At 36.4% G+C, this 72089-nt stretch overlaps 3 protein-coding genes across 3 annotated transcripts in view; 1 reads left to right on the forward strand and 2 right to left on the reverse strand.

Annotated features, from left to right (window-relative positions):
- The window catches only part of PIG-S (phosphatidylinositol glycan anchor biosynthesis class S), an 18801-nt gene extending 5797 nt beyond the window's left edge, over positions 1-13004 (forward strand). Inside the window, exons 4-11 of the mRNA XM_067098483.1 lie at positions 466-590; positions 1916-2012; positions 3740-3916; positions 5010-5121; positions 10303-10456; positions 10671-10796; positions 11247-11470; positions 12271-13004. Of these exons, the coding sequence (XP_066954584.1) occupies positions 466-590; positions 1916-2012; positions 3740-3916; positions 5010-5121; positions 10303-10456; positions 10671-10796; positions 11247-11470; positions 12271-12385 (1130 nt within the window). The 3' untranslated portion in view covers positions 12386-13004. The remainder of the gene's footprint in view (positions 1-465; positions 591-1915; positions 2013-3739; positions 3917-5009; positions 5122-10302; positions 10457-10670; positions 10797-11246; positions 11471-12270) is intronic.
- Positions 13005-33226: 20222 nt separating this feature from the next.
- LOC136835809 (uncharacterized) lies at positions 33227-34117 on the reverse strand. Its single transcript, XM_067099662.1, has one exon. It carries the CDS (start codon positions 34115-34117, stop codon positions 33227-33229), a length of 891 nt encoding a protein of 296 aa, XP_066955763.1.
- Positions 34118-46104: 11987 nt separating this feature from the next.
- Positions 46105-47789, reverse strand: LOC136835810 (protein LIAT1-like). Its single transcript, XM_067099663.1, has 3 exons — positions 47764-47789; positions 46937-47223; positions 46105-46736 (listed from the first exon to the last, which is right to left on the reverse strand). Exons 1-3 carry the CDS (start codon positions 47787-47789, stop codon positions 46105-46107), a joined length of 945 nt encoding a protein of 314 aa, XP_066955764.1.
- Between the last annotated feature and the right edge of the window lie 24300 nt (positions 47790-72089).

Genomic DNA, 72089 nt, shown 5'->3' on the forward strand with positions numbered 1-72089 from the left:
TCAAGAAAGAGACAAAAATTTGTAACACTGTAGGCAGACCACCTTGGGGCCATTACTTTGAACTAAGCCACAGGATCTCATTCAGTAGACAAAGAAATGCTAGACAGTTGATAAGATTTATTATGACGATTTTGTTTTACTATAAGTCGTGCTCGTGTATCTTTGGATTATCAGAATAAGATTGGTTGTATTTTTTTTATAGCTGTAATCAGTATAATCCAGATTACCAAAGATAAATGCAAGTTTTAAACTGGATTATTCTTTTGCATGTTGTAGATTTTCTCTGGATGATGATTGTACTCATATTCAAACTATATTTGGTATGTAACAAAACTAAACCTAGACTTATAGTAAATGGTGTAACCATACTTAACTGTCGCTTGCTTTTCCTTTTCTACCACTCAGATAAGTCTCAAATTTTTCACAATAAGTGCTGTTCAGTAATGCTGTGTAATAATGTTCCAGATATGACATTACTTAGTTCAGTCATCAAAGACATGGTAATTAACACCCTAGCCAGCAAAAAAGCCGATGGAAACAAGGTTCTTCATGAACTGAAAGGGCAACAGAGGAAGGAAGCCATGAGACAGGTGAGATATCTTTTTCTGATTTGTTTATACAAACCTCATTTTACTTCAGCATTAATCATTTACTCACAATATAGCCCAGTTTTGTAGTCAATATCCCCTGTAGGGGGGTTAGTGGTGTACTATAGGCATTGCTTAAGGTTCTTTGCAGCATCCCTTCAGCCCCTAGCTGCAACTCCATTCCTTTTACTGTACCTCCATTCATTTTCTTTTTCTTCCAACTTACTTTCCACCTTCTAACAATTGATTCATAGTGCAACTGCAAGGTTTTTCTCCTGTTACATCTTTCAAACTTTTTTACTCAATTACCATTCAGCGCTGAATGACCTTGTAGGTCTCAGTGCTTGGCCTTTGCCCTAAATTCTATATTCTATTTTATTCTATTCAACAAAAAAAGTGGTAGCAAAAAAGGAGGCTCTGTGCTTGCACTGATAGTTCCCTAAATCCAAAGTGGTAAAGTTTTTTTTTTTTTTTAAATTAGGGGCCTGTTAACAATTTGCTGAAATCTCCAGAATTATCCAAAGTATTCCACAATGATCAATACTTATATCACTTACCTCTAGATCATTTTCATTTTTTGGTAACACTGATTAAATGATTTTCTGTTTTGGTGGCTTTCGTCTCCACCAGCTAGAGGGCTTTTGCTGTCCCGTTTGGCTGGGACAGGGTTAGCTTTTGAAGTAATCTTTTGTCTTTTGAATACTTTTGTTGCCCTGCTCTGAGAGTTTTCAGTGTGTTTCTTTTTAGTATGTTAAGGTGTAGGTATTATGTTTGTTCAGTTTGTACAGTATTCCATCTAACTGTCAATAAAGTTTGTATGTATTTAAGAGAAGGTTCACTGTTTCCTGCAGGTTACCTCTCAGGAATGGGGTTTGAATAGCTACAGTTTTATAATGCATTTTAAGCTCCGTGTTCCTCATTTTAGCTGAAGATCATTCCTTATGTAGATTCGTTTTAGTAAATACTTTTAACATTATTCATACTGGTTAAATGTTTATTAGACAGATCTTTACATTTTAAAATTATTAGGTAAATGCTTGTAAGTACTGAATTCAAGGATGCATTTCTTACACTTTCTATGATTTAACTAGGATTTCTGTCATAATTCTTATATACAGTATTTACGTAAGTACACTCCTGATAAGGAAATATTTAGCTCTGAACTTCAGTAGCACCTTCAAGGATTCAAGGAAGTAGCCAGGTTCTTGTGTATGACTGTACTAATCATTTTAGCTACATGTAAATTTCGAATACTTTGAGATTATGAGATTTTATCTTGTGTGGTCTTTACCGGTTATCACCTGTTTTAATATGTATCTTATTTCCAGGTTCCAACAGAGCCCGGTTATGATGTAACTCTTACACTAATGGTGCCTGAGCCCCAGTTGATATCTGTCAACTGGGATGCTAAGAAGGCAGTCTCAGGTAAGTTGCTATTAGAATCGAATATTAGTAGCTTATTTCCATTTTATAAAAAGCATCGTTGTTTTATAAGTGTGAGCAGAACTGCTTTATTATTTTTATACAGAAGTTGCAGTCATAGACTTGCTGCTGTTTTATGTGAACTGAATGAAATCCAAGTTATATGTGAGGCAAAAAGTTCCCCCAAAGCTCAGTAAATAATGTAACATGCACATTCTGCCTTTTCATTCAGTGGCATAATTAATGATCTTATCAGATTTTCCCTTCACTTTGTTAGATGTGAATGGAGCTCTCGCCATTGTCTTGGTCTTTAGCTTTACTTTCCATGATTTTCTGTTGTTCATCCTTCTGCTTCAAAATTTAGTATTTTTTTTATTAACCTCTCCTTATCCTTTATCAACATTAGTTCAAACCATCTCAGTTTGAGATCTCAGTCTGTTTTGAAGTCTCAGGACACCTCATCTCTCAGTGACTTTTGCCTTTGTAATGTGATCTTCCCACCACACTTAACTATGAATCATATGTGTTTGTTGTCACTGATCTTCAAAATCTTCTCCATTTCCTTTGTAAGTGGCTATGTATTTAGTGTGTATAGTAACATAGACCATTTATACTCAAATATTTTGTTCTGCTTTTTGTCCAACCTTATGATAATTTACTATTTAACTTTGTGGTTTGGTTGAATTATCTAAATAATAATAACATTAACAGTAATGTTTTGTTTACTAATGGAGTTCTCTAATTTGTCTATTGTCTGGCAAAGTCTTTCCACTTCTTCCATGCTGTCCCTTCAGTACCTGCTTTTGCCCTTGTATGTCTCTAAGGTAATGGTAATGTATTACCTCTCTTGATGTTTACTCTTCTACCATAACGTGGTGTTCCATCTCTGTCTCTTCCCATTTGCTCTTGTACATTTTGGGCATCAAAAATCACTTGCATGAATTATATTTTTTAATCTTAAGTACCTCTTTTGACACCAGCTGTTACATTCGATAATAGTATTTAGTTTAGCCCAACACCTTCCCCTTCAGCATTCCCATGAACTCTTTCCTTATTGTATTTTTTCCTTTGCTTCCTTTACATAAAGTCAGCATTGTCATTGTTCTGATTATGTTGGCTTTCAGTCCTCTCTTTTCTGTTCCATTCTTCCATCATTAAGACACATCTGTGACCATTCTTATGGTTGCTGTGTAAACAGTATATTCAGTTTTTCATTCTCCTATCCTTTACATGAATTCAGTATGCATTGAGTGAAAAGATATCTCTAGAATTAATATGTTCAAATTTCTTTCTGATCTTGTTCCCGTACTCTTGAAGTTTTAAAGTGATAATTGTATTAGAAAAGAAGTGCTTGCATTTTGATACAAAAAATGTAATATTAGCCAAATGAAATTTGAAGTTGCACAGTAGTTTATTGTAAATCTTGCCTATTATTTTAGCATGAGCACAAACTCTGTAATGTTTCCATTAATTAAAAAATACTCATAGTAGCACGAGGCTTTCAACTGAGAAACAGATCCGCAGTTATGTATGGGTACATATATTTAAAAATAAATTTCTGCAGAGAGCTTTCGGGAATCTATTCGATTCCCCTGTTCAGTTGAACAGATTCCTGAAAGCTCTGTAGAAATTTATTTTTAAATATATGTACCCATACATAACTGTGGATTAGTTTCTCCAATTTTCCATTGTCAGCCGTGGCTTTCTTTTATAATTTTTTTTTCTTACAGATTACCTGAAGCCATTTGCAAAACAGGTGCAAAGCATTTCTGAAATCAGCATAAGGTCCCAGGTACTTTATATGACTGGCCTTAATGTATCCCCACAGTGGTCCTCGTCTTATTCACATTTTGCCTTGCCAGAAGAACAGCTGCCTTTGACCATAAATGCTATTGAGGCCAAATTAGGTAGGTTTTAATATATTTACCAGTGAATGTAATAGAACAGTTCTCATGGAGGGTGTCCCTGTAAGAGGATAATGCTGTCAGTAAACTTCATGTGGTGTACTGTTGGCATTACTTAAGGTTCTTTGCAGCCTCCCTTCGGCCCCTAGTTGCAACCCCTTTCATTTCTTTTATTGTACCTCCATTCATGTTCTTTTGTATACCTTTCTTTCCACCCTTCCCTATCAATTGTTTCATAGTGCAACTGGTAGGTTTTTCCCGTTACATCTTTCAAACCTTTCTCCTCTCAATTTCCCTTTCAGCATTGTATGACCTCATAGGTCCTAGTGCTAGGCCTTTGGCCTAAATTCTATCTTCCATTCCAAGGTTTGTGTTACATTCATAAATGATTTTATTTTATTACTGTTTTGTGTCTTGAAACTGAATTGAATTTGTCACAAGTATAGAAATGACTTATTTTGAGAAAGGTTGGTCACATTATAGCTTGCCAGCTTAGTTTTTTATCTTGTCGATTTTGGATAACAGTTTTATGCACTATCATGGATATTTTGCTTGTATCATGTGCAAAACATGATTGTGAATTAACTAAAATGGTTAATGTATGACAGATACGTTTGGAAAAAGTTTTTAGATTGTCTTATGACAGTTTTTAACTTTTGTGATATTACTCACACATTTTGAACGTGACACGATTTTGGATGTTTAAGAATGATACACAGACTGTTGTTTACAAACTGAGGTTTACAGATTGTCTCTTTTGTTCACAATTATGAGTCTATTAAAATAAAATCTTGCACATAATTTACAATGGACATGATCTTGGATTTGTTATAAGATGGTTCTGGTTTGCAAAATAGTTTTGGGAAATTCTCAGAAAATATCTTTCTTAGCAGGTCATATTCCGACAAATGCTTTTCCGTTTATGTGTACTGTATACTGATTCTTATTACTTGAACACTTTTTTCCACTACAAAACTTTAAAGTTTTACCGAACTCTTTTGGGACAAGTACAAGGTATCCTCAATGGTAAATAAAGTCAGATATCTTACTGTACATTGTCAGTACTTGACATCTTATCATCTGTCTTTTATTCCAGGTTCATACGTTCGAACTAGGCCATCTCTTCATTTTGTGGTCTATATTCCAAGGGTAAAACAGGCTCCTCTGTTCATACATAAAGCAGATGGCACTCCTTTAGAAATAAACAGGTAGGTGTCTTAGTAAATAATTATAAGGATTTTAAATAAAAAAACCCATAGATTTAAAGCAAATAACTCATATCCTGTAAGCACTTATATTCGTCAGTAATCTCCTTGGGTTCTTGCTGATGGCGTGAGCTGACAACATCCCTGGTGTGTTGTAAAACTCCTGTTGGATTCAAGTTTCAACATGAACTATAACAACTACATCAAGCATGGCTGTTCTTACATTTTCTTCTTTCTTAGTGTGTCATTCAGGCATACAGGAAATTAGAGGATATGTATCTACATATACAGTATATCTAATGGAGTCAGAACAATTTTGTTTTGATGTTCCCAAAAATATGAACCTCATTCTGTGTGGAGTGTCATCCTGAATACTTTTTTTAAGGTGTTTTTTATGGCAGAGGAATTATACTCAAGGTAATTTGTGAGTGAAGCTTTCCCTTACAAAAGATCAGCTAAATCATATTACCTATAATCACATTACTGACTTCACCTAATTTGGGATGCAAGACCTCCCACAGACTGCATTCCAGTGCACAACAGGAGCCAATGCTTTGCAGACTTCTCCTAACAACAGCCGAGAGAGGTTTTATAACATTATGCTAGACCATCCCCACAAAGACACATATGAGCCCTCTAGGGAGGTATTGCTGTCAATGCTCCTCACACAGTGCACTGTAGGTATTAGTTTAGGTTCTTTGTAGTGTCCTTTCAGCCCCTAGCTGCAACCCCTTTCATTCCTTTTACTGTACCTTCGATCATATTCTCTTTCTTCCATCTACTTTCCACCCACTCCTAACAGTGTTGTTTCACAGTACAACTACAACTGCAAGGTTTTCTTCCTGTTACACCTTAAAAACCATTTTACTCTCAATATGCCTTTCAGTGCTGAATGACCTCAGAGCACTTGACCTTTGTCCTAAATTTTATATTCTATTCCTATTCCACAATGACAGCTATTGCTGGTCCTTCATGCTATGAGAATATAGTAATGTGTCTCAGAGGTCTGGTTAAGGTCATAGGTTCAGAAAAAATTCGAGTTTTGGGTTGATATGATGAAACATATTTTTGTCCAGTTTCTGTTACGAAGACTTGTCAACTTTGCCAGACAGATGATGTTTTGTGTCTTACGCAATGCTTTGGCCCTTTAAATCAGGTATTTAAAGGGACTGTGATACTGCCACACCCTCCTTATGATGCTACTCATTACCCTTTGTGTATAATTTCATTTATTAACGCAAATAATTAGAAATTTTAACTATTAGTTGCCATGTACGATACGTCATTCATTACTGGGTTGTTTATAAACAACCCTGTGTGTTGGATTACCTTTAACCTTGGTTCTTTTGAAAAGGTTGTTTACCTGCACTTACACGTGTTTGTGCGTGTTTTTATGAAGAATTACTCGTTATTAACAAAAATTTTTTCAATAATGCCAACGTCGTAAGAGATACTGTACAGATACTTGCAAGAATATGGATGAAGACTCAGTAAAAACAGGTGCAAATTTTCTCATAAATATTGAAATAATGACCAGCCGGTCTCTTCAGTTTGTGTGGGATAAGAGAGAGAGGAGCCACGTGTGGTTAGTGAAGAGCTGCATGGTGATAGCGGAATGAGTTGTAAACCATTGTCTACCGTGTTACTATGTAAAAAGCTTATTAAAAGGAGTGACTGAACATTCTGAAGTACAATACAGTCTACTTGTAAAATCTCATGTACATAATTTACATTTCCCAATTCAAGTTCCTCAAGGAGTTCTACATCTTATTTACAAAGTGTATGGAGATCTTAAAAATACAAATCAGCTATTAAAACTGTAAAGAGAACAAATGCAAAATAGGGATGAAGTTTTCCATTCAAAATTGTGGAAAAAATGCATCAAAAAACATTTCATGGGTATACTACAGCCACTTGTGCACTACAAATGAGTGCTGTAGAGCACAACCTTGGGTATGTGTGTGTGTGTCCATTATAAATGACATTATAGGTGGCATTCCTATTAAATCAAGTACTCAGGAAAAAGAGAAACCAGTAACAAGGTCATCTCTGATACCCAAAACATGGAAGAGGAGAGCAAAGCAACTAGATGATAGAACATAAAAAGCTGGAGCTTTTTAGGTTGGCTCTCATCAGTGGCACTCCCTGCTGCCTAATGTCGAGATTTAAAGGATGCTGAGTCCTTGTGTTAATGGAGACTGTCTGTTTGGCAAAATCCATTGCAAATTTTAAAAACAAAGTCCCCAAAGATAACCCAGAGATGGTTTGGAAAGCCTTTTGCTGGAGAAGAAAGGTAAGCTAGAAAAGGAAAATTTTGTTTGTAGGCATAGAGTAGATTTTTCACCTGGTGAAGATGCTTTTAATATGCAGAATATGTGTCCAAGATAGGTATGTTTTTCTTTTAAAAAAGGTATACATAAAAAATCTCTCTTATAAGTGAAGTGTGTGTGCCTAAAAGTTAGGTAAACTTTAACTGGTTTTTTTCTCAAAACCAGTATCTTATGAAGTTAGTTACATTCAGATGTTTATAAAATTAAGGATTTTCAAAATAACTGAAAAAGGGAAAAGGTTATTAATTCTCTAGGAAATTTCGAAACTTTTTGTATACTTAAAAGTTCATTTTGCTCTGTCATCTCACATGCAATGTTGAATTTTCAAAAATTAAAAGGCTGAAAATTTTGAATTTTCAAGATTATCTACCAGTTTTTTAAATTTAAAGAACATAGATTGTAAGATTATGTAATTTCCCTCAAAACTAAGCAAAAATTATATCTGAAAGTTGAAATTCAATAAAGCTATTGAACTTTAAAATTTTTTAAAAATTTTTTAAAAATTCATATTACATGGAATTTTCAGTGGAATCATGTTTTACCATGCCCGATAACCTCTCAAAATTTCAGCCATCTCGTTGCAATATTTCAAGTATTCATTCATTTTAAAACCTATGACCTTAAACTGTTTTGTAATAATGATAAATAATTGCATTTTGTTAGACTCAGTTTAAAGGTTTTGGTTTCTTTAAGATAATTATAATTAATATAGAGAACAGTAGTTTGAGAGGGCAAGTTCACATTTATAGATTAATAAGACTCATTCATAGGCTGGGTTCATAATTGAAAGGCAAAAATTAGAGCTTGGTAACGTCCAAAAAGTCAGATAGCTCACAAGAAAGAGACAAAAAGTAAAAGTAGACAGGAATATAATAGGGGGCCAGAGGGACATTGTAAAGTACATATACTGTAGTGCTTTTAGTAGAGTGAAGTCTACAATTTCCTGCACGTACACTTCAGAGGCCAACATATATACACATTGGTGTGAGTTTACTTAACCCTTCTAGTTCCTCATTGGACTGGTTGGTACTGTTCTCGGCTAGCACTCTGCAGGGCCCGAGTTCGAATCTCCGGCAGGCCAACAAAGAATAGAGGAATTTATTTCTGGTGACAGAAATTCATTTCTCGGTATAATGTGGTTCGGATTCCACAATAAGCTGTAGGTCCCGTTATAAGGCCCAACCCTAGGAGAGCTGTTAATCAGCTCAGTGGTCTGGTGAAACTAAGGTATACTTAACCCTTCTTGCTAGGTGCTTCATTTGAGGCATCTTGATTCCTAAGCATTAAATGGATGGATGTATAGTAGATTCATTGCAAAAAAATTCATCCGTATGGAATGTGCTACTTACCTCTAGGTCTGCCTAATTGAAGGGATATTGTACCTTAGATCCTTTTGTATGTTAGGTCTCAAATATTATGTGTTAAATCAAGTGCATTAAAATAGGCAACTGCTTCACAAGTATTCATGCAGAAATGCACAGACTAAGACTTTCTGTTTCTCAAATAATAAGTTAAATATTTTGTTTTAGACTAATCTGTTAATAGTAGCGTAGCAACGCATTATTGTTTAATGTTGTAATTGTTTATGTTTATATATTTTTTTTTTTCATTTTGTATCAGTTTTTTTTTTCATTTTGTATCAGTTCCTATACAAGCTCAGATTAGTTGTACTACTTACAACCACAGATTGGTGTTTATTTTAATTGTCATTCGTCCTTTTTTTTTTTTTTACAGGAAATTGCTTAAGTATCTACAACTTTACATTTCTATTTACACTTAGCCTCTTCCATGTACACTTGCCCTTCCTGAAATTCTTGCATAAAAGGTACATAAAAGACCTACAATTAGATCCCTGAAGTGATTATAAGGATCATTTTAATATGTAAATGGCATTTTTCTTTTTGTAACTTAATGCTTAGATCGGGTAAGTGTTTTTCATGGGCCCTTTCCAGGTGCATCCGTCAAACACTCATAAATGTCATTGCACATAGAATTACTAACAAAACTTGAGAGTTTATTGCATGATGAAAGTGTACTGAAACACAGGAAAGTATTTTGGCTGAACCAATAGGTATACTTTGACTATAAGGCATCAGATAGTGCCAAGCAGAGTTGGCTGATTTCATCCAAGTAAATCAGTTATAAACTGTGTAAGTAGTTCATTCATAGTGCTGGATAGGTTATGAGTGAAAAATTTGTTTTGGTAGTGCAGTTTTAAGTTTAAAGAAAAATCATGGTAAAGATAGGAACTTTTGTCATCAGCAGTAAGTAAATGACCGTGTGTTTTTAATTATTGTATAGAAGAACAGCCATATGATCTTGAAATTATAAGCAATTCCAGTAAAACAATAAGGAAAGGAATAACGTGCATCAGTGACTTCCAGTGTACTTATTGAATTTATCATTTAGATGGAAAATCATCCAGGGAGCTGTAGTAACATCTGTGGCACAGAAACTGGCCTTTATCTCACCTCCACTGCGTAGAACAACAGTACATTCTGTGACTTGGGTTACAAATACATCAGTGTGCACTTTCATACATAATCATGTATAACAGAAGCAACTAGAAAGAGTACAAGAAGATGCTCTTGGAAACTCCACTAATTCTTACAATGAGGAGAATACACTGCCCTGGAAGTTTAGACTACAATTGTCCATCCCTTCTTTATAGATTTAGATTTTGCTGATAAAATGTGATCTAATTTTTTAGATATATTTTTCCCCTGTAGCAGGCCTTACTAAGCAAATGCTTAGCCATGAACATTTAGGTAGGTGCAAGTGAATTTTATGGTGATGCTGTACTTCTATAAAAACAGATAATGTTATGATAAAAAAATATATTTTTATTTTTCAGCTTTATGGTACCAAGGTGGGGAGGAGTGATGATTCATAATGTTCCTGCGCTGGATGTCAATGCTTCGTATCCCCAGTCTGTCGAGCTTGATACCCACTGGATTATGACAACTGTATTAACTCATCTCCACAAACTTTTGCCTGTGCCAACAGTGGTGAGTTTCTTTTAATAACACTGCAAATCTCTCAGAATTTTATCTTAAATTGTATGAATTTCATTAATTTCATCTTAGATTTTATGAGTAACTGAACCTAGACAGATTGTAAAACCATACCACTATATCATATAAAGCAGCAGGAAATATTGTTACATGTTTAGTAATTATCTTTATCTCTCTTTCTCCTGTCTCCTTTTCAAATGTTACTTAGAAAAATGAGGAAAGTCTTTTATTAATGGCACCCAAAGAGTCTTGCAAATTGGCTGACTGGCAGTTGGATGGCCTAGCACGTGCAAGGGTGTCATCATATCTGGCTAACATTCGCATAACATTACAGGTGAGCGCACTGGTTGTTAGTGACAAGATTAATCCTTTTAACCATTAGCTCTTGGTCCCCTTTTATTCCTTTTACTTTACCTCTGTTCATATTCTCTTTCTTCCATCTTTCTATCCAGCCTCTCCAGCAGTTGTTTCATAGTGCAGCTGCAAGGTTTTCTTCTTGTTAAACCTTTCAAACCTTTCTTCTGTCAGTTTCCCTTTCAGCGCTAAATAACTTTATAGGTCTCATCGCTTGGCCTCTGGCCTAAATTCTATATTCCATTCCATTTAGCTCGAATTTGTTTATTGCAATTTATATACTGTATGTACATTGTAGGAGACCCTTTCAGAATTGTTGCAGATTGATTGTAAAGAAGATGAATTGATAAGAATAGATAGAAAAAGACATGTCCAGCAGGTGGCACGGTGTCTATTATAGTATGGTAACATAATGATTGCTTATTTTCAGTCGCTCTGTGAATTGGTAGGGGAGATCAGCAATATGGTGATTAGTGATGAAGTGGGAGGATGGGTGTGGGGCGCCGTGGAGGAGTGGGGTGAGTGTGGTAGGGCAACGAGGGAGGGAAGGCTGCAGGAAGCAACCCTGTATTGCAGTCGCTCTTTCATGCAGGCTGATGCAGCTTTCTTCCACCCATCCATGTTGGCACTTTTATACTTCCCAGATAATCAGAAGTAAGTACAGCATGTGTACGGTATTTTGTTAAAGCTTGTTGTGGATATTTATTCATGCTGATGCTTACAGCAATCTACATAATCAATTCTGGGATGACAGGTCAGGAAGGTAGATGGTTATGCAGTTGCAAGATTTGGAGAAGAGCATGCACTTTCATATGCTGCTTTCACCTAACCTGTAATGATATATTGAAAATTTATTCATTCAGTTTATCACATTGTAGCTGTTGTCTTTTTCAGCCATGACAGATATGATCACTTAGTTTTATGAAATCAGAGGTTTTATTGAAAACAAATTTATTTGCCTTTGTATTACAAAGGAACGAGTAAATACATCCTAGGAATTGTCACAAAACCTCAAGTTTAGGTATTCACCAGAGTTATATTTTTATAGCCAAAAACAGTAGCAGTTGTTAATGATGAGTTGAATCAGACATGAGAGGTTTGGTAGTTGCTAATTTTACTTTGAAGTTAACTAGAAAACAAGAGGTCCCTCAGAGCATTGCTTCATTTTTTAAGTAACTCCTCAGGCCATTGCATCATTTTTTAAAGTACCCTAACTCCTGGGGCCCTTTTAACTTATTTCATCAAGTGATAATGTTTTTATCCAAAATCTCATTATTTTTACATAAAATGTTTATGCTGGGAGAAGATTATGTAAAGGTAATTAGTCCGTTATGAAAAAAATATGGTGGATAAAATAATTTATAACTAACATTATGCATGCATGTTTCACTTATGTTCAAACATTACCATTTTTACCTGTTTAATGTAACTTGACTGAACTTGTCTTTTTGCAGGTACGCAATATATGTGCCGCTGTTCCTGCCGGTGAGTATTCCTGTAATTTTGTCACTCAAGGTTGTTTTGGGCCTCTACAAGAAACAAACTCCGCAAAAGGTGAAAAGTGACTAGATATGTACACTTATTCCTTGCAGTGGAGAACAGTGTTAATCAAGGGTGTTGTAGTGTTGTCTGAAAGAAGAAGTGGCATTGGTTTTTTGACTGGCATTGGTCGTTAGGTACAAAGAGTGATGTTAGTGTTAGGGCATTTGATGTAAAAGCCAGATTTTTGTTCAGATAAAGTTAATTTGATTTGTCAAGGCAATTATGTTAAATGACTGGTGTATTTATTGTGTCTAGAAGTTCAGGTCTACAGTATTTCCATTTAAAAATGTACCAGCAAATATCTCAAAGATGGGGACCAATTTCAGCAAAATATTGTCCCAGATCTGTATACACAGTTGAAAAGCACATGAAGTGCTTTTGATCTCGGTTGATGCATGTTTACTGTATTTCACTGTAATTATGGGTGATGTATGATTTTATACTCGATGTAAATATGATGATATAATCAGATGTAAAAATCTTGTGTGAATGATTACTTCACTACTATGCTACTCCAAAGAAAACCATTTTGTAGTTACTGGTAGACACTTGCTAATTTCCCTAGCAGTGGTCTGTATATTTGGTCACACGATGTTGTTAATTTAATTAAGCAATTTTGAAAGTACATTAAACACTTTACATTGTGTCAGATTCTTTCTTTTACACCTCGGAATTCTTTGTGCATCTGTGTTAGCCAGAATTTTGTTTTGGAAAGATGTGGAAAAGGGTGTGTATCCATATTGTAGCAGTTGAATGAGGGAGAGGAATAGAAATGAAGAAAGTTTAAGTAGGCATATCAATACTGAGAAAGGTGCAAAAAGGAATGATATTTCCCTTCATGCTCAAACAAATATGGAAGCAAGTGAAAGTTGAAGGGATCCACAGACCACTTGCAGCCTGGCGAAACGAGTGATATATACTGAAACAGACCACATGTAGTTTTAGATTTGACTGAAACTTTAGTTTGTGGCATGCCAAGACCCTATTGATAACCAGAAAAATGAACAAGGGGTTGACAAACATTAAATACATAATTGATATAGAAGTGAAAAAAAGCATAAAGGTGGAGGCAGAAAAGAATCGGTTACAAGATGCTTGTTTCTGAATTATGTTTTAAAACAGAATCACAGAAAAAAGTGGGAACACAAGGGAAATTTTTTCAGGTAAAATAATACTACTTACAGAGAAAATATATGGGGCGTGTTTTGTAGTAACTAAGTACTATATTAATTCAAACCCTTTGGTAGTCCAACTTCAAAAACAAATTACAGTTTTTTTTTATTGTAGCATCAGTGCAACGCATCTCTCATACTAGTGAACCGTCATTTGTTTTTTAGCCCTTAGGCTACAGCCAACATTGTTTTTAGTCATATTTTGAGGAAGCAGGGATAATGTAGTCACAGAAGATATGTGGGGATCAAGCAGAAACAGAGAACCCCCTTTCCTCATATAAGCACTCTGGAAAAAATTCTCCTATCAACTCAGTGCCAGAATCCACTTATGTTGTTAAAGGAGAGTACACTGTATTTGATTTTCTGAAAAGTCTATTGGGTTTAGAAGGCAGAGTACTGGCATGAAGGCAAATATAAGCCTTGATTATAGGACACTAAAGAACTGGCCTACAAAAACAGTTGGACAGGCTACATCCTGGTGTGGAGCGACATTCTTCTTGGTGATAAGTTTCTCATTGGATTACCTCAAGGAATGGTGACTCCTTTTGACAGAAGGAGTGAAAATGGATCATGTGGGCCGGCTACCACACTGATTGTGTTGGGAGAGAGATTGATAGCATTATCCAGCTTACTGGAGTTATGGAATAAATGTCTGAGTATGCCTCTTACTGGTGTAATATCATTCTTCAAGAGATGTGTGGATGCTCTGTTTTCAATGTGAAGAAAATTCATGAAAATTAAATGATTGAGCCTCAACAAATAATCAGAAAGATCCTGCATGACTGAAATATATGCAGGAGTAATGATTACATGTATTGCCTTGGATCAATGAAGTTGAGAAAAAGTAACCCTAGAATTTCCTCAGATATGAAACCAGTTACACCCAAGGAAAATATGCAGCATCACTAGATCATATTTTCTCTGACAGATTTTACATGAATTATATCCATGGGAGTCTGCTCAGCTTGACAGGCTGGAATGTTTTCAGAATTGAAAGTGAATTTCATATATTGTTTTGATGAAAGTGTTCTAACTAAAAGAGTGCAAAGAGATATGGTTGGAATCATTTCGAGATGCTTTTGAGATCAGAACTGCTGGAGGAACACAAGACAACTTTAGGATGAGTCTGACCAACAGAATATGACTTGATAGTAAAGGAAAAAGATCCTTGAGGACTTTTAATCAGTGATACATCACAGGGACGTATGCAGGGACATAAGGTTATGTTAGGGGTTTCCTGATGATGACCTCATTAAGTAATGAAACATTCGTCATAGTTTTAACCTCAGGTGGCAAATTGAGCACGTAATAACTTTTCATGTCTAGGTCATCAAATTCAATAAACATAATATCATGAGCCTTCGATAGTAACCTGCTCCCCATAGGGGGATAGTACTGTCAGTTCATCTCATGTGGTGCACTGCAGACATTACTAACCGGTGGTTGCAGCATCTCTTTGGCCCCCAGATGCATTCAGTGTCTAGCCTTCTACTTAACCTCCATTCCAGCTTTCTGTCTTAAGTGTTAGTGCAACTGTAGGGTTTTCTCCCAGTTCCATCTTCAGATCCATGACTCCATCTCTCTTATTTTATGAATCTCTATGTACAGCAGCTGTTCAATCACCTTAACTCCCTCTTATCAGTGTCTTAAGCACTGAAAGGCTGAAAGTGCCTCAGTACTAGGCTTGACAGCCTAAATTTCATAAAGTACAGTACAGTACTGTAATCAGTTGGTAATCAGCCATCTTCCTGCCTACATTGTTCTCACTTTTCATATGCATTCTCTAGCACCCAGTATATAAGGCCCTTTTCGGGAGATGTGAGTACTGCAGTTAAATTTGCAATTCTTCAGTCATCTTCCAGTTTCTTAAAACAAAAATACCCAGACCTAAAAACTGATACTTATAGTTGAAGGAATTGCTTATCAAAATGTAAATACTGTATACACAAAACTACAAAAATTGGCATATTTAATATTTCTTGGACCTTTTCATCCCAGAACCCACAAACGTCACTGTCAATCGCTTGATGTTTTTGCATCATCCAAACTGGTATCTATACTTTAGGAAATTTGCTTTCACTTATTTCATCAGTCTTTTATCCCCCATAGGGGAGTAATGCCATCAGTGCAGTTCACTTGGTGCACTGTAGGCATTATTTAAGGTTCCTTGCAGTGTTCCTTCAGCCCTTAGGTGCAACCCCTTTCATTCCTTGTGGTGTACATCTATTCATATTCTCTTTCTTCAATTTTTACTTTCCACCCTCTCCTAACAATTGTTTCATAGTGCAACTGCGAGGTTTTTCTCTTGTTACACCTTTCAAACCTGGTTCACCTCACAGTTTCCCTTTCAGCGCTGAATGACTTCATAGGTCCCAGCACTTGGCCTTTGGCCTAAATTTCATATTTCATTCCATTCCAGTCTTTTATCAGCTCTCAGCGAAGAAGCAACTCTTCCTGCAAATAAGAGAAAAAATTTTATCCATTTGTTACCTCTCACTGAAAAACAACTCATACTGTAAACAGTTAAAAAAAACGTGCTGTTTGTCATTTGCCAGCTGTCACTAAAAAAAAAAATACTCTTACTGCAAACAATAAGAAAAACTGCTGTCATTAACTTGATAGCATTCACTGAAAAGCCTGTCTGGCAACAGTAAAAAATACATGCTGCCATTAATTTTTCAGCATTCCCTAAAAAAACTTCCACCCTGCAAACAATTCTAGAAACATTCATCATCTCTGGGATTATTTTTCTTCTCTGTCTTCAGTCAGTGGTTTTTCTATTGAAATTTTACCTTTTTTTCCACTAGTATTTCTCAGTCTTGCTCTTGTAATTATATTTTGGTAATATAAAAGATAGTTGAGTTTGCGTTACGTACCATCTAGAAGGATTGGGACAAATTACTTTGGGCCAGCAATGAAAGAGGGTGTCCCCGGGCTAAACGACGCCCAGTTTATCGTTGTTACGAAATCAGAATCATTTTGTTTTAGAGTATCAAAACATCCATGAATAATTTTGTTGCATAGAGTCTCAAAACATGAATAAATAATTTTATTGTATAGAGTCTCAAAACAAAAATGAATAATTTTGTTTTATAGAGGGTCTCAGAACATAAATGAATAATTTTGTTGTATAGTCTCAAAACATAAATGAATAATTTTGTTGTATAGAGAATCTCAAAACATAAATTAATATTATTTATAGTGAATCCCAAAACATTAGTTTACCATACACTGAAGCGTCCAGCCTGAAAACGTACCATTACTTAAAATTGATCAGCTTCTTAATATTATCGGCTAATTCTGTCTTCTTCCTCCTCGCAATATACTTAATCGAAATATTCTGCCCTCACGTAATGCTTGCTCTGAATCATAGATATTCATCATCTGTCATTTTCCGACCATACGCTTCGCTTTCTGTCCAGTTGTTCCCTAGAGGCAATGCATGACTTTGCTGAATTGTATTTATTCGTTACGACATAATTCCGGTATATCCTCTCCGTTACTGGTTTTATCGTTATTGCTTTTTTGTCACATTTCTTTGTTTTTGTTTCTTTTTATTTTCGTGTTGCTTTTACCATACTGGGAATTACTGGAAGCCATCAGGCCTTGTAGCTGCATTTTCAGTATATCCTCACCTTTCAATGGTTTTATCGTTATTGGTTTTTTCTTATTTTTCTTTTATAGCTTCTTTTACTTTTGTGTTTACTTTTGCCAAAACTGGGATGTTTTTCCTTGCTGGAAGCCTATAGGCCTTGTAGCTGCATTTGCAGTGTGTCTTCTCCGTTCACTGGTATTTTCGTTATTGGTTTTTCCTCTTATTTCTCTTTAATAGCTTCTTTCATTTTCGTGTTGCTTTAACCCTATTGGGATGCTTTTCCTCATTGGAACCCATTAGGCCATGTAATTGCATTAGCAGAATATCCTCTCTGTTTAAGGGTTTTAATTTTATTTTTTTTGTCTTAGTCCTCTTTTATAGCTGCCTCCTTTTCTTTTATTTTCGTGTTGCTTTCACCATACTGGGATGCTTTTCCTTATTGGAACCTCTTGGACCTTGTAGTTGTATTTAGAGCATATCATCCCCATTTAATGATTTTATGGTTATTGGCTGTTTTTTCCTTATTTCTCTTTTATAACTGATTCTTCTTATATTTTCATGTTTCTTTCATCATACTGGAATGCTTTTCCTTACTTTTTAGTTGCATTCTGCTCATTTTACATACTGGGCTGCCGTCCCTATTGCAGGCTCTTGGGCCCTGTAGCAGAATTATGCTTTTCTGGAAAGGAGTTGCATTTTTTGGTTAGAAAAACGCACCCAGGTCCTGGTATCTATCAGTAATCGAAATTGAATCGACATGAGGGTTGAATGACCTAGGAGATATTGGATAGGATGTACACCGACGTCAAGCCATGTGCCTGAACATTCCGAGCCGTGTCTAAAATTATCCGATCATCCGATTGTTCTAAAGGTTGACCGAAGGGACTGGAGTAAGTTCGTGCTTTGGAGACACTGAATTTTTAAGAAATTTACTGAGGACCACCCCCTCTCTCTTCCCCCCATTCGAATATGTCTCCCAGATCAGAACTGTTACACTTAGACAAAGATATCTGGGACCGAGACCCAGTGAATAGAGGGAGAGCTGGGATGAAATTGCACTGATATTGGAGTAAATGTGAAATGGATAAAAAGAAAGGGGTTGATTAAGTGATGAAAACGGAACTCCTTTGCAAATTATTTTAAGGTCTATTTTAATATATTTAGAATGTATTCCTCTCGCCCTTATGTATTTTAATGGTATTTTTTCACTAAAAATGAGCCGGGAATCTCACAAACAAGTGATGCAAACGTGAAGAAACTGCGGTACTGTAATGCATACGTATGTATTTGTGTGAATATAAGGATGCGTATGCATGAAATCATGTGCACGTATATAAGTAAAAGGCTCTTAAACAGTCTTTGAAACCCAGAAATGAGATACCGGTGATTTTCGGCATTTCAACAAGATCTTCCCCTTAGGGTGGTAGTGTCGTCTGTGCACTTCATGTGGTGCACTGTAGGCATTACTTGAAGTTCTTTTCAGCGTCCCTTCGGCCCCCAGCTGCAACCCCTTTCATTCCTTTTACCGTACCTCCGTTCGCATACCCATTCTTCCATATTTCCCCAGTCCCATCCTAACCATTGGTTCATAGTGCAACCGCGAGGTTTTCCTCCAGTTACACCTTTCTAGCGTTTTTGCTGTCAATTTCCGTTTCAGCTCTGAATGACCTCATAGGTCCCAACGCTTGGCATTTGGCCAAAATTTTCTCTCTCTCTCTCTCTCTCTCTCTCTCTCTCTCAATACCTTTCGAGCTAAGAGCCCGTGTTGGGGCAAAATCTCAGCGTGACCTAACAGTCTTACCAAAAACAGCCGAAACAAACACAATCATGTAAGGTGCTGCTAACCTCATCTTCAATTCTGTGGCAACATTTGTTGATGTTCCTTTTTCCAACAACTCGCCCGAACATCTCTCAGTATTGCCAAATGTTACTTAGATATTTATGAAACACCGGTGGCTGTCATGTGACGGCGGAGGGTTGCAGTGGAGAGGAGGCTGGAGAATGCCAATGAGTTTTGTCTGGACTAATGGGTTTATACTCATTCATGACTTTACCTAAAGCTTAGGACTGGTTATGGGACATTGTTGATCACTTCTCTCTCTCTCTCTCTCTCTCTTTCTCTCTCTCTCTCTCTCTCTCTCTCTCTCTCTCTCTCTCTCTCTCTCTCTCTGTCAGTGATTGGTTGATTTATGTCGTCAGCTGGTGGCTCAGCTTGTAATGAAAATTCTTGCTAGTTTTTAATAGTGATATATAAAGAAAATTTCATTATTATTATTATTATTATTATTATTATTATTATTATTCTGTCTCAGTCATCCTATTCGACTGGGTGGTATTTATAGTGTGGGGTTCTGGGTTGCATCCTGCCTCCTTATAAGTCCATCACTTTTCTCACTGTGTGCGCCGTTTCTAATAGCACGCTCTTCTGCATGAGTCCTGGAGCTACTTCTGCTTGTAGTTTTTCCAGGTTCCTTTTCAGGGATGTTGGGATCGTGCCTAGTGTTCCTATGATTATGGGTTCACTTTCCACTGGCATGTCCCATATCCTTATTTCTATTTTCCATTTTTTGTTATTATTATTATTTTAAGAAACATGTCTGGTTAAGAAAAGGTGACAGATTGTCAGAATTACTGAACAAACAAATGGGACAGACCTTTAGAAATGACTAGTTAAGAAATATAACAGACTCTAAAAGGACCAGTTAAGGTAACACCATAAAAACGACTGTATAAGGAAATGTAACAGACATTAAAGGGACTGGTTTAGGAAAAGGTAATTGACCTTAAATTAATGTTTTAGGAACGGTGACAAACCTTAAATATATCGGGCATTAAAATGACAGACCTTCAAATTACTGTTTAAGGAAAGCAGACAAACCTTAAAATGACTGTTTAAGGAAAGGTGACAGGCCTTGAAAATAACTGTTGAAAGAAATGTGACAGACCCTAAAGTGACTGTGTAAGAAATTATGACAAACCTTAAAATGACTGGTTAGGGATAGTTGACAAACCTAAAATTGCTGGGTTAGTTAAAGGTGACAGGCCTTTAAATGACTGTTTAAGGAAAGGTGACAAACCTTAAAATGCCTGGTTAAGGGAAGACGGCAAGCCTTAAAAATGAATGTATAAGGAAATCTAAGAGTCATTAAAATGGCTGGTAACAAACCTTAAAATGACTGGTTAATAAAAGGTGACCAGCCTTAAAAATGTCTGTTTAAGGAAAGGTGGTCAACCTAAAAATGTCTGGTTAAAGAAAGGTGACAAACTTTAAAATTACTGTTTAACGAAATATGACAGACCCTAAAATGGTTGTTTAAGGAGGTGACAGATCACAAAATTGATTGTTTAAGGAAAGGTGAAAACCCTTAAAATGACTGTTTAAAGAAATCCAACTGGCATTAAAATGACTTTTTAAGGAAAGGCGACAAACCTTAAAAATAACCGTTGAAAGAAATGTGACAACCCTTAAAATGACTGTTTAAGGAAAGGTGAAACCGTAAAATTGACTGTTTAAGGAAAGTTGAAACCCAAGTAAATGCTGGTTAAGGAAGGGTGACAAACCTTAAAATGACTGTTTAAAGTTACAAAACAAATTTTTTGTATAAAGAAATTGACAAATCTTAAATATGACTGTTTAAGGAAAGGTGACAGACCTTATGAATGAGTGTAAAAGGAAATTAACCGGAATTAAACTGACCTCCCAATTGACTGGCTAAGGAAAGGCGACAAACCCTAAAATGACTGGTTAAGGAAAGGTGACAAACCTTAAAAATGACTGTATAAGGAAATTAATAGGAATTGAACTGACCTTAAAAATGACTGTTTAAGGAGAGATGACAAACCTTAAAAATGACTGGTTAAGGAAAGGTGGCAAACCTTAAAAATGACTGGTTAAGGAAAGGTGACAAACCTTAAAAATGACTGGTTAAGGAAAGGTGACAAACCTTAGAAATGACTGTTTAAGTAGATATGACAAACCTTAAAAATGACTGGTTAAGAAAAGATGACAAACCTTAAAAATGACTGGTTAAGGAAAGGTGACCAACCTTAAAAATGACTGTTTAAGGAGATATGACAAACCTTAAAATTGACTGGTTAAGAAAAGGTGACAAACCATAAAAATGACTGGTTAAGGAAAGGTGACAAACCTTACGAGTTACCTGTCGGATCATCGCAGATAAACTCGTTTGCCCGAATCAAATGAATGTAGATGAAATGCTTCTAATTAACTCATATCAGCTCGCGCGGTTCGCTCTCTGTTTTCATTCTGTTGCGTTCATCTTCTCAAGGTTAATAACAGAATTTAACTGTAGATGGTAATTATTTTACCTTGCTTGTTAAAATTCCTTATGTTTGTCTCTCTCTCTCTCTCTCTCTCTCTCTCTCTCTCTCTCTCTCTTATTCTCTTGTATTCTGTACTTTTCTCTCAGGTCTATCAGCAAAATTGAGCCGTAGATGTTAATCATTTTAATTTGAACGTCAAAATTCTTTTTTGTTTGTTTTTCTCTCTCTGTTGTTATTCTAGTCTATTCTCTCAGGTGTATCTGCAAAATTTAACAGATGTTAATCATTTTAACTTGCACGTTAAAATTTTATTTTTTGTTTGTTCTCTCTCTGTTGTTATTGTATTCTGTTCTCTCCTAATAACAGAATGTAACGACTGATATTAATCACTGTAACTTGAACGTTAAAATTATTTATTTTGTTTTTCTGTATTGTTATTCTGTTGCATATTATTTTTCTCCCAAGTTTATGTGCCAGATTTAACAACAGATGTTAAACATTTAACAGTGAACATCAGAGTTTTTTATTTTGTTTTTCTCTGTTGTTATTCTATTACTTATTATTTTTCTCTCAGGTTTTTCGACAAAATTTAACAGTAGATGTTAATTACTTTGCGCGTAAAATTTGTTGTTTGTTTTTGTTTAACCTCAGATGTTAATCATTTTACCTTGCCCGTTAAAGTTTGTTTTTTGTTATTATTTAACCACAGATGTTAATCATTTTAACTTACTCGTTAAAGTTTGTTTTTTGTTATTATTTAACCACAAATGTTAATCATTTCAACCACTCGCTCAAGTCATTTCATTATCGTTGATTTTACAAACTGCAACTCGTAACCCAGGTGTTATTCCTACCCTCTCTATACGAGCGAAACGTTTCGCAAAAGAAAAGAAAGAAATATTTTCAGCAGACGTAGAGAGACGACGCTTTCCACATAGCATCGCTCGCATCATCAAATGTCTGGCGGCGGAATAACAGTGACCGAATAATTCATCCCCAGAAGATGACATTTACAGCAGCCAATGACATCCGCGCCAGCATCTCGGCCCCAGTGAATAATTAAGGTGGGCGTGGCCTGCGGTCGCCGGCCCGGCCAATGGGCGATCGCCATGACCGTTTCGCAAGCCAATGAGAGAGAGAGAGAGAGAGAGAGAGAGAGAGAGAGAGAGAGAGAGAGAGAGAGAGAGAAATCTCAGACTTAGGCGGGCCACTTAAAATTTCATGGCTGGCATTTCGACGGCTGTGGCCCGCCAGTGGTTTTCGGGGAAAAGGCCACAACGCAAGAGGGAGATGATTTGATCAATAACGATTCTGGATGATACAGACCACAAAAGGACGATCTCTCTCTCTCTCTCTCTCTCTCTCTCTCTCTCTCTCTCTCTCTCTCTCTCTCTCTCATCTTTGCCCTCACTCCTCTCTCTCTCTCTCTCTCTCTGCTTTCTGTGAAAATAGTTTTATTTTTGATAAAAATTCTCTCTCTCTCTCTCTCTCTCTCTCTCTCTCTCTCTCTCTCTCTCTCTCTCTCTCTCTCTCTGCTTTCTGTAAAATAGTCTTACTTTTGGAAAAAATTCTCTCTCTCTCTCTCTCTCTTTCTTTCTCTCTCTGCTTTCTGTGAAAATAGTTTTATTTTTGATAAAAAATTCTCTCTCTCTCTCTCTCTCTCTCTCTCTCTCTCTCTCTCTCTCTCTGCATCTTTGCCCTCAGTACTCCTCCTCTCTCTCTCTCTCTCTCTCTCTCTCTCTCTCTCTCTCTCTCTCTCTCTCTCTCTCTCTCTCTCTGCTTTCTGTTGAAAATAGTTTTATTTTTGATAAAAATTCTCTCTCTCTCTCTCTCTCTCTCTCTCTCTCTCTCTCTCTCTCTCTCTCTCTGTGTAAAAATAGTCTTACTTTTGGAAAAATTCTCTCTCTCTCTCTCTCTCTCTGCTTTCTGCCCAGAAAATAGTTTTATTTTGATAAAAATTCTCTCTCTCTCTCTCTCTCTCTCTCTCTCTCTCTCTCTCTCTCTCTCTCTCTCTCTCTCTCTCTCTCTCTCTGCTTTCTGTAAAATAGTCTTACTTTTTGGAAAAAAATTCTCTCTCTCTCTCTCTCTCTCTCTCTCTCTGCTTTCTGTGAAAATAGTTTTATTTTTGATAAAAAATCTCTCTCTCTCTCTCTCTCTCTCTCTCTCTCTCTCTCTCTCTCTCTCTGCTTTCTGTGAAAATAGTTTTATTTTTTGATAAAAGATTCTCTCTCTCTCTCTCTCTCTCTCTCTCTCTCTCTCTCTCTCTCTGCTTTCTGTAAAATAGTCTTACTTTTGAAAAAATCTCTCTCTCTCTCTCTCTCTCTCTCTCTCTCTCTCTCTCTCTCTCTCTCTCTCTCTCTCTCTCTCTCTCTGCTTGAAACAAATGACTGACTACGTGGCGCATAATGAGTCTAATTTTATATTCTGTGAGCATATGACTCCCCTACCAGACGTGGTATGAAGGCGATCGGTTGCCAAATTATGAAAGAAGCCTTCATAGGCCTTTTCGTGGCCTATGCCGATTTCCACGTAGGCCTACATAAGACAGATGAATGTTTGCGTTCAGGGTACCTTAATACTCTTATTTATTTATTTGTATATTTGTATATTAGTTCATTATTTATTTTTGGTCATGAACCATCATGGAAGGTTGTATTACATCAGAAAGGAATTGTATACACAAGTTTTTGTTTTTATTTTTGTTTTATATTTTTATCTATTTTGGTTCGAGAATTAGAAAATAAGGTGAAATTCACTTCGCTTTCTTAAAAAGTCCTCTTGACTGTACTGTAACCCTTAATACGAAGTCCATAAGAAATAAAGGGGTTTTATCTCCCTTTTTATTCCTTATGGACTTCGTATCAAGGGTTACGGGAATTTGAATGAAGACTAACGGGAATTCGTGTTAAGGCTACGGGAATCCATATTAAGGATACGGGGATTCGTACTAAGGCTACGGGAATTCGTATTAGGGTCTGCGGGAATTTGTTTAAGGGTTATGGGAATTCATATTAAAGGTTACGGGATTTTGTATTGAGGATTACAAAAATTCATGAAAAAGGGAATTCACATTAAGGATTACAGAAATTCACATTAAGAGTTGCAGAAATTCATATTAAGGGTTATGGAAATTCGTATTAAGGATTATGGGAATCTATATTAAGGGTTACATAAATTTGTACTGAGGGTTACCGGAAGCCATATTAAAGGTTTGGTAATTCGTATTTATGATTATGGAAATTTGCAGTAAGAGTTACAGGAATTTGTTTAAGGGTGATAGGAATTTGAAAGTACTACAGGAATTCGCATTAAAGGTTACAGGAATTTATATTAAGGACTATTGTAATTCATATTAAGGGCTACGGGAATTCCCATGAAGGGGTGCGTAAATTCATGCTGAGGATTCATCTTAATAATAATAAAAATACCGGACTTTGTATTAGGGTTACTGGACTTCGTATTTAGGTTTTTGGGACGTCTTGCATCATATTAAGGGTTACAGGAATCTGTATTAAGTGTTAAATGAATTCATATTAAGGGTTACTGGAATTCGTATTGAGTTACGTGAATTTGTATTAAGGGCTACGGGAATTCGCATTAAGCGTTATAGGAATTCGTATTAAGGGTCAAGGCAGTTAGCATAAAGGGTTATGGGAATTAGCATGAAGTATTACAGGCATTTGTATTAAGGGTTACAGGAATCTATATTAAGGGTTACAGGAATCTATATTAAGGGGTACATGAATATATTTTAAGGGTTACATGAATTTGTATTAAGGGTTGCTCAAATTCATAATATGGGCCACAGGAATTCGAATTTAAGGCTGTGGGAATTCATATTAAGGGCTGTTGGACTTTGTATTAAAGGCTACAAAAAAAGTTAAGTATACCTTAGTTTTACCAGACCACTGAGCTGAAGGCTACAGGAATCCGTATTAAGAGTTACAGGAATTCATATTAAGGGTTATGGGAATCTGTATTAAGGCTTACAGGAATTCATGTCAAGAATAACGAGAATTTGTATTAAGGGTTACGGGAATTCACATCAAGAATAACGGGAATTCGTATGAAGAATGACGGAATCTGTATTAAGGCTTACAGGAATTCACATCAAGAGTATTGGGAATTCGTATTAAGGGTTACGGGAGTCTGTATTAAGGCTTATGAGAATTCATATCAAGAACAATGGGAATTCGTATTAAGGGTTACGGGAATCCATGTCAAAGCTTACAGGAATTCATATCACGAATAATGGGAATTCGTATTAAGGGTTCCAGCAATCTGTATTAAGGCTTACGGGAATTCATATCAAGAATAACAGGAATTTGTATTAAAGGTTATGGGAATCTGTATTCAGGCTTACAGGAATTCTTATCAAGAATAATGGGAATTCGTATTAAGGGTTACGGGAATCTGCATAAGGCTTATGGGAATTAACATCAAGAGTAATGGGAATTCGTATTAAGGGTTACAGGAGTCTGTATTAAGGCTTACGGGAATTCATATCAAGAATAACGGGAATTCATGGTAAGGGTTACGGGAACCCGTGTCAAGGCTTACAAGAATTCATACCAGGAATAATGGGAATTCGTATTAAGGGTTACAGCAGTCTGTATTAAGGCTTACGGGAATTCATATCAAGAATAACAGGAATTTGTATTAAGGGTTATGGGAATCCGTATTCAGGCTTACAGGAATTCATATCAAGAATAATGGGAATTCGTATTAAGGGTTACGGGAATCTGCATTAAGGCTTATGGGAATTCATATCAAGAATAACGGGAATTCGTATTAAGGGTTGCAGGAATTCATGTCAAGAATAACGGGAATTCGTATTAAAGAATAAGGGAGAGTAACATCAGTGGAAATGTTCAGGTTGCATTCAGAAAGAAAAAAAAGAAATCAAAGAGATTCGTTATCGGATTTTGACGATAATAATATGTTTATTTATTTAAAAAAGTAAGTTAATACATCTTATTTATCTTCCTAGCATCTTCAGAAATCATAAATCTCAGTAGACAATCAGTACATTCATTTGCTTGCAAATTCTCCCTTTGGGGTTGAAATACGCCGATTCCTCTGCAGTCAGTTGCACGAAAGATTAAGCATTCGTATTTTAAGAACAAAATTATCTGTCGGTACAGAGTCACCGGAGGGTGTTCATCTCTCTGCCACGAACTGGTGTATTTTCAAGTGCGCACGCGCGTCTCTGGAAAGCATTTTCTTTTCTCGAAGCTGAGCTTCAAAGGTCATGAATTTAATTTAGCTTTGAGCCAAAGGAAGGAATGGTATACGTATATGTCCGCGCATGCGTCGAAAAGGAGAAATGCAATCAATAGTGAGTTGGAAGTCTCCTGAAAGGTCACTTAGCATTATTATTATTGTTATTATTATTATGTGAAATTTCACATTGGACAATTTAGGAAAGCTAAAACCAGTCGGCCAGCCTCCCACAAAATATGGTTAAAAGGAACTTTTTTGCTGTAAGGTACCGAAAAAACATGAAATTTAGGCTGTCAAGTTAAGCACTGGGCCACTTTCGGTCATTCAGTGCCTTAGGTAGTGAAAAGAGGAGATGGAGTAGTTGGACAGCAAGATAAAGAGGTCTAGAAAATAGAGATGAAGTACAAGGATCTAAAGATGGAACAAGGAGATAAGAGGTAATAGTTAAATGTTTTGGACAGAAAGATCTAAGAATGAAAGCGGGAACAGAGGTAAAGTAAAAGGCTAAAAAGTTGGTGCAGCTGGGGGCGAAGGGATGCTGCAAACGCCCTTTAGTAATGCCTACAGTGCACCACATTAGGTGCACTGACGGCACTACCCCACTACGAGGATCTGTGGGAAAAGGAACCACTGTTTGTTGTAAAGGACTCGAAAGGGACCACTTTTTCCTTTGCAGGATTTCACTGACCTCACCCGAAGGATGTTTCCAATATGTCGGGTGAATATTGGACAGTAAAAACAGTGTGTTTGTAATACGGTCTACATCGTGTCGTGAAGGCAAACCGTAAGCAGTAGGTAGTCTTGATTCGCAACGGGAAATATTTTCCTGTTACTTAAAAAAGGGAAATATTTTTCTGTTACTTAAAACGGGAAATATTTTTTCTGATACTTAAAACGGGAAATATTTTCCTAATACTTAAAACGGGAAACATTTTTCTGTTACTGAAAACAGAAAATGGCAATTTTTTTGTATTACTTAAAACCGGAAGTATTTTTCCGTTACATAAAACTGGCAATTATTTTTTTGTTGCTTACAACGGGAAATATTTTTTGTTACTTTAAACTGGAACATTTTTGTCACATAAAAACGGGATACGTTTTTCTGTTACTTAAAGCGGGAAATTTTTTTTTTTTTTTTTTCCTTAAATGGGAAATATTTTTCTGTTACTTAAAACTGGAAATATTCTTGTTTCATAAAATGAGAAATATCTTTATATTACTTAAAAACTGGAAATGTTTTTTTGCAAAAGTGGAAATATTTTTCTGGTAAAACGTGAACTTTTACACTAATACTTGAAAATATTTTTCTGTTACTCAAATCGGGAAATATTTTTCAAGGGGAAATATTTTTCTATCACTTAAATACGAGAAATATTTTTCTGCTAATTAAAACCCGGAAATATTTTTTGTTACTTAAAAAACGGGAAATGTTTTTGTTATTTAAAAAGGGCATAATTTTTCTATAAAAACAGGAAATATTTTTCTGTTACTTGAGACGGGAAATATTTTTCTGTTACGTAAAAACTGGAAATATGTTTCTTTTACCTAAAACGGGAAATATTTTTGTTACTTAAAACGGAAATATTTTTCCGTTACTTAAAAACGAGAAATATTTTTCTTATTCTTAAATACGGGAAGTATTTATCTGTTTCTTAAAACAGGAAATATTTTTGTGTCACTTAAAAATGGCAAATATTTTTTTTTACTTATAAACCGGAACTATTTTTGTTGTTGCTTAAAACGGGAAATATTTTGCTGTTACTTTAAAATTGGAAATATTTTTCAGCTACTTAAAACGGGAAGTATTTTTATTACTTAAACCGGGAAATATCTTTCTGTTACTTAAAACGGGAATTTTTTTTTTACTTAAAACTGGAAATACTTATCTGTTACTTAAAACTGGAAATATTTCTGTTACTTGAAACGGGAAATATTTCTGGTACTTCAAACGGGAAATATTTCTGGTACTTAAAACGGGAAGTATTTCTGGTACTTAAAATGGGAAATATTTCTGGAACTTGAAACGGGAAATATTTTTCTATTATTATCTAGATTTACCCTGTATATACATACACACATAGTGACACTGCTTCCTAAAACGCAATGCGTGTCCAGTTGCATATTTTCTCCGTGTGTAACAGAGACAGTCGCAAAATCTTGAACAAGAATCTATATAGCAACATCATGTGCTTGATGATATCTTCTAAGTACGATGCAAATGCAAAATTGCTCAATTATCCCCGTCATTTTTGACGTCAGATTTGTAACGTTCTCTCTCTCTCTCTCTCTCTCTCTCTCTCTCTCTCTCTCTCTCTCTCTCTCTTTGGATGCATTTAGGTCAGACAGTCTCCTTATAAAAGAATTCACGTTCTGTCTTTCCGTTAATTTCAAGGTACGAATTTGACTTGCGAAATTACCGTCTTCATTGAAATCCGTCTCTTAGTTTCTGTCAAACAAACACACGAAACACAGCCAGACAGACACACGAATATATATATATATAATATAAAATCGATCTCCCACAAACTTCGTCGTCATACGTAAATATACGAATCGTATTCATCTTCAGATCTTCTTGGGTATGTCGAATCTAATTCATAATCCGCTCATTGTCCAGACTGTGAGATATATTCATTCAGCGTTACAGAATGGCGTCCCAACTGTTATGGTCATCGTTAGGCCTACTGTGCATGGGCAAAGGCCCTTTCAATTATAGATTCGTCTCGTGTCTCGTAAGACAGTTCAGCTTGTAGTGTCTGTCACCTTATCTTATCCCAGAGATAAAATAATTATAGTAAGTAGCTGAGAGAGAGAGAGAGAGAGAGAGAGAGAGAGAGAGAGAGAGAGAGAGAGAGAGTCTGAAAGCGTGGTATTAGTACTAAGGTAAATGGAATAAATATTTAAAAGAAGTTTTTGCAAGTATCTTAGGAACTCGCTTTATGATGTTTACAAGATATCAGTGTAAATGTTTATGTGGAGAGAGAGAGAGAGAGAGAGAGAGAGAGAGAGAGAGAGAGAGAGAGAGAAGCTAAGGAAGAGGAAATATAGTGTTTTAAATTATTGGAGACTCTCATTGGCTTAGAAATAAAGATAATTATTTTGAATTATTATTTTATTACAGTGTAAATATTTATGAGATAGGGAGAAGCTAAGGCTACGGAAAGAGATAAAAGCGAAAATATGTTTTAAATTATGGGAATTCTCGTGAACTTAAAAATAAAGGCATATTTTGATTATTCTTTTTATTGGTGTAAATATTTATGTGAGAGAGAGAGAGAGAGAGAGAGAGAAGAAGAGAGAGAGGAGCTAGAGCAAGCTAAGACTACTGAAAAAAATAAAGCAAAAAATGTAATAACTTTTTAAATGATCCCAATCTCAGTAGAACACAAATAAGAGACTATTTTGACTACGTACAGAGCTATTGAATAGTCATTTATAGATACTTTTATGATCATAATGCGTAATCTTGGGATTACTGATCTTGTTAGAGGAAATCCGGGATTACTTTTTTCATAAAGTGATTATACAGCAACTTTTTTTTATATTGTTATCTTATTTATATTTCTACGTAGGTTTGGTCGTAATATTCACTGCGGGATCGCTGACTTTCACAGAGAAAATCCGAGTGATTTCTTGTTAATAGAGGGGCTTTATGTAGAATTTCTACAGAAGTATTGTTATTTATCAATAACATTTTGTCCGCTTAGGTGCTTACGTATTAGCAGGAGTGTGTTGCTGTATTTTTCAGTAAATACAATATACATGCAATGCGGAGATTACTGATTTATACAGAGGAAATCCTGGCGATTTCTGATTAATAGAGGGGATTTGTAAAGACTTTCTACAGAAATATTGTTTATGAATACTATTTCTTCGCTCAGATGCTTATCTGTTAGCATGATTGTGTTACACAGTAAATAAATTATACTTCTGAACTGACGATTGAACGCTCTTCAAAATGCTGAATTTTTCTCGATCTCAATCGTTGAAAGGAGCTTCTCGTTGAAACGAGTTTCTCGTTGTAACGAGTTCCTCGTTGAAACGACTTTCTCGTTGTAACGAGCTTCTCGTTGAAACGAGTTTCTCGTCGTAACGAGTTTCTCGTTGTGACGGAAGGTCAGCGCTATTCGGTATCCGGTTCCCACCGTAGATTCGTCTCGTGACATTTCACTTTTACCGGAATATGCGGTCGGCAATTCAAATCTTCACTGAGAGAACGTGAGAGAGGCAAGCTGGTGGTAGTCATGTAGCCTTATGCCAACAGTCTTCTGCCAACTTACGTTGGTAGGTTTGATTCTCCACATCTCCCGTGTCACAATTCTTGCGATACGTGGTTTTTGGAGTTTGCTTTGTGAGGTTGGCACGTACGATTGTTTGTCTGTTACGAAGAGAATTTATATATGTGCATGTGTGTATGCGTATAATATATATATATATATATATATATATATATATATATATATATATATATATATATATATATAATGTGTGTGCATGTGTGTACACATATATATTGTATATATAGATAGACATACATACATATGTATATATATATGTATACATGTATGTATATACTGTATATACATATGTATGTATACCTATATGTGTATATATATACAGTATATGTGTGTATGTATGTATGTATATGTGTGTGTGTGTGTTTTAGAATCTACTGGTCACTTTTTACCACCAGATACTGTTTGAGCTTAGTTAGCATTTTAAAAAAATCGATGATCAAAAATTCCTCATAAAATTTCTAAATATCCGATTTGCATACCAATATCATAGGTTTCAGTTTTCCAAATCTCGTTTGTATGAATGTTACGATAGGTTTCAGTTGTCTGAATCCCGTTTGTATGGATATACAGTTTAAGAAATAAAGAAATGTTATAGATAAACAACGCATTCCTAAATTCAACTTTCCATTACGCAAACCGACCTTCTAGAAATAGAGAGAAGAGGAAGAATGTCAGAGCAGGGCTGCTGAAGTCTTTCAAAAACAAAAGAACTCCGTGTAATTTTTCATTTGAATGCGTTGAACTTCTTCTCGGACAAAAATTTTGAAAATGTTTCATTTCAGACCTCTATTAATATAGTGCGAGTCTTATAGGACAGTTTCTATATAATGATTTCATTTTCCTCGTTATAAAGATATACCTTCATACCTCTGAGCTAGCGTAGACCATTGTATACGTCATCAGTCTGTGACATTTACCGCTTCCTAATACCAAGATGGCTGACACGATTGATGTGATTTGAGCGTCTAAATATCCAAGGCCCAAATATATATATATATATATATATATATATATATATATATATATATATATATATATATATATATATATATATATATATATATATATGTTGCTTTCATTTTTATCTATTTCTTTATCAGTTTGTTGATTTATTTTTTCTTTTCTAATAACTGATCTCTTCTTTCTGTATTTCCAATTACCCTCTGTTACTTTTTTCAAATGAACACCATATCCCTTGGAAGCTTGAATTTAAGCGACTGGCCCTTGCGGGCTTGTTCCATATGAATAGGGTTAATAATAATAATAATAATAATAATAATAATAATAATAATAATAATAATAATAATAATAATAGGTTAGTGCCACAAGCTGCCTACTGTCCTCTCCTGTCCAGGCATAATGGAAACAGGAAAAGAATGTACTGGTCATTTTTAGCATTTAAATGTCTGTGTTATTAGTAGCGAGCGTTTGGCCATGTTAGTGGGATACTAGTTATTTATGCAAGTTGCCATAGACACTTAGAAAGGGAGAGAGAGAGAGAGAGAGAGAGAGAGAGAGAGAGAGAGAGAGAGAGAGAGAGAGAGAGAAAGAGTGGCAGATCCGTAATCAGATTTCAAAGCAACGCCACTGAGAACTAGGAATAAATAGTCATTACGATTCATATTATCTTCCAGCGGATCAGTAGGTAGACTTGGGATCTCCGGGCAAGCTACCAGCAGAAAAGCTTGTTGACGCGAAGAGAGAGAGAGAGAGAGAGAGAGAGAGAGAGAGAGAGAGAGAGAGAGAGAGAGAGGTCTGAGTAAATGTCAGTGGAAGGAATGCGAGATTAGCCACAATCGTCATGAAATGTCAGCATCCATTATTGACGCGTGACCTCCGTGGAACGCACTATCATCTCCCATGGCTGACTGACTAACTGGAAAGCTGAAGAACTCTTCTGTAGTTGACTGACTAACTGGAGAGCTGGAGAACCCTTCCATGGCTGACTGCCTGACTGGAAAACTGGGGAACCTTCCATGGCTGACTGACTAACTGGAAAGCTGGAGAACTCTTCTATGGCTGACTGACTAACTGGAAAGCTGGAGAACTCCTCCATGGCTGACTGACTAACTGGAAAGGTAGAGAACTCTTCCTTAGCTAGCTGACTAACTGGAAAGCTGAAGAACTCTTCTATGGTTGACTGACTAACTGGAAAGCTGGAGAACTCTTCCATGGCTGACTGACTGACTGGAAAGCTGAAGAACTCTTTAATGGCTGACTGACTAACTGGAAAGCTGGAGAAACCTTCCATGGCTGACTGACTAGCTGGAAAGCTGGAGAACTCTTCTGTGGTTGATCAACTAACTGGAAAGCTGGAGAACTCTTCTATGGTTGACTGACTAACTGGAAAGCTGGAGAAACCTTCCATGGTTGACTGACTAACTGGAAAGCTGGAGAACTCTTCTATTGTTGACTGACTAACTGAAAAGCTGGAAAACTCTTCCATGGCTGACAGACTAACTGGAAAGCTGGAGAACTCTTCCTTGTCTGACTGACTAACTGGAAAGCTGGAGAACTCTTCCATGTCTGACTGACTAACTGGAAAGCTGGAGAACTCTTCCATGGTTGACTGACTAACTGGAAAGCTGGAGAACTCTTCAATGGTTGACTGACTAACTGGAAAGCTGGAGAACTCTTGTATGGATGACTGACTAACTGGAAAGCTGGAGAACTCTTCCTTGTCTGACTGACTAACTGGAAAGCTGGAGAACTCTTCTGTGGCTGACCGACTAACTGGAAAGCTGGAGAAACCTTCCATGGTTGACTGACTAACTGGAAAGCTGGAGAACTCTTCCATGGTTGACTGACTAATTGGAAAGCTGGAGAATTCTTTCATGGCTGACTGACTAACTGGAAAGCTGGAGAACTCTTCTGTGGATGACTGACTAACTGGAAAGCTGGAGAACTCTTCCTTGGCTGACTGACTAACTGGAAAGCTGGAGAACTCTTCTGTGGTTGACCGACTAACTGGAAAGCTGGAGAAACCTTCCATGGTTGACTGACTAACTGGAAAGCTGGAGAACTCTTCCATGGTTGACTGATTAACTGGAAAGCTGGAGAAACCTTCCATGGCTGACTGACTAACTGGAAAGTTGGAAAACTCTTCTGTGGTTGACAGACTAACTGGAAAGCTGGAGAACTCTTCCATGTCTGACTGACTAACTAGAAAGCTGAAGAACTCTTCCATGGCTGACTGACTAACTGGAAAGCTGGAGAACCCTTATATGGCTGACCGACTAACTGGAAAGATGGAGAACTCTTCTATGGTTGACTGGGTTGACTGCCTAACTGGAAAGCTGGAGAACTCTTCCATGGTTGACTGACTAACTGGAAAGCTGGAGAACTCTTCCATGGCTGACTGACTAACTGGAAAGCTGGAGAACTCTTCCGTTGTTGACTGACTAACTGGAAAGCTGGAGAACTCTTCCATGACTGACTGACTAACTGGAAAGCTAGAGAACTCTTCCTTAGCTGACTCACTAACTGGAAAGCTGGAGAACTCTTCCATGGCTGACTGACTGACTGGAAGGCATGAGAACTCTTCTATGGTTGACTGACTAACTGGAAAGCTGGAGAACTCTTCCATGGCTGACTAACTAACTGGAAAGCTGGAGAACTCTTCCGTAGCTGACTGACTAACTGGAAAGCTGGAGAACTCTTCCCTAGTTAACTGACTAACTGGAAGGCTGGAGAACTCTTCCATGGGTGACTGTCTGACAGGAAAGCTGAAAAGCTCTGCCTTGACTGACTGGCTGAATGAATTTGGAGTGGTACAAAATATGATGCCATTACCAAAATGAATTTATTTTCTGATATATATGTATTACTTCGAAAATTGATTGAAGAGAGAAAGAGACCGAATATGGAGAGAGAGAGAGAGAGAGAGAGAGAGAGAGAGAGAGAAAACACAGTGGCAATCGAGTTGCAGGTAACTGTTCGTAAAATTACAGGTAGCTCTATATCCTTCTTCTGAGAATGACGAAGTCCAAATTGCTATTCAGCCAATAAAAGCGTATATGATTTCCAATTGCAGTTTGTGGCAGTTTAGATTCTATGTGGTTTAGAAAGAACGGTCACATGAGTAAGATGTATGTGTGTATATATATATACATACATGCATACATACGTACATACATACATACATATATACATACATATATATATATATATATATATATATATATATATATATATATATATATATCATTATTATAAAAAATAAATATCTGACCGGTTTCGACTTTATTTCCAAACCATTGACGAAGGACTGATACAGAGTGAGAAGTCACAAATATATATACTACAAGAACAGTACTGACGAACATACAAAACCGTTAGAGGCTCCATATCCCCACTCAGGCCGGTGTCGAGGTAGATTTTAAAACTCATTTGGCTAAAAATCACAATAGACTCTCAGGGGACATTGCTGATAAACAGACCATACCCCACCTCAGATCCACACCTGACAGGTCATGGAGGCCTGAGGGGGATATGGAGCCTCAACGGTTTTTGTATGTCTGTCAGTACTGTTCTTGTAGTATATATTTTGTGACTTCTCACACTCTGTATCAGTCCTTCGTCAATGGCTTGAAATAAAGTCGAAACCGGTCAGACCCCACCCTATTTTTCACCTGTGGTAATGTGTGATAAATGAATCACGTACAAAGTGATAATAATCATATATATATGTATATATATATATACATATATATATATATATATATATATATATATATATATATATATATATTATATATATATATATATATATATATATATATATATATATATATATATATATATATATATATATATATATATATATATATATATATATGCTGCTGTTTAATCTAATCTGATTAAACAGTAACAAAGTTTAATCGATGACTAGATGTCTTTGAATCAAATTTGCGATGATATTCAAGTAGATCAGATGCGTGAGAATGTCAAAAAGTAGTTTCCTGATAAGGAATTGGGTATCTTATATTTCATGAAGCCGATTGTCATAGGCTGTAAAAAAAAAAGACAGGTAACGTTATGACCTGAATAATGCTGAATAGATAAGAAAAGAAAGGGAAGAGAGGAGTATGAAACGTATGGGTAAATAGAGAGAGAGAGAGAGAGAGAGAGAGAGAGAGAGAGAGAGAGAGAGAGAGGTTTTTAGAGGAGGAAGCTTTGTAGTCGTTGCTATAGATATAAACAAGAAACGAAAAGGGGGGAGGAGAGCTTGAAATGTGTGGGTAAATAGAGAGAGAGAGAGAGAGAGAGAGAGAGAGAGAGAGAGAGAGAGAGAGAGAGAGAGAGAGAGAGGTCTCCCAATGTAGGAATTTCCGTAGCTGCTGCTACAGCGACAAACGGCAATATCTCCCTGAACGCAAGTAGCAGCTGACGCTATACACGAAGATAATTATATATTCAAAGTTTGGAAGTTTTACATTGTGTGTTGAAGCAAACTTCCTTTGAAATGTGAATTGAAATGCCATACACACACAAAGACACACACACACACATAATATTTAACTTTCGGACGCGAGAACAAATAAGCACACAACTTCGTTGACTAGCGGCAAGGTCCATATTTTTTGCAGAAATAATGCAGGCACCTTAGAGAGTCCGGTATTGCAACCACAACAGTCGTTCCAATTGGAATGTGAGATTGGAAACCCATGAATGACCTTTATTTATGAATGAAGATTACTCTAGAGGTCCCAGTACCTATCGGATAGTGTATGTGAAGACCTCTTTAACTTGAATGGTCTCGTGTTTTTGGATGAAAATTACATATTACACACTGCAGGAATTTTTATTCACTCTTGAATGGCCTCTTGTTAGTGAATGAAAATGACTATAAAAATCTCACTATAGTTATTTTCATTCACACTCGAATGCCCCTTACTATGTGAATGACAATGACGACATACATCACACTTTAGTGATTTTCATTCACACTGGAATGGACTCTGTTTGTGAGTGAAACTACATAATACCAGTCCCTTGTGAAGAGTGTATGCGTGCATACCCATCTAAATAGTATGTTCGTGTGTGGAAGCGTGTTACTATAATAAAGTCTATTTAAACTTTTTCATATTTAGATATTAACGTATATAGATAACATTGCCTCCAGTTTACAGATAAAGGAATAGCTCCTTATACAATCAAAGTTTCTTCATCTGTAATGCTGTTCAAAATAGTAGGAGTAAAGAAGAAAAAAGAAAGAACCTTGCAACTGGAAGATCTGTGGTCCCCTTAGAGCAATTGCAGAAAATTTGTACCGCTCAAAAATGCGACGTTTTTCAAACCTGCGCTTGGAAATGGTTTCACAGAATTTGGCCTAAACTTGACCATTTGAAACAAGGACTAAAAACAGATTTGTCAGTGCACCTCACGTGGTGCACTATAGGCACTACTAAGGTTCTTTGCAGCGTCCCTTCGGGCCCTAGCTGCAACCCCTTTCATTCATTTGACGGTACCTCCGTTCATATTCTCTTCCTTCCAGTCTTACTTTCCTCAACTCTCTCCTAACAATTGTTTCATAGTGCAACTGCGAGGTTTTCCTCCTGTTGCACCTTCAGAACCTTTTTACTCTCAATTTCCCTTTCAGCGCTGTATGACTCCATAGGTCCCAATGCCTGGCATTTGGCCTAAATTTCATATTCCATTCCATTCCATTCCTAAAAGCAGATTTTCTCGTTGGATAGTTTTGGCAAAAGCAGTGTGGAAATATTTCAGTAACATCAGTTGACCTTTAAGTACTACTAGTCAAAATTGTGAGCGAACCTCTGAAAAGCTTCGTCTATATTTCAGTCGTGGCTGAAATGCAATTTTCAAATATCTAAAGTTATCCTGAAGGCTTGGTACTTCAGACTTTCGGTCATATCCTACAAAGGATACATGCAGTCCTACCCAATTGTGGGTTTTAAAAGGAGAAATCCTCTGGTTTGGGGATGGCCTTCAAACCCCCTTCCTTCCCCCTCCCCGTCGCCTCTCCACGAATCCAGCCTTTTCGTTCATGAAAGGGCCAACGCCCTTGCTTGCTTCCTTAAAGGTTATCCGGTGGGTCCTCTCAACGTTAGAATGACGTCTGGTGCGCCCTCACCCCAAAATCCCTAATCTTCATGCACTTGAGAAAAAAGTGCCCCTAAAACACCTTACTAATCTTCATCCAATTGAAAAAAGTGCCTCTAAAAACACCTCACTCATCTTCAGCAACTTGAGGAAAAGTTCTAAAAATAACTCACTAATCTTTATCTACTTGAGAAAACTTGAGAAAAAGTTCTAAAAATACCTCACTAATCTTTATCCACTTGAGAAAAAAAAGTGCCTCAAAAACACCTCACTAGTCTTCATGCACTTGAGGAAAAAAAAGTGCCTCTAAAAACACCTCACTAATTTTCATCCACTTGAGAAAAAAGTGCCTCTAAAACGCCTTACTAATCTTCATCCACTTGAGAAAAAAGTGCCTCTATAAACACCTCACTAATCTTCATCCACTGGAGAAAAAAGTCACTCTAAAACACCTCACTAATTTTCATCCACTTGAGAAAAAAAGTGCCTGTAAAACACCTCACTAATCGTCATCCACTTGAGTAAAAAGTGCTCTAAAACGCCTCACTAATCTTCATCCACTTGAGAAAAAAAGTGCCTCTAAAGCACCTCACTAACCTTCATCCACTTGAGAAAAAAAGTGCGTCTACAACACCCCACTAATCTTCATCCACTTGAGAAAAACAAAAAACAAAAAATGCTACTAAAACATCTCACTAGATAAATTGAGACCGATAGGCCTGGCCTTTGAAAACTGCTGATTATGTTTCCTTGTTATCGCAACGTCAAGTAACGTTTAAACATTTAGGTACCTATTCTAGAATACGTTTCCTTGTTCTCTCAACGTTTCGTTAAAACGTTGTTCTTTCTAACGTTTCAACGTCAAGTAACGTTTAAACGTTTAGGTACCTATTCTAGAATACGTTTCCTTGTTCTCTCAACGGCAAGCAACGTTTAAACGTTTAGGTAGCTATCTAGAATACGTTTCCTTGTTCTCTCAACGTCAATCAACGTTTAAACGTTTAGGTACCTATTCTAGAATACGTTTCCTTGTTCTCTCAACGGCAAGCAACGTTTAAACGTTTAGGTAGCTATTCTAGAATACGTTTCCTTGTTCTCTCAACGGCAAGCAACGTTTAAACGTTTAGGTAGCTATTCTAGAATACGTTTCCTTATCTCATTGGCAAGCAACGTTTAAAGCTTTAGGTACATATTCTAAAACATATATTTAGGTTCTTATTCTAAAATTAGTTTTTTAGTGTGTCTCAGAGGCAAGCAGCGTCTAAGCGTTAAGGTACCTATTCTAAAATACGTTGCCGTATTGTCTCAACGTCAAGCAACGTTCAAACGTTTAGGTACGTATCCTAAAATACGCTACCTTGTTGCTTCATTGGCGAGCAACATTTAAACGTTAAGGCATCTGTCCTAAAATACGTTTCCTTGTGTTATCAGCAGCAAGCAACGTTTAGAAGTTTAGATACCTATTCTAAATTACGTTTTCTTTGTGTATCAGTAGCAAGCGACGTTTACAAGTTTAGATAATTATTCTAAAACTGCGTAGCTTTCTCCTCCCGTGAAAGAACGGACGGCTGATGATATTAACCATTTAGAACGGTTAATTGGTTACCATGGCAACAGATCCAAACTCTGAGTGTGTGTGGGTGTGTGTATCAAACACGAGGGAGATTTATTTTGTTAAACGTGTGACGGATCCTATTTTACAGGCTCTCAAAAGCTATTGTGTCGCACAATTCTCGAAACTTCATATTAATATCGATTCGTGGCAGACACGGACGACGTGTATGTCCGTGTGTCGACGTACGTGATGTGACATGTCCGGTAGCAGAGGCAGCAGAAGGTCGATAATCTTATTAAATATTAAAGTATTGACGACCATGTAAACATCCCACTTAGATCATTTTTCCTCTCTTGGAGCTCGTTTTCTTTAGCTGGTCTTTGGGGAGACTTCTTTGCAAGGGAGACCCATCTAAAAAGTCGAGTATTTTGGAGGAGATGAAGATTTCTTTCGCCAATGTTTGAGACAAGTGAAAGACTCTCTCTCTCTCTCTCTCTCTCTCTCTCTCTCTCTCTCTCTCTCTCTTATTTTTAAATCCTTGAAATTTTTGCTTCGTAATTTATTAATTTTTCTGTCTTTTTTTTCCAACATTGACTTCTATTACAGTAAGCTGTGGCTTGATGCTTGTTTGCTTTTTGAAGGCTAACACGCACACGCACACGCGCACACACACACACACACCACATACACATATATATATATGTATATATATATATATGTATATATATATATATATATATATATATATATATATATATATATATCACATACACAATTGCTCTGTGCATTAGTAGAATTACTAAAGGACCTCATTCAAACTGGATGGTATCTAATGGAGTATTTATTCTGAGTAAATACTCCATTAGATACCATCCAGTTTGAATGAGGTCCTTTAGTAATATATATATATATATATATATATATATATATATATATATATATATATATATATATACCCACCATTATGATGCACAATATATTTTGACTTTTGCCAGATGGGACTCTGTAATGTTTCATGAAGTTATCAGTTAGTAGATAAGATAACAGGTGTGTTCTGAACTCTTGTTCCCAGGCTGGGAATCACTCAATCACTCTATATCGTTCTGGTTGTCCTTGTGTGCATATGTATTCGTATTGGAGTATGTATGTGTATGTTTATATAGTGAACTACAGAAGCCTGCTGCATAATAAAACAATATGACCATATAGAGTAATTTGTTCTTTTAGTCTAAATACAGAAATCCAGTTTTCTTAATTTACAGTTGTAGACTTCAGTTGTGAAAAAAATACATTCGAAGATTCTGAATGATCTTTCTCTCCTCTTTCTTTAAACCCTCAGCTGAAAACCCTTATGGACAGAGTCGACAGATTTATATAAACCCAAGAGAGCTCCAAAGGGAAATCAGCCTGCAGAGAGAGACCTGTTATAGGAAAAGGTGATGAATGAATAAATTTGAGGGAATAGAAAATAAAACCGACGCACCTGAAATTCAGGAGAGGTCAGCAGAGAGAACTGGTTCATGTAAACCTGAGAGGGTTTCAAAGGGAAATCAGCCTGCAGACAGAGAGAGAAGTTATAGGAAAAGGTGGTAGATAAATAAATATGAGGGAATAGAAAATAAAAACCGACACATCTGAAATTCAGGAGACGTCAGCAGCAGCAGAGAGCAGGAATGATTTTGCTCATCGCTTAAATGTCTGGAGATCAGGGGATTCCACAACTACAATAGGAAAACTGTTCCACATTTTATGTGTGGCCAAGATAAAACTCCTAGGCGTTATGACCTAAGTAAGACGTCAAAATTTTCATAACAGACATCGATGGAAAAAGACTTAGTCTTCTTTTTCTGATGTCTCAGTTATAAAAGCTTGTGCGATACAACGTTTGGTATATGAGATTCGACGTCGAGACCATTTTTGGAAGGGATTACCGTGGGTCGCAATCAAGTTTAGTTTAATTGACTCGTTTCTGTGAGTGAATGACGTGTGTTCTTCCTCTATTCTTCTTCTTGTGCTTTTCGTGTCGGAGAGTAAGGGTCTTTTTAAACTTTTAAGTGAAGAACTTAATTACTTTATATTTCCATCCAGCATTTTTCACAGACGTATTGGACGGGACAGAGACATTCATGTTACACACACACGTATATATATATATATATATATATATATATATATATATACATATATATGTATATATATATATATATATATATAATTTTATTTATTTAATATAAAATAATATATATACATTTACAAATCTTCATTTTTGTTTATTTTTAATTAAAAATCTCTCTCTTTCATTTACAAATCTCTCATTTCTCTCTCTCTCTCTCTCTCTCTCTCTCTTTCAAGTGTTGACTCTATATAAAAGAAGCATTCTAATTATATTATATACTGTATATATATATATATTTTTTTTTCTTTCTTTCTTTCTTTCTTTTTTTGACGAAGGCACCCACTTTCCCCTGTGATAAAATATTTTTTTTGTATTTAATGAATATACTTGACAAAAATTTAACTACGCGTTAGCGGACAATAATGAGTTAGAAAATAAGACACTCGCTCTTCAGTGAGATTAACGAGGGCCCACGTGATTCCATTCCTCTTAGACTTTATTTTTCGTGAATATTCGTCAGAGGAGAAAATATTTCCGCTCACAAAAGGCAAAGAGAAAATCGATAGGAGAGATGGAAGAGGGAGGTGAGTCACTTCCGGTTACCGTACTGCTTAGAGGGTCACGTGACTTCCGGTTTTAACGAATCTAGGATTTGTTGAAACTTTTTGTCTTATGATTTATAGGAAATATTTGACTTGTAGAGAATATTAGATTTATAGAATACATTAGATTTATTGAAAATGTTAGAGGTATGGAAAATATCAGTTATAGAAAATATTAGTTATAGAGGTTAGACTGATAGACAGTATTATTATAGATAATATTAGATTTATAGGAAACGCTAGTTATGGAATGTATTAATTATAGAAAATATTAGCGTTATAGAGACTGCTAGATTAATAGAAAATATTAGTTATAGATATTAGATTTACAGGAAATATTAGATTTCTAGAGAATATTCTACAACTTGCCGTATCTACAATCATTCAAAAACACAGCGATGTATTGACTGTTTATCTAAATTTACAGTTTCAAGAGACTTGAATAAGTCCAAAAGAGGCAGTGGGCAATTTTCAGTGAACATAGTTAAGTTTTATATGACAGTGTTAGAATTTTGAGTCCCTCTTTCTGGTTAAACTCGCCTATTATTATTATTATTATTATTATTATTATTATTATTATTATTATTATTATTATTATTATTATTATTAAAGAGACTTGTCGCTGATGTTGATGTCAGACCAAAAATGAGAGCGTTCACTTAATAAGATACGCTTATGAAGAACAAGCTCTGTTGAGTACCACAGAGGGAATAAAATTAAGGTTCGTCATTTATCCTGATAATTAGGACACTGAGGAATATGAAACCGTGGAAGTATTCTGCACAGATTTTCATTCTTGATTCACCTGTTAAGGATGAATTTGGCGATGACTACAGAATTTTTTTAATGGGGTCTTGCCGTATTGGGCGGGTGTTAGGTGTGGTTAAAAAAAAAAAATAGGTGAGGGCGTTGAGCTAACAGCCTCACCCACTGAGACTAGCAGAAAAACCTGGAAGGATGTCTGTACCTTTTTCTTAAGGGAAAAGTGACTCTTGGTAAAATAAATAACTTTTTTTATGCTATAAAAGGCAATGACTGCAAGCCAGAATCATTGCACTTAATTTCAGGAAACTCAGAAAGCCACTATTCAAATCAAATCACATCTGCATTGAGCTCAGGACCTTATTTAGTAAATTCAGCGGGTCATTTAATTCAGTGAGGTAGTTACTTCAGTGATTGACAGTGAGTCAGTTAATTCAGTGAGGCATTTGATTCAAAGGGTCAGTAAATTCAGCGAGTCAGTTAATTCAGTGATTGACATGAGCCAGTTAATTCACTGAGTTAGTTAATTCAGTGCATCAGGTAATTCAGTGAGTCAGTTAATTCAGTGATTGACATGAGTAATTTCATTCAATGAGTCAGGTAATTCAGTGCATCAGGTAATTCAGTGAGTCAGTAAATTCAGTGATTGACATGTGTCATTTAATTCAATGAGTCAGGTAATTCAGTGAGTCAGTAAATTCAGTGACTCAGTTAATTCAGTGACTGACAGTGAGTCAGCTCATTCAGTGAGTTAGTTAATTCAGTAAGTCAGTTAAATGAGTCAGTTAATTCAGTGAGTCAGGTAATTCAATGAGTCAGTTAATTCAGCGAGTCAGGTAATTCAGTGAGTCAGTTAATTCAGTGAGCCAGCTAATTCAAGAAAGCCTGCGTTAATTGGAGTCATAAAACAGCAAGATTCAAGAAAGCGTTTATTAGACTTGTTCCGGGGCAAAAACGAGCACCCAGTAGGTAGCAGCGAGAGAATGAAAAGCAAAACGGTGTGCTGGCCATTCATACTGCACCCACAGACAGACGACCACACGGAAATGTACCCACAAGAACGGAGCAAATGGCGCTCTCTCTCTCCCTGGGTATTACCAACAGGTGCATGACGTCACCTCTCCCCATAAGGTGTGCGCCTGTACCCCATCGCATCTGCTAGCCGCCGTTGCCCCGATCTTGCCCATGAATGTGTTGGGACAAGAATCGACCAAGGACTATATATATAAACATATATATGTACCTCTGTACTTTCAGCCTTCGACTAGAAAAATTCCTAATCTGTCTCCAGTAGCAGAGGAGAGTCAAACTTTGAATTCTTTCTTTGTTTCCTATTGTCTTCTGTTTAACTTCTTTCATATGAACGCCATATCTTTGGAAGTTTGAATTTCAAGTCAATGGCCCTTTGTAGGCCAGTTCTGTAAGAATAGGTTTCGTCTCCTGAATAATAATAATAATAATAAAATATGGAATTTGTTGTTATGGCAATGACGATTTTCATGACAGAGAGAATAATAGAACATGTTTATTTGAAATGTATAGAAGCTATATAGATACAAACACACCTAACCTGGCGTCATACAGAACTTGAACGCGAATCTAAGTCTAAGTTTTTTTACCAGAGGGTATTTCGAAGACTTTGGACGTTTTGCTGCATTGATTTCCCCACTGTTCCAATTCGGAACGTGGAACGCGTCGAGTACGAGAAAGAAAGAGAATCGTTACCGAAATCCCACCACCTCCAAGAAAGAAACTGAGCATGGATCCCTCAAGGACACGAGGGAAAATGCTTGTCTCTCTCTCTCTCTCTCTCTCTCTCTCTCTCTCTCTCTCTCTCTCTCTCTCTCAAAAGACTGGTTCTCACTTGTTTCTCACTGAGAGGCCTGGGAAAGAAAATAGAAAGAATATCAGAAGGCAACGTCAACAAGAGGAGCAGAGCAGTAAGGCTGAAACTCATAAGACGCAGGAGGCCATATCTTGAAGGAGGATGAGGAGGAGGAGGAACGGGAATCGTCAGGAGGGTAGGTGGTGAAGAAGGAGGCAGGCAGACGCTTGTAGGAAGAACAGGTAGATTTTGGCAGGCAAGAGGCAGCAGCAGCAGTTGAGAAGTCACGTGCCCCTGCAAGAGGAGGGGAGGTGGAGGCCAGGCAGGAAAGGAGAGGGGAGAAGGGGTAGAGTAGGATTTGGGAGGGTGTGATGAGGATGAGAGAGAGAGAGAGGGAGAAAGAGAGCTCAGCCGACGAATAAGTGAGGCTGCTGCTCTGTGTTCAGTGACCATATAGTTATAAAGTTGGTGAGGGTATGAGTCCACCTTGCGTAACCCGGTAACAACTGAATACCCAGACGAGCTAAAGACATTCTCCCTCTCTTTCTCTCTCTCTCTGTCTCTCTACCTCCTTTCTTACGTTTTTCTAATGGAGTATTACTTAGCGATTCATTATCCCATTTTGCTGAATAACACTGCATAGCATAAAATTACTACGGCACTCTTACTCAGGCAATGAATTTTAAACGGTGCGTTTTTTATTTGGCTTACAAACGGTTAACACCTGTGACAGGTGTGACGTAAAGCTAAAAAGAAAAAGAGTTCCCGGTTTGGTCTTGTACCGTTATAAGAAGGAAGGGAGACATTTTTTTGTGGGGAGGACAAATGGACATCTGTTATAGCCTTTGTGGACAGATGGGCATCTTTTATAGCCTCTGTGGACAGATGGACATCTGTTCTAGCCTTTGTGGAGAAATGGACATCTGTTATAGCCTCTCATACTGTTAAGAAGGAAGAGAGACTTTTTTGCGAGAGGTCAAATGGACATCTGTTATAGCATCTATGGACAAATGAACATCTGTTATAACTGCTGTGGACAGATGGACATCTGTTATAGCCTCTGTAGACAAATGGACACGTGTTCTAGCCTTTGTGGACAAATGGACATCTGTTATAGTCTCTGCAGACAAATGAACATCTGTTTTAACCTCTGTGGACAGATGGGCATCTGTTATAGCCTCTATGGGCATATGGACATCTGTTCTAGCCTTTATGGACAAATGGGCATCTGTTATAACCTCTCATACCATTAAGAAAGAAGGGGAACATTTTTGCGAGAGGAAAAATGGACATCTGTTATAGCCTCTTCTGACAAATGGACATCTGTTATAACCTTTGTGGGCAGATGGACATCTGTTATAGCATCTGCAGACAAATGGATACCTGTTCTAGATTTTGTGGACAAATGGACTTCTGTTATAGCCTTTGCAGACAAATAAACATCTGTTTCAGCCTCTGTGGACAGATGGACATCTGTTTTGGCCTCTGTGGACAAATGGACATCTGTTGTAGCCTTTTTGGACAAATAGACATCTGTTATAGCCTCTCTTACCGTTAAGAAGGAAGGGAGACATTTTTTGCAAGGTGACAAATGGACATCTGTTATAACCTCTGCGGACAAATGGACATCTGTTATAAACTCTGTGGACAGATGGACATCTGTTATAGCCTCTGTGGACAAATGGACATCTTTTATACCCTCTATGGACAAATGGACATCTTTTATAGCCTCTGTGGACAAATGGACACCCGTTATAGCCTCTGTGGACAAATGGACATCTGATATAGCCTCTGTAGACAATTGGACATCTGTTATAGCCTCTGTAGACAATTGGACATCTGTTATAGCCTCTATGGACAAATGGGCATCTGTTACGGCCTCTGGACAAATGGATATCTGTTATAGACTCTGTGGACAAATGGACGTCTGCTATAGCCTCTGTGGACAGATGAACATATGTCATAGAGTCTGTGGACAAATGGACATTTGTTATAGTCTTTGTGGGCAAATGGACGTCCGTCATATCCTCTGCTGACATATGGACATCTGTTATAGCCTCTGTGGACAGATGGACGTCTGCCATAGCCTCTGTGGACAAATGGGCATTTGTTATAGCTTCTGTGGACAGATGGTTTTTCTTCTGTGGGTATATGGGCATCTGTTATGGCCTCTATGGACAGATGGACATCTGTCATAGCTTCTGCTGACAGATGGATATCTGTTATGGCGTCTGTGGACAGATGAACATCTGTTATAGCCTCTGTGTACAAATGGGCATCTGTTATAGCCTCTGTGGACAGATGGACATCTGCGTAGCCTCTGTGGACATATGGGGATCTGTTATAGCCTTTCTGGACAGATGGACATCTGTAACAGATTTTGTGGACATATAGACATCTGTTATAGCCTCCGTGGATAGATGGGCATATGTTGTAACCTCTCTCTCTCTCTCTCTCTCTATCTCTCTCTCTCTCTCTCTCTCTCTCTCTCTCTCTCACACACACACACACATGCAGAAACCATAATTACTCAGACATCTGTTTTGAATGGATGTTAACAACAGTTGAAAGTGTCCAGGGTCTATTCAAAAGCGATAACTTACCTTGTACTAAAAAAAAAGTTTATTAATTTAAATTGAGATGCTTGGGAGTAGGAAGGTGTGTGTATGTGTGTGCATGCGTGCGTGCGTGTGCGCAACATATGCAACAATCTATAAGGAATAGATTGGACTAAACATAGAAAGATAAAAAAGTAAAATAATGTGTTCGCCATCCTAATATTGATTACTAGAGCGCGGAATTACCTTCCTAATATTAAGTACAATAGTTTGGATTTACTTTCTAACACTACCTTTTAGAAAGTGATATTAATTTCCCAATATCTTCTTTCATGAGGCATAATTCTCACCTTTCTTCTTCTGAAAAGTTTGTCATTATGTCTATAAAGTCGTATGTTAGCACCATCAACATAAAGAAAGAAAAAATTGCCCAAGGAAGAGAAAATGAAAGATTGACCTTCCCCGATGCCCAGAGAAGCAAGGAGACCAGACCGTTGGGCTAGGGCAGCAGAGCATGGCATTAAGCGAGGTGAAAGGTCGTCGTTCTTAACCCAGCCTCTCCTGGCGTGGCGTGACCTGATATATAGACTGACTGTTTGTCATAAGCGACTAGAGTTCGAAGCACAGGTGAAACTTCTGCAGGTAACAGAACAGGTGTGTGCATGAACGCCAAGCAGGTTGCGGAGTTTGTGGAGAGAGAGAGAGTGAGAGCAGAGGAATGGGGAGAGATTGAGAGATATAGATATAGAATAGAGATATATATATAGAAGATATATATATATATAATACACATATATATATATATATATATATATATATGATATATATATATATATATATATATATATATATATATATATAGAAGGAAGGAAAGAGAGATTGAAAAGAGAGACTGAAAGAAAGAGAGAGAGAGAGAGAGAGAGACTGATAGAGAGATAGGGCAGAAATTGAGAGACAGACATAGACAGACAGACTGAAAAAGAGAGATAGAGAGAAAGGAGAGAGAGAGAGAGGGTAAGGGTACAGGACTAGGGCACGAAGGGTCATGAAAACTTCTTCGCACTCGTTCCTTGAAGCCCCAACATCCCACAGACCTAATCCAGAACAGTATTGCGCTCGGCTGAACCTGGGCTGTCTTTTGCTCCATTCACTCCCAGGCAAAGGGGTCAAAGATTGGGAGGAGAATAATCTTCTTCTTCTTCTTCCAGACGCCTCGCGAAAGGATAGGCAGTATATATAAATCCAGAGGACGGCTTTTACAGGCGTTGGTGCATTCTCGACGATCGGAATCAGCGAAAATTTGCCAAACTCGAAAACAGCCGGGTGACATCAGTTATGCATTTACCATTGGGCCCTGGTGGTTTCTTCAGGTGTAGGTGGAGAAGGGGCTGTGGGGGAAGGGTATGGGCAGTGGGTGATGTGCCAAAACAACCTCTATGCCCTAAACTCGTAGGTGCTATAAAACCTTCTTCTGTCTGACCGATCTTTTGTGCTATACTTAATGAGACGATGCGCAGATCGCCTCTGCCCAATAGTCGCCGAAAGTCGATAATGAGAAAACGGGTCCTGAAATAACATTCTCAACGCCACATTTACCGAAGGGATTCCCGCCTTTAAGGACGCCGGCCGCAAGGTCGACGAGGGACATTCGGACGCCGCGAGAACTCTCCGGATTAAACGCGGGGGTCACTGAACGCCGAAACGTGACCAAAATCGCAAATGGGGTAGATGCTCTGAGATGCATCTGAGGGCGGGCGGGATGCTGGTTGCTCTGATGCTGATTCTCTCTCTCTCTCTCTCTCTCTCTCTCTCTCTCTCTCTCTCTCTCTCTCTCTCTCTAACGACCTTCTCACCCAGGCAGTACTCTCTCTCTCTCTCTCTCCTCTCTCTCTCCTCTCTCTCTGAACTCTCTCTCTCTCTTGGATTATCGTGCGCATCAAGTGGTTTGTATTATTTTTCTCTGAATTGTGTTTCCATCCTCCGAAAAGTTTGTGTGATTTTCAGCTCTCTCTCTCTCTCTCTCTCTCCTCTCTCTCTCTCTCTCTCTCTCTCTCTCTCTCTCTCTCTCTCTCTCTACGATTTACATTATATGTATGGCACATTTAACGCACGCAGAAAATTCAAGAATGCAGCTGTATTCTGATTTAGTGTTTTGGAATACATCACGTACAAACTTGTTTCATATGCGTACGTATACTGCATGTATAAATGCTAAGTAATTGTGTGCGTGTTACAGGTATGAAAGTTATGCAGTATATATATATATATATATATATATATATATATATATATATATATATATATATATATATATATATATATATATATATATATATGTGTATGTGTGTGTGTGTGTGTGTGTATGCATGTTGCATACATTCACAGGCACAGCTAAAATACGAATATATGCACATACATTTTTCTGTGTATAAAATTTATGCATTGTATACGTGTTTGCATACTTCCGCATGCCTTGCTAAAATACGAATATAAGCACGCACATTTTTGTACGCATTTGCCACTAGCATATGTATGCTAATCCGCAACTCCACGTAGCATATTATAAATTTTTTCCTTATTAGACAGTGGTGCAATGAAATGACTTTTTCTCCTTAAACAGAAGTAGTGGTCCTTTAGAGAAGTTTTCAGAATGGTCAATTATTTTGGAAAGACAAATCAGTGACAAATTCGACTGCATACATCATATTGATGTGTTATTAAGTTGATGTTAAGAGTGTAGTTATGTTTTTCGTTTGTACCACATGAATGTACTTAGAGGATTTAATGCTTGAGTTTTCAATGAATATATGTATTATTTGGCGAGAGATATATGTAGATATATTTCTCATTTTTACCTAATAAAAGTAGAGGCTTTATAAAACTTTAGTTTTTAATTAATATATTTACAGCATTAGTAAACATTTGGCGATAGTATTTTAAGCAGTGCACGAAGTTTATGAAAAAATATTTCATTGATTTTTGGCTATAACTCTATTCATTTTAGCCAAAAGTTCTAAATAATTAAGATGTTTTTGTTTTTAATGAAACATCCTTCTTCGAATGCGGGTTTGAATCCTGCTACGGACGTCAGAATTCTTTATTTGGTTCTTCAATTTGGATCTCAGGCTTTGTAGCGACGAGCGTATCCTAAAAGTATGAAGAGATCGAGAAGTTAAGAGGGAATTGTGGTTATCATAATTACATACGTATCTGAAAAAAAGTGACCAGTAGATTATGTATTATGTATATGTGTACTATAGATATCTATATGCATAAATAAATATGTAGATATTATTTTCACGTGAACTTTTGCATTCCAGTTTGGATGTGTTTGTCTATATGTATACGTATAAGAGAATAAATTACTGATCAATTTATCCCCTGAAGGAAGCAGTCTTCAGCACCCGCAGTGCTGGTAGGCGTATTTAAGGTTCTTTGTAGCCTTGCTCCCTAGCTGCAACCTCCTTCATTCTTTACTGTACCTCATTCATATTCTTTATTTTAACACTTTCCACCCTCAAATTTGTTTCATTAAATACAGCCAGTGAGGTTTTCCTCTTGTTTACACACTCTTGTAATCCTTTTACTCTCAAGTTTCCTTTCAGCTCTGAATGACCTCGTAAGTCCCAGCGCTTGGCCTTTGGCTAAAATTTTATAATCTATTCTGTTCTGTAACATAATACAACCAAGTTATGTGGACTTGACGCTTACTGAACTCGTTTCAGAATGCATTCAGAAAGACTACAATGATTTCTTAACGATGCATCTCATTTGCTTAATTGTTCATTACTCTTAACAGTGATTCTTGACTGCAGGCAACTGCAACTCGCTTCAGAAACAAAGGTTTACAAGCGAGAAACATCTTCATCCTTACATTGTTATTTAAATTCTTTACGATTAAGAAGCTGTCTATAATATTACAGCGGTAATTTTTCTCCAAAAACGCTGATGGTAATTATTTGTCTTATCAATCCATTTTCTGCTGTAGTCTCCAGCACTTGAGTCCCCGTATGGGAGTAGAGCCGTCTGTGCACCTCACGTGGTGCACTGTAGGCATTGCTAAAGGTTGTTCGCAGCGTCCCTTTGGCCCATTACTGCATTCACTTCAGCCTTTTAATTTACTTCCGTTCCCGTTTCCTTTCTTCCATCTTTAAGTCCATCGCCTCTAACTGTTACTTCTTTGTGCAGCTGTGGGATTTTCTCTCAGTAACACTTTTAGATCCTTGTACTTTATCTCCTTTATTTTCTGGATCTCTTTATCTGGCTGTCCAACCACTCGACTCTAACTCTTTCTTTCCTCTGTCTTGAGCGCTGAGTGGCTAAAAGTGCCCCAGTTCTTGGCTTTATAGCCAAATTTTGATATACAAAATCCAATAAAAATCCAGTATTCATGTCCAGATATTTCTCCTCTGTCCATTTTTTTATCTCCATCAAGAAGGTGTTGGTTTGTATGTTTGCTTGTTTGTCTGATTACGCAAAAGTTGCGCTTGTATTTTCAAGAAAATTCTACCGAAGTTGGGTCTCGTAACTGACAAGTAACAAAAATTTCAGACAGATAGGAGTGTAAGATTTTGGGAGAAAGGGACCTTAATTTTTTCAGGAGAGTGGGGAGTGGGGTGACGGTTGGATAGCTAGGTAGCCTTATCGGAAGTTTGCGGCCTCCCGATGCACCTGTTTCTTAAATGTTGAGTCTCATTTAACTCTCCCTTTGTTATGGCTTGAGGTAAAATATTTTGTCACTTAAAGGTATACACAGTTCATGGGTATGTTAAGTTAGGTGACTGTGATAAGGTAGGTTAGGTTAGGTGACTATAATCCTTAAGCACATCAAACCACCTAGATTTTCTCTGACAATTTTTTTTTTTTCGCCTTTTGAGCGTGGAACGTCTAATTGCGCAAGTGACGAAGACGTTGGGGCCTCGTGAGGGGTGAAATTGATCCAGTATCGGAAAGATGCTGGAATTCCTCTGACTGACATTTAACAGATCTGCTGCAAGCATTTCCATGACATTACGACGTCATCAGATCTGGACTGAATTCTGGGGTCGTTTTAACTATGTATACCCCAAGACATTTTCCAGGCAGATCCACTCTTTGGTATTTAAACCAGATTGCAAGTTAGTCTGTCGTAACCCGAAGACACATTACAACAGTAAAATGTTCTGTGATTTTTAGCCTGATCCAAATGGTATTGTCGTATGAACGCTTGGGTTGATTTTAATTATATAAAAAGGCGATTTTGTCTGTGTATATTGTACTTAGAGGCAAATAGCAGATGGAGAATGCTCAATATGGCTTAAAGTACAGCAATATAGCTGTCACAGAGTCCATTAGAATTTTCTAATGCTTAACTAGATAAAAAAAATCGTGAGGAGTTTGCCACAGACTATTCTATTAAAGTTTCAACAATACAAAAGCAGAATTGACTGGTTAAGAACTGCAAGTATTTGTAAGAAAGTTAAGTGTCTGAATATCTGATGCTTCTGTGAGCATTGTAATAAAAACATTAACATTTTCAGTTATGATCTGAAATTTTGAGCAGATTCCATTGTTATCACAGCATGCGGTATTTCAGTAAATAAATATGTCTTGCACCATTTTTGCAATTTACTGGATAATCTCTTGTTTGTCAGTTTTTCATAAGATGTATTTAAACAGAGGTATTTCACTTTTTCCTGCCGAGAACTACCAGATTCGGTGAACAGCAGCACCAATATTTAATAAATTTACCTCACTGTCGAACTTCTCAGTTCCAGAGGTCCTTTATTCCTCACACCTTAGCGCTGTGGAAATCTCCCTGAGGATGTAGTGCAAGTGGAACGTCAAAATTTCAAGCGAAGATGCAGTGCATTGCTATCCTAATACGATTCTCCTTGTATTTTAATAATTATTTTATCTATTTATTTATCAGTGTCTTCTTTCAGTATTTCCCATTACCTTCTGTTGCGTCTTTCAGATAAACACCATATTCTTTGGAAGCTTGAATTTTGAGTCAGTGACCTCTTTGGTGGGACTGCTCCATGTGAATAGGGTTCATTTTCTGAATGATAACCATAATTTTAACATTTTACAGGATATGAATGTACTTGAATACCTCTAAATTCCAAAATTCAATACAGGGTGACTTACACTTCCCATGGCCACTTTTGATGTTTGTCCAATATTTTTTTCTTGGGGGAGAAACACTTTATTGTGCAAAACTTACAAAGTACAGAACAACAACAGGCAACCCAGGCGAGGTATACGTGTAGAAAAAGCCCTCTGTAGTGAATGGCGTTTGCTGTGACATTATACACACCTTTTCCACCCTAATGTTTACTATGCAAAAGTCATTATTATTATTATTAATATTATTATTATTATTATTATTATTATTATTATTATTATTATTATTATTCAGAAGATGAGTCCTATTCATATAGAACAGACCCAAGAAATGGGCCATTGACTTGAAGTTCAAGCTTCCAAAGAATATGGTGTTCATTAGAAAGAAGTAACAAAAGGTATTATTATTATTATTATTATTATTATTATTATTATTATTATTATTATTATTATTATTATTATTATTATTATTATTATTATTATTATTGAATAACCCCACCACAGGGGCCTTTGACTTGTAATTCAAGCTTCCAAAGCAACAGAAGGTAACGGGAAATACAGGAAAAGAGATCACTTATTAAAAAAGAAAAAAAAATAAGGTACTCAGTACATAATATAAATGATTGCAGATGACTTCATAGGGGAATTACATTAGAAATTATTCATTAAAAGATTGCACTACAAGTTATAACTAATATTAATAAGTATGCAACATTTATATATGTTGTACATTGACAACAAATAATTTGAATTTTTGCTACAAAAATATACATTTTAGCAGGTTCCTGACAAGGAACATGTTTTGCTATATCTCCACAATGAAAACAGTGATTGCTTGCTATGATTCTCGGGGAGTTAGTTATATGTTTTTATTAGGGGGCGGGCCTCCTCAACAAAATTTAGATCACATACATATATAGTATGTGTTTTTATGCATATCAGAATTTATTTTCAGATATAGCATATATTTATTATTCAGATATCATGTATAGTATATTTTTATTATATATATATACAGTATATATATATATATATATATATATATATATATATATATATATATATATATATATATATATATATATATATATATATATATATATATAAATAATTTATATATATATATATATTATTATATATATAAATTTCTATATATGAAACTCCTCTTTTAAAAAATTTCCGTTCAATATTCATCTTATTTCGGCGTCAATAACCCAGATGTTGTGACGCCAGTTTTAACACACATAAATTAATCAGTCAATTTGATTAATGTACAATTTGGTTAAAAAAAATATTTTTGGCGATCTGACGTAAAGATGTGTCAATACACTTTACGGAAAAGAAAACTGATTATCGCCCTGCTTGAAAGGACTCCCCAAGTCGAGGAGATGATATTATGTCCTGGAATATCAAATCGACCGAAACCTTAAAGGTCACCAATCCAGTTCTAGAATGGTCTAAGGAATGTAATCAATACCACTGCTTGGGGGGTCTAAATTTGTAAATCCTAACCTCACGTCCCCGTCGGTGGGTGTAGTTCCGTCAGTGCACCTCATGCTGCGCACTGTAAGCATTACTTATGGTTCTTTGCAGCGTCCCTTCCATAGGCCCCTAGCCGCAACCTCTTCCACTCGTTTTACTGTACGTTCGTTCATTTTCTCTTTCTTTGATCTCTCGTCTTACTTTCCATCCTCTACTAGCAGTTGACTCGTAGTGCAACTGCGAGGTTTTCATCCTGACACGCCTTTCATACCTTTTCGCTTTCAATTTTTGTTTCAGCTCTGAATGAGCTCATAGGTCCCAGCGCTTGGCCTTTGGCCTAAATTCTGTATTCTGTTCCATTCCATTATTCCCTACTTCACGTAGATACGTGACCCGGAGTAAAAAAAAAATTACGTGACCCGGAGTAAAAAAAAAAAAAAAAGTACCAGTTTGACATCCTGTACTTTCATGCGTGTGGCTGTTTCTATTGTAATGTTATATATTTTTTTTCAATTACTTTTCCGTGATGTATCCAATTTCGTGAACCCTTAGACGAAGATGGAGAAGGACGGGTATGCGCACTGGGGCCAGGTTTTATGTCTGCTTGCGCTTTCGAGTGACCTTTTTCAGGATTCGTTGGTTCAGTATGCTGGCTTTTTGGACTTCATCAGGAATCTTCTTTTCTTATCGATCTCTATTTTTATGCGAGCTTGAGACCAGAGTGGTTATATAAACAGTATTTAACCAGAGATCTATATCTCTGGTTATATAATATACTTCGTCCCATATAATACTGTTACTAGCATTGATATCTTTTGAAGTTATGCCTCGAATGCAGTGGATTATTTTCACTGATAATCTTGTCCCTGTAAGGGGGTAGGGCCGTCAGTGCACCTCACATGGTCCACTGTAGGCATTACTAAAGGTTGTTCGCAGCGTCCATCATTCGGCCCCTAGCTGCACCCACTTTTAGCCTTACCACTCCTCTTCTGTATTCCATTACCTTTCTATTACTCCTTTGAATGATCACCATTCTTTTGGAAGCTTGAATTTCAAGTAAAATGGACCCCTGTTGTAGTTTTTGAAATGAATAGGCCCATCTTCTGAATAATAATAATAATAATAATACACACACAATAATGGTAATAATTATACCACCTATTCCTCCTTTTTCTTCCATCTTGCTGTCCAACACTCCAACTCTCTCTTTCCACTCTCTTAAGCACTGAATGGCTACAAGTGCCCAGTGCTTGGTTTTATATCCGAATTTTCATAATGAGTCGACGGTCGACTATTAACTTGGTACCTAGGGAAAATGAACTCCTGAAAGATAATTACCTGCAACGCAAGTAATATGTCATGTCTCATTAAAGTGAGTGAGATTTTTTTGTGATAAGTAAAATAGTCTCAGAGACTACTGTACTGACAGATCAGCTCAGACAACGTGGCTTTTGTTAAAATGAAGAACCTGACTTATTTTCAAAAGGTAAGCTTCGATTATAAGCCCAAAATCCAAACTGAGGCAAAAGCCTCAGTGCATCTGAGAACAAAAAACATGACTGAGGGTCAAATTGGGAATGTTGAGAAGGGAGGAAGGCTATTGTGACCACAGGTACAGAGGAAGGTCAAAGGAAGATTTGAAATATTTACGGATCAGAGGGGAAGGGAGGGTTCCCGTAGGGGGGCTATGCCGTCAGTGCACCTCACGCTGTGCGCTGTAGGCATTACTGAAGGTTCTTTGCAGCGTCACTTCGGCCCCTAGCTGCATCCCTTTTCATTCCTTTTACTGTACCTCCATTCATATTCTTTCTTCCATCTTACTTTCCTCAACCCTCTTCTTACAACTGTTTCATAGTGCAACTGCGAGGTTTTCCTCCTGTTGCACCTTTCAAACCTTCTTGTTGTCTATTTGCATATTCAATGTATATGGCCCTGAGCCGAAATAAAGATTATTAATATTATTATTATTATTATTATTATTATTATTAGTCCCCTTTTCAGCGCTGAATGACATCATAGGCCCAGAGCTTGGCCTTTGGCCTAAATTCTGTATTCCATTCCATTTTCAGTAACAGTGGTATTGTTAAAATAAACGTATATAGAATAGTCTTACTCATGAAATATGAGTACATCTTAGAAGATTTCTCACCAGTTCTTGGACATGTTAATTAAACAGCTTATGTACACGCTTGGGGTCTGAATTGTGCTGAGAGGGTTTTAACAAGTTTCTAACATGGAGGGTTATTCCTTGTATTTCGGCACCAATGATTGATGGCATTGCGACGCCATTTCAGTACTGAATCAGTCAGACTGGAATTCGTTCCTTGCATTCTCAGGTCATTCCTAATTCGTTGACGCAAAGATACCTAGTCTTCCAAAGTCTATAGACCTTGGATTTGCCCAACTCTGGGGATTGAATTAAATACATAATAATAATAATAATAATAATAATAATAATAATAATAATAATAATAATAATAATAATAATATTCTTTATTTCAGCTCAGGTCCATATACGTGGAACATTCAAATTACAGACAGTACCATTCACACAATCTAGATAGAGAATGACATTTCTTCATAGTTCTTTTTCTGTATACATTCATCCGTCCAGATTATTCGTCTCATTCCCGTCGCAAATCTGAGATTTCCAAGAAACGGGTGAAACAGAAACTTAATATTTATAAAGTTGCCCTTGTTGGGGGGTGGGGATTTTGGGACCTCGTGACGTCAGCTGTGACGTCGCAATTGATATTCTAGCACAACTAGATACGACTCAGATTTGTAATGATCTTTCTTCAATGTTGTGTTGAAATTATATATATATATATATATATATATATATATATATATATATATATATATATATATATATATATATATATATATATATATATATATATATATTATTATATATATACATATATATTATATATATATATATATATATATATATATATATATATATATATATATATATATATTTTCTCTTTTTCTTTTTTGTGGGGGGGAATTTCTCTGGGATTAGAGGTTCCCAAGGATTTTATATTCACGTTCTTTTATATTCCCTTTCTACTCCTAAAATGACAATTTTTTTATTTTAATGAAAATTTTAATTTTTGCCTTCTCTGGGATTCATGATTCTTCACTATGATTTTATTTTCACGGTCTTGTATATTCCCTTTCTATTCTTTAAATATAAAGAATTTTTTTTATTATTACAATGAAAATTATATTTTTTGCTTCCTCTGTTATTCGTAAGTCTTCAGTGCGGTTTTATATTCACGTTCTTGGATTTTCCTTTTTTTTTTAACCTAGGGTTTAAAAGATTATACAGAAAGAACATTGAAAATTATCCCGGAATTCACGAATGTTTGCCTTTCAAATTCTTCAGTTTAATTTTGTGTACATGTTCTCTCCGTAGGGGGGTAGTGCCGCCAGTGCACCTTACGGGCTGTGCATTGTAGGCATTACTTACGGTTCTTCGGCCCCTAGCTGCAACCCCTTTCATCCGTTTACTCTACCTTCATTTATATTCTTTCTTTCATCTTACTTTACACCCTCTTCTAACAAGGTTTTCCTCCCGTTACACCTTTGTAATCTTTACTCTCAATTTTCCTTTCAGCGCTGAATGACCTCATAGGTCTCAGGGCTTGTCCTTAGGCCTAAATTTTATATTTTATTCTATTCTTGATTGTGTGCACATTCTTGTAATTTGATTTCTTACTCTGTAAATATATAAACGTAAGTTTTAAAATACTATACACAAAGAGAATTGAATAAAAACTTTTTTTTCTAATTCCAGAAATCCAAGAATTTAATTTCCTTCGTTTCTCTACTGATGCTCCTACTACACATCAAGATTCCTTTTCGTAGAGAGACATTTCTTTTGGTAAATACCAACTTTCTAGACGAATAGAGTTCATTTTTTAACCTCACTTAACTAGACGCCTTCTAGAATATAGATTATTAGGTAAAACGCCACAGTAATGCATAGGAGTTACTGCATTTATCAACTTCAGTTGGTTGAAGAGACTACCGTGCAAAGGGTCGAAAGCTCCATTTGTAACTATTTTTGTATTTTGGTAGGTACAGCCTTGCTCATTTACATTACTGTGGCTTTTTTCATATCATTTACGGTCAAAGCATAGTGATGCACCATTGATGTAAATTATTATTCATAATGCCTCGGAGATGGCATCAATTTAATATTACCTTTTCTGAGTGAAATATTTTTATTCAGTAACCAAATTCATGAAAGGGCATACTGGCATACGGTTAAGTACAGTATGCCAGGAGAAACTTGTACCCAGATAACGTGATCATTTCTTCACATCTTGACACCACCATGTTTCCACGTTTTGGGTTAGTGCCGTCACTGTGCCTTACATGGTGCACTGTAGACATTTCTAAAGGGTGTTCGCAGCATCCCCTCGACCCTTAGTTGCACCCACATTTTAGCCTTTTACATGACCTCCATCTCGATTCCTTTCCTGAATTTTGCTGTACAACCTCTCTAACTATTACGTCTCACAACCTTAAGTCCTTGTCCTTCATTTCCTTTATCTTATAACAGCCTGCCAGAGGATGTCGTGCAATTGGAGCTTCAGATGTTCAGGCGAAGATGCAATGTATTACTACCCTAATGTAATTCTCCTTGTACTGTAATAATTTACTCACATTTTTCTCTTTATTTATTAATTTGCCAATTATTTTTTATTTTTTGGTAAGTGATTTCTTTCTGTATTTCCCATTACCTTCTGTTACTTCTTTCTAATGAGCACTATAATTGCAGATGGAAGCTTGATTTGTCCGCCCTTATGGTGGGCTTGTTCCATATGAATAATATGGTCCATCTTCTGAATAATAATAATAATAATATAATAATAATAATAATAATAACACACATTCTCTTTATCTTGCTGCCCAGCAATTTTATAAATCAATCAATCAGTCACTTTGTCCACCCTATCCTTCTGATCCAAGTCCTAACCTTTGTCCATACCAATCAATCATTTAATTTTCTATGTCCCTGACCAGATCAGGCCACTGGGTAGCTTGTTTCATTGACCATTGACTGGACCAAAAAAAAATGGCGAAATCATGACTTTCGGACTAGAGAAACACCCTTGAAGGTGAGTTTATGCGGTGAGTCTATTAAAATAGAATTTTGGGTAACGAATCGTAATTATGTGTTTGAATTTATGACGTAGGTTCAAATCTTGGCTAAAAATCGTAATAATGTGCTTGAATTTATGACGTACAGTAGGTTCAAATCATGGTTAAAAATCGGCCACGTGCTTGAAATTATGACGTAGGTTCAAATCATGGCTAAAAATCGTAATAATGTGCTTGAATTTATAGCGTAGGTTCAAATCATGGCTAAAAATCGTAATAATGTGCTTGAATTTATGACGTAGGTTCAAATCATGGTTCAATATCGTAAAAATGTGCTTGAGTTTATTGCACAAGTTCAAATGACGGCTAAAGCTTGGTGATTTTTAAAAAGGCCATAACATTTCGGGCCCAGAGACTGAAAAATTAATTGGAATGGCGGAACGAACCTGCATATGATTCTGGTTGACGAAAGCTTCGCTTTTTGGGGGGGAATAAATACTGAATAACCTTCGGTACCAGAGAAACTGGTCGACGCCAGATGTGCTTCTAAAAGTGGCCGACTTTTAGCAGGACCAAAAAACACAGACACACACACACACAAAAGTGGCATTAAGAGAACTCTGAAATGTCATGAATCAAAAATGCAAGAGGCCAAGCAAACTCACCCAGACACACCCCACTCACAGACTCTGGGGCTCGATGCAAGCCATGTCTAAGAGCGTCCCGCTGAGTTTTCTCTCTCTCTCTCCTCTCTCTCTCTATCTCTTTTATCCCCCTACATTATCTCTTTTATCTCTCTCTCTCTCTCTCTCTTTTTTCCCAGTGAAATACTGCATTAAGCTGGTCTCATTAGAAAACATTTATTCTGTTTCAAAAAGGTCCATCTTCTCTCTCTCTCTCTCTCTCTCTCTCTCTCTCTCTCTCTCAGAAAGTACTGCATTCAGCTTTCTCTCATTAGAAGACATTTGTACTGTTTTAAAAAAGGCTCTCTCTCTCTCTCTCTATATATATATATATATATATATATATATATATATATATATATATATATATATATATATATACATATATATATAAATTTTTCTCTGTCTCTGTCTCTCCTAGGAAATACTTATTGCACTCAGCTTTCTCTCATTAGAAGACGCATACGTTTTGCGTCCTTTTTAAAGAAGGGGCAGCAGTTGTAACTTAACTCCCTGAACCTTTGAAAAGGTTTTTCTGGTTATTGACTCAATTTTACGTTCGTACATTAATGTGTAACGTGAGATGGGGAGGGATTAAAAATGAAATTTGGAAAAAAAGTTTTTTCCTTTTTTGTTTTTTCTTACCGTCGGGTGGTGGATGAGTTGACGAGTCCGTATGTGGATGAAACAAGCCACTGATTTTTTTCCTTGAGATTTTGAAAAGGCTAAATAGTATAAAAAATTTTATTAAGGAGCGAGACGCCTTGCCATAACGCTATTACATTCTGTAAATCAAATACGCAATGCCATTTTTTTTATAGAATGTTTGTATCAACTAAAGTCATACGCTATTGAGCTCTCATGCACACACACATACTTATTTATATATATATATATATATATATATATATATATATATATATATATATATATATATATATATATATATATATATTTATAAAGATTTCTATTAATGTTATTCCTAAGTCTCGATGTCAAATCCTCTTATCTTCTTGTAGCTTATGATTAGTCAGTCACACGAAACTAATTTTGATTTATGCCTTATAATGGAACTCTAGTAAAGAACACAAAATTCAGAAACAACACTCGCGAGATTTTGAGTTCCCTAACTCAAATGTCAGTAATTTTGTGTACCTGCATTTCTGTATTTCCCATTACTTTCTGTTACTTCTTTCAAATGAACACCATCATATTCTTTGGAATCTTGAATTTCAAGTCAGTGGCCCCTTTGGTGGGATTGTTCCATGTGAATAGGGCTCATCTTATGAATAATAATAATAATAATAATAATAATAATAATAATAATAATAATAATAATAATGCCCGGTCCTCACATACAGTCGAAGTCGTCGCCGACAACTTCCGGCCAGGATGCATATTATTATTATTATTATTATTATTATTATTATTATTATTATTATTATTATTATTATTATTATTATTATTCAAAAGATAAACCCCCTGTTCATATGGAGCAAGCCCACAGGGGTCACTAACTTGAAATTCAAGCTTCCAAAGAATATTATGGTGTTCATTTGAAGGAAGTCACAGAAGATGATAGGAAACACAGAAAGAAAAGATCAGATATTAGAAAAGAAAAGAAGACGAAATAATAGATTAATGAATAAATAGATAAAAATATGAATAAATTAGTAAAGTGCGAGGTAGGGTGATAGTGTATTGCATCTTCTCTTGAACTTTTGAGTTTCTAATCGCCAGCATTTTGAAGCCGGATTTGTCACGTAAGTTTGCAGCGTGAATAAGAATATTGTAATTGAGAGAGGCGCCGACTGCATGTTGCTGAACGCCGTGCTAAAACTAACGTTGAATTGAAATACATATTTAGCTTGTTGTTTACTAAATGACAAACGAAAATGTACTTCTTGCTTGTAACGAGATTTTGCAAGTAGTTTATATATATATATATATATATATATATATATATATATATATATATATATATATATATATATATATATATGTATATATAGTATATATTTATATATATGTATATATGTGTGTATATATACAAATATATGTATATGTGTGTATATATATATATATATGTATTGTTCTCATGTTTGGGACATGATCACGTATACGGCATAAAAACAACGTGTTGAAATAAGTCTATAGGAAGAAGAAGGAGAAAGACAAGGAGAAGGAGAAGGAGAAGAAGCAGGAGAAGGCGAGGAAGAGAGGAAAAAAGAAGTGGAATTAGGTCATACCTTTTTACCAGATGATATTATTCTTTCCTTGAGAAGCAGAGCTGATTAACGATCAAGATGAATATGTCAATTTCAACTCCAGAATGCATTGGGAAGCCACAGTTGAGCGCGTAAGGAGTGGAAATTGAAAGAAGGTTGAAGAATCAGGAAGGGGGATAGAAGGTGGTGGCATTGATTGATTGATTAGATGGGTAAATGATCTTGGGAGGGCGCTACAGATGTTTAGACAAAGCACTATACGAGAGCAACTCCGCAGGGGGGTGGTGTCGTCATGCGGTGCACTGCAGGCATACCTAAAGTTCTCTGCAGCCCCCCTGCGGCCCCTAGCTGCAACCCCTTTCATTCCTTTAACAGTACCTTCGTTCATATTCTCTTTTTTCCATGTTACTTTCCTCCACCCTCTCCTAACAGTTGCAACCGCGAGGTTTTCCTCCTGTTACACCTTTCAAACCTTTTGATTATCAGTTTCCGTTTCGTCGCTGAATGACCTCAGAGGTCCCAGCTCTTGGCTTTTGGCCTAAATTCTATATTCTTTCTGTACGAGAGCAAGAGTCACATTCTTGTATATTGTGAAATGGTATTTGATAATTCACCCCTTTTACTCAGAAAGCATTAGATATCCGCTACTTTCAAAATGAATGATATTTACTTACGAAACTGAAGGAGCATGCACCTACAAATAGCGTTGTTTAAACTACACTTATTTAAGGGTATATCAAAACGGTCTGATTCCATATTCCGAAGCAGTATGCTGACTTTAGCAATGAGATATTGTACAGTCCCTACTTTCACTTCTAAACAGGTATGAGAATAAGCCACCCCCATAGCATTTTGACCTTTGCATCTGTTCATGCCCGGCATTCATTGCCGAAAAGGATGCTAGAACTCACTAGCAAAGGATTCTTTTCAGTGAGATACGAGTAAGGCGCTATCCCTCTTTCGAGGAAAATTTTGTTGAAATTTTCACTAATTTTGTTTCACGAACTTTTTCTACTTGCCATGTGTTATTCCCTAAAATTTTTTTATAGATTATATTGAAATTTCCACTAATTTTGTTTCATGAAAATTTCCTACTAACCATCTGTGTTATTCCCTTAAATTTTTTTTTTAAGCATTTAATTTTGCGGTAAGGTGTTTAACATATTTTATATTCCGAATCTATATGTTCGTTTGTTTTTTGTTTACTTAGTCTGTTTGCAAGATCGAAAAGTTGTTGATTTGAATGAAGTTGTTATGGGGTTAAGGGTGACATTTAGGCTGAGAGGGTACACTAGATTTTGAGCTGATGTTGATGTGGATATAAGATGTTTATCTAATCGTTTTTGGGGGTGAGGGGAAAGGGGGTTCTTGCGATGGGTTTTTCGGTGGGGAGAGGAGAATGGGGTCGTGACTGAGATATGCACACTCTGAGGCCTGAGTGCTTCCAGTCACTTTTTCCCAGGAGAGTACTTATTCGACAATGCAGCAGAATCGATTCTACACAGCTGCCGTTAGTTCTAAACACCTGGAGTTAGTTCTACACAGTTTAGAGTTATTCCTCGTGAATTTAATACACTCTAAGAGGCTGGGTTGTTTTCTGCACACCTGTAGCTATTCCTATAGAGCGTGATTGATTACCAAACAGCTGGAAATCGTTGTACACATTTCGAACTTTTCCCAACAGATGGCGTTACCTGTACAATATGTTCCAATGTTAAACAGTTAGGGTCATTCTCATACAACTGTAGTTAGTTGTATACAGCTTTGTATTTACAGAGGTGGAGTTTTTTTTAGGAGTTGGAGTTTTACAATACTGAGTGACATTGCAGTCCTATACAAGTGGAGTTAGTTCTCAAAAGTCTTGTTTTGTAGTAAAACAAGTCACTAGAGTTGGAGATAATTTTGATAAATCTCGCGTTATTTCTGCAGATTTTAAACATTTCTACACCATTAGAGAAAATCTAAGTAGATTGGGTACATCTACAGTAAAGGAGTTACTTCTGCACTGATGAATCTAGTTCTGTACATTTGGAGACATTTCTCAAGTTGGCGTTATTTCCTGAACGGTTAGTTATTTTCCAATAGAGGACTATCTTCAACACTTGGGAACTCCTTCCTCTTAAATGAAATCATTTCTACGCAATTTCTACGTTAATGAAACCGTTCTACACAGGCAGTGTCCCCATGGATGGGTAGTGCCGTCAGTGCACCTAATGCGGTGCACTGTAGGCATTGCTAAAAGATCTTTTTAACGTCCCTTCGGCCTCAAGCTGCAGCCCCTTTCATTCCTTATATTGTACCTCCGTTCGTATTCTCTTTCTTCCATCTGACTTTCCTCAACCCTCTCCTAACAATTGTTTCACAGTGCAACTGCGAGGTTTTCCTTCTGTTATACCTTTAAAACCTTACTACTCTCAATTTCCCTTTCAGCTGTGAATGATCTTAAAAGTCCCAGCGCTTGGCCTTCGGCCTAAATTGCATATTCTATTCCATTCTGCACAGCTGATGTCTTGTCAAACGCTGGCAGGACAAATTTGAAGGATAACAATCAACAAGCGTAGGATGAGCGACTTTAGAAGAGTGAGTCTTTCTTAAATCCTTCTAGTTGAAGCTGAGCATTTGCTTTAAACTTCTCGCTTTTTAAACTAATAATCGTTCGCAACTTCGTGTTCCCTTGGTCATGCTCGGTAGAAAACCTGCTCTAAGGCTCTCTTTAGGAAGAGGAACAAGAAACTCATCGGGGGACAAAGGAAGGATGAATAGGGAAGATAAGCTTTGGAAGATAAATCAGTAGGGATGGTAAGTTACTACTAAAGACCAGAAGCTAGGCCTAGCTAAGCCTAGACCTAGGGTAACGAGCGATTGGCAGATGGGGTAAAAACCAGTGAGACACAGACAAAAAGAACCAAGACGAGGGAGAGGTAAATTAATAGAAGGAGGAGGAGGAGGAGGAGAAGTAAGAAGAGGACAAGATAGGAACAGGTAGGTAGGTAAGGTAGGAGGTGGCTCAATCTCTCTGTCTCTCTCTCTGTGCTCTTGTGAGTCACCTGCCCGACCTCCTTCTTTGGTCGAAGGCGTAGGTGGGGCTTCCACTGACTTCTTCTTCTTCTTCTTCTTCTTTCTCTTCTTCTTCTTCTTCTTCTTCTAACGTTTATCACAGCCGCAATCGCCCCTGCCAACTGGTGTAGCGACCAACAAACCCTTTGGCAGTCGACGACGATGACCTATTCTCTGGCAAAGAAGTTCAAGAAGAAGAAGAAGCAGAAGAATAAGAATGTTTTGAGTTCCAAACAGTTACGTGGTCAGTTTTCGCTGACGATTTATCCAGCTGATGACGAAATGAATATCCTGCGTCAGCCAGTAGCTGACGTTAAAAGGATCCTTGTTAAACCCTGAAGAAACCTAGAAGTTTTGTCACAAAAAGAAGACATCTTGATAAAAACAAATGCGGTTTTCGCGTGGGTTGCAGTAGTGTCCCTGTTTATAAGATTTTTTGGTTCGGTTAAATAAACAGTTAGGTTAGCTGGTTACTTTTGGTATATGTTTCTGGAAGGCAGATTTGAATCTGGGTCTTAGAAATTTGGTCAACACATTGTGCTGATAGCAATTAGACCCTAAAGTTACACATTGTGGATAAATAAACTTTTAACCTGTTGCTCAACAAACAAGAGTCGAAATTCTCCTTTCATATTTCCAAATAGGATTCGTTGTATAAATTCTTTTTATTTTTTATTTCCTTAAGTTTTTAATAACGGAAAGCAGCTAGGTTATAAATCTACAACTGGGAACAACAAAAAAGAATTTTTTGTTTACAAGTCTTGGGAGAAAGCATATTTACAAAATTGTATTTGTGTAAATATTTCTATATATACTGGACTACGTACGCTTGGATACATTTTTTTTCTGAAGCCCTCTACCAAATTCTGCAACAGTAAAGATTTAATACGATTCATATTTTAGGAGGCAAATCTGTCACCATGTTGTGGTGCTAATCCATTTGTTCCAGGGCCATCTTGTGGTGCAGAGAACAGATGATGAATCTTTTAAACATTTTTTCCTTGTGAGATCAAAGCCTACTTGAGCTTTCCAGGTGTAAAGTGCAATACTTACTTAACTTGCAGGGAACGTATTTTCTGGAAGTTTCTTTTTTACGTGCGTAGTTTTAATGAAACTTTAATAAAGGATGGTGTTTATAACTTATCTGTTTAGAGTGTTGTCTGTTTCTGTAGCTTGGCGACTAAAACAAAAAAATGCCACTTTAACAGAATATGAGGATAGATTATTCTTTATGCATATATATTACATATATGGATATATATATATATATATATATATATATATATATATATATATATATACATATATATATATATATATATACATATATATATGTATATATCATACTTACATATAAATATCCAAAATATTTCCAAAGATGTTATAAACATCAGCAGACGATACTAAGAACTGAAAAAAAAAGAGAAGACCGATTGATTTTTCTGTCTCTGTATTATGGCGTTGCAAAGACTCTAGTTATGAGCACTGGAACTATATTTCTGAGGATTTTTCAAGGAACATTCATTCAATGCACCCATATGGTTTTATAAACCAAACGTCCCCAGCTAACCTAAGAATGTCACTTTCTTCCTCACAGTATCCTCTCTTGAGAATCCTGTAAAGAGGGTAGTTACCCTACTCATCCCAGTTTTCGAAGAGACACTGGTTTAGCAAGTGCCTTGTAGTTAAGGACTCAGTTTGTCATCTAGAATGTTTTGGGTTGGTTAGGCATTACATTATTGAAAGAGGAGTCCCTAACTCTCAGAGAACAGAGGGTAGTTTCTAAGCCTCCTTAATTTTATTGGGTATCCTATAATGGTCAAAAGGAATCCTCCTTAATTTTATTGGGTATCCTATAATGGTTAAAAGGAATCCTCCTTAATTTTATTGGGTATCCTATGAAGGTCAGTGGGAATCCTCCTTAATTTTATTGGGTATCCTAGAATGGTCAATAGGAATCCTCCTTAATTTTACTGGGTATCCTATAATAGTCAATAGGAATCCTCCTCAACATACTGATTTTTGTTAAGCTGTCTACGCTTTCATAGGGGACAAATCAGGAATCTATTGACGTTTCATGATTTCATCAACTGTCGCATTAAATAACAAGGTTGTCATAGTTGTCTACGCATCACCTGGTTAAAAAAAAAAGATTAATGTTTGCACTCGGTGATCGAACAACATTCTAACATTCCTGCGTGTCAGCAAGAGCTAAGAGATAACATCAGCTATTATTTGAGACGCCTCTGCGTTCGACCAGACTTTTTCTGACGCCTTTGAAGAGGAGATAATCTATCTTCTTCCTACGTTCGTCGGAGAATGGCGTCAACTATCGCCTGCAGAAGGTGGATTAACTAATTATCGTGATCTTTAAGATTAGTGATTAACAAGTGCGTCGATTTATTAATCATTTCATTACAATCAGTATTAATCGTTTTCCTTTGTCCAGCATCCTTAAGCGAAATGTTTCAATTGCTTGCATTTTCAAAATCTCGAAAAATGTATCACATAACTTTTGATAATTAACAGGGAATAATCGGCAGCTGACAGCGACAATAAACTATTTATTGTTTTTTATTAGGACCCAATGATTAAAACTTATCCCTTCATACTGGTTTTTAGGAAATGTGGTTATGAAAATAAACTGCTTTTAGGAAATGATAATTTCCTCATCCATCATTGTGGGAAAAAAATTTGTAAACTACTTTTTGCAAAACATAATTCCTAGGTATTTAATGGAATAACTTGAATGAAGTAAGTAGAATAATCTGTAATCAATCAATAATAATTATTTTTATTGAAAATAGCATCAATTATCACCTGTAATATGAAAATTCTAGCAGGTAAAAGAATATTGTTAATAACAATGCTTAGAGTGTAATATAAGGTAACCTGACACCCTAATAAAAAAAGATGGTAACTAACCAATGAAGACTAACTTAACAATTTGAAATAAACGTATTGCTTTTATCGTATAATTAATTTTTTCTTACGCTTTTGCGTGCTCGTCTATAAAGTAGAAATTTAATTATTGCGTAAATTTAATCCTAGCACCTGACTCATAACGTTCGTTGTAACGGGATGGAAAATTACTCATCGAATATTCATCTCCTCACCTTCCTGTATGTATACGAGAGAGAGAGAGAGAGAGAGAGAGAGAGAGAGAGAGAGAGAGAGAGAGAAAGTCATGCAAAATTAAATGCCAACGCACACCCATATTCTCTCTCTCTCTCTCTCTCTCTCTCTCTCTCTCTCTCTCTCTCTCTCTTCTCTATATATATATATATATATATATATATATATATATATATATATATATATATATATATATATATGCATTTATCTTGATTGTTTCTCAAATATTTTCATTTATACATTCGCTAAGTAAAATTGTCACTGTGATCATTTCATTTGATCATTAGAGCATCAGATAAATTCACATGCGCAATTCTCTCTCTCTCTCTCTCTCTCTCTCTCTCTCTCTCTCTCTCTCTCTCTCTCTCTCTCTCTCTCATTTTGTTAGTGAGTGATAAATGTCCATAAAACATAAAACATTTCTGGTTTAAAAAAGAAAAAACTCAAAGAATTAGCAATAAGTTAAAGTATGAGATTTGTGTGTACATGTTTATATGTTTGTGCGTGTGGGTATATGTATGTGTGCAGATGTGTGTGTGTGTGTGTGTGCGTGTCTGTGTGTGTGCAGTTCTGTCAGTTGTTATTATGTGGAAATACTTTTGTGTAACAAAACTTTTTACTTTATAAACTTTACCTATTTGTCCCTTAAGATTTCATTTGTTTTAGGTTTTTTCCTGCCGAGAACAACCAGATTAGCTAAACAGCAGCACCAACATGCAGTAAATGTGCCTCGCTGTCGAACTTCTCGGTTCCAGAGGTCCTTTATTCCTCACACTGTTGGACTGTGGAACAGCCTACCTGAGGATGTCGTTTAACTGGAACTTCAAAAGTTCAAGCTAAGATGCAATACATTACTACGCTAAAGCAATCCCCCTCGTGTTATAATAACAGTTTTTCTATTTATTCATTTAATTTATTTATTTTATTCCATTTTGATTAGTGATCTCTTCTTTCTGTATTTCCCATGACCTTCTGTTAAACACTATATTCTTGGAAGCTTGAATGTCAAGTCAGTGGCCCCTGTAGTGGACTTGTTCCAATTGGACAGGGTTCATCTTCTGAATAATAATAATACTTTTGATTATGCCTTCAGTATTTCCCATTGAGTCATGTCGACTGAGATATTCTCAATTCCAACTTCAAACTGAACAACAAATCACCAGTGATTCCTTCATCACTTTTCCTATTCTCTATTCCCATTTCAAACTGAACAACAAATCACCAGTGATTCTTCATCACTTCTCCTATTCTCTTCCCATTTCAAACTGAACAACAAATCACCAGTGATTCTTCATCACGTTTCCTTTTCCTGACTCGAGATTCTTCTCTCACCTTAAGATTAGAAACACCAATGATTTTTCATCACGTTTCCGTTCTCCTGACTCGATTCTTCTCTAACCGCAAGGTTACAGAATCACTGGGACGTAATCAGTACCATTTTCTGACAGGAGCGACGCAGACGTAATGTCTTTTTCTATAATGACAATGACACGGCTCTGACGGCGTGATTGCGTCATTGCCCCTTTGTGGTGTGACTTTTTCCCGAGAGAGAGAGAGAGAGAGAGAGAGACTTTTACTCGTTTGTCACCATCGCCTACGATCGCTAAGCCGCTTTGAACTTGCGTCACTTTACAATGAACAGAGCTTTTATCTACTTGTTGGTAGATGGTAGCCATTAGAACAGCCAGTAGAGCGTAGACCAATCCATACACACTAGGACAGCCCTTAGAGAGTAGATCATTCTGTAGACACTTGAGCAGCCCGTAGGCGTTAGACTAATCTGTAAACAATAGATCAGTCCATGCACATTAGACCAATCCGTAGACGTTAGAACTGACCTTAGAAAGTAAACCATTTTGTAGACATTAGAACAGTCTTCAGAGAGTAGACAGTTCTATAGACACGGAAGCAATGAAGCAGCCCATGGACAATAGACCATTCTGCAGACACTAGAACAGTCCTTAGACACTAGACCATTCTATAAACTATAGAATAGCCCATGCACCTCAGGCCAATCCTCAAACATTACTGTAGACAGCAGAGCTTCGTCTCATACTGTTGACTGGTTCTGCCATCAAACTACGGTTCCTCTTAATAACTTGCCAATTATAGTTATAATCTAATTAAATCATTATTAAGCCGAATAACATCATAATATCTTATTCATGATATGCGTAATGAGTTGACAGTTTCCAAATTTTGTTGTAATTCGTTATTGACTTGTTTTTTATATATATATATATATATATATATATATATATATATATATATACATATATATTGTATATACATATTTACATATGTATATATACTGTATATATGTGTATATATATACATATATATTCATATGTTTCTAGTCTTTCATATAATTTATATCTTTCATACAATTTCATATCTCCCTAAATTCAATAAGATTCTTAACCTATCTTCATATATATATATATATATATATATATATATATATATATATATATATATATATATATATAAAAATATATATGTATATATATGTAATGTATATTTTGGCAAAATAAAAACTGACTCCGACATTTTTATGCTATTCTATTTGTTTTTTTTTTTTTATAGATGTGAATTCTCTGTGAATCTGAATAATAAAGATAATCGTAATACTATCCCAGACTGTAATCAATTTACCTCAGTTTCTTTAAACTATCAATACTAATAATAATGCTATGATTCTAACCCAAATTATTTACGATACTAACACAAACACTAAAACAATATCAAATTATTTTTAGATTATTTAAATACTCTTTAAAAGAATTAAAAAATCTCTAAATAATATGTCAAACTGCTATTAATTTATTTAAATTCTCCTTAAGAAAATAGAAGTAATTGTCTATAGGT

The sequence above is a fragment of the Macrobrachium rosenbergii genome, chromosome 55 (genome assembly GCF_040412425.1).
Source record: "Macrobrachium rosenbergii isolate ZJJX-2024 chromosome 55, ASM4041242v1, whole genome shotgun sequence".
Taxonomy (NCBI): Eukaryota; Metazoa; Arthropoda; class Malacostraca; order Decapoda; family Palaemonidae; genus Macrobrachium; species Macrobrachium rosenbergii.

Excerpts from the sequence above, each read along its gene's own strand:
- LOC136835809 (XM_067099662.1), bottom strand. The coding sequence starts at position 34,117 with ATGGAAGAGTTCTTCAGCTTTCTAGTTAGTCAGTCAGACATGGAAGAG.
- LOC136835810 (XM_067099663.1), bottom strand. The coding sequence starts at position 47,789 with ATGACAAACTTTTCAGAAGAAGAAAG. Across the intron at positions 47,224-47,763 it reads AACTTTTCAGAAGAAGAAAG|ATGTCCATCTGTCCAGAAAG; the intron begins GTGAGAATTATG and ends AATCTGTTACAG. Across the intron at positions 46,737-46,936 it reads ATTTGTCCACAGAGGCTATG|AGGCCGTAACAGATGCCCAT; the intron begins GCAGACGTCCAT and ends CCATTTGTCCAG.